Consider the following 72,089-nt stretch of genomic DNA (forward strand, 5'->3'; position numbering starts at 1 on the left):
AACTCATTAAGACCAATTTTGGACTTCTAACCTCTGGAACTGTAAGATAATAATTTCTGTTGTTTTAACCTACTAAATTTCCAGTAAATTCTTTAGCAGCAATAAGAAACTAATATGCTGAGTCAAATAAATAATTTAGACAGCTTTTCAACCCGTCTATGGTGAAGGTTCAGCTTGTTTTATTTATTTATTTATTTTTAATTTATTTGGCTCTGTCAAGTCTTAGCTGCAGTGCCAGAGCTTATGTGGCATCTTCTTGGACCAGGGATTGAACCCAGATCCCCTGCATTGCAAGGCAGATTCTTTACCAATGAGCTGCCAGGGAAGTCCCAGCTTGTTGTTTTAATAAACACCATTAAAAAAATAATAGATTAATCTGACATAACATTAATTTGTCAAATTGCTCTAAACATTTTTTAACACTTGCTTTCCTTTTCTGAGCTGTTGTCCACAAGTAACAATTTGCAGATGAGCATAGCACTGAGGCCCACATTGTGAGTAGCTTTGTTTCAGGAGACTGTAATACTGAGTGGTGTCAGTTTGTGGTGACAATGCCTAGAGATCTCAGCAGAACATCTAAACCTCAATTTGTGATCATCACATAGGAGGTACAAAATCCTGCACTGGGGATTTCTGATAACTTGATGCTGACCATTATTGAGAACACTCTTTTCTTTTTTAAATAAAAAATGTATTTGCTATCGTCCAAAAGAGGGTCAACAATAGAAATGTATATTTCAAAGAAAATGTACAAATGACTTAAAAAAATCAACCTTAATAATTAAAGTAGTCCAGGAAATCCCTTGGCAGTCCAGTGGTTAGGACTCTGAACATCCACCATGCTGGAGGCAAGGGTTCAATCCCCAGTCAGGGAACTAAGATCCCATATGCCATGTGGTGTGGCCAATAAAAGAAGTCTAAATGAAGATAGATGAAGTATTTATCAGTTACATCTCATCTTAAAAAGCTAAAGAAGGAAAGAAAACATCCAAGACCAGCCAGAGTTATTAAAACTAAACTCTCATTCACTACTGCTGGGAGTACAAATTGATATTTTATTTAAAACAGTTCATCCCAAAGGATTAGGACCCTTAAGTTTTTATGTACATTGAATTGATAATTAGATATAATTTAGTAAGAACATCATATGAAATGCAGATAGAACTTGATTTGGCTTTTCATGAAATGCAGCTAAAGACATGGTTATTTAGTGTCAAAAGATAAATTTCTAAATGATTAAAAATGATATATTAATATAAAGTAATATTATTACATAGTCATTAGGTTGATTCTAAGGGATTTTTATTCATTATTGTTTTATTTTTGCTTTAATAATAAGATAAAATGCTCAAGCTGTTAAATGGCAAGAATGAGGTTTTAACAGCATGTGAGTTCAGTTCAGTCGCTCAGTTGTGTCCGACTCTTTGCAACCCCATGGACTGCATAACATATCTTATAAATATTAACCCTGTGAACCTTCTGTTTTTTTTTTCCCCCCCAACATCCCTTAACTACTTCTACTCAGACTATTGTTGTTAATGTTCAGTCACTAAGTTGTGTCCAACTCTTTGCAGCCCCGTGGACTGCAGCACACCAGACTTCCCTGTCCATCACCAACTCCCTGAGCTTGCTCAAACTCATGTCCATTGAGTTGGTGATGCCATCCAACCATCTCATCCTCTGACCGTATTTCTCACTAAGCACTCACCCACCAAATGTAATTATAAATAATATATTTAATGGCAAAATACATCTAAGGAAATGAAAACCTCATTTTTTTTCGTATCTTTTCATGTGTGTGTGTGGCATGTGAGATCTTAGTTCCCTGACCTGGGATGGAACCTGTGCCCCCTGCAGTGGAAACATGGAGTCCTAACCACAGGATCACCTGGGAATTCCCACAAATTTGTTTCTTGATGTCTACCTCAATTTTAAAAATTGTCTTTCTGAACATTTGTTTTTAATGTGTGTGCTTTGCAGATGCCCTCAGCAAATTCTTCATCTACTTATTTGGATAATTCCTCATTGCTTGGGTCATTCCTATCTTTTCTAAGAGCTAGTAAGAGCAGTGTGCATGATCACCAGAGTGTGGGCTATAATTAGTATAGAAAATCTCAATGAATTTTCCTTAATTCCTGAATATTCTCAACTTTCCTAAGTCCACACTAATGCTACGGTTTGCTATCATGTTTAGAGATGATGGAGGATGTGTCTAGAAATTTATTGAGTTAGAAAAGGTTTAAAAAAACAAAACAAAAAAATTCCCAGGTAAAAAAAAAAAAAATTCCCAGGTCTTTTATTACAGGGAAAGGGACTCATATATGTACAAATAGCGGTAGGAGGGTATGAGTGAGGTCAGATTGTCAGGTTGGAGAAGCATCATTATATATTTGAAGTTTTCCTTAATTCTTTTTCTTGTTTGTTTTGAATTTTTATTGGAGTATAGTTGCTTTATAATATTGTGTTAGTTTCTACTGTACAGCAAAGTGAATCAGATGTACGTATACATATAACCCCTCCTTTTTGGATTTCCTTTCCATTTAGGTCACCACAGAACATTGAGTAGAGTTCCCTGTGCTATACAATTAAGTTCTCATTGGTTATCTATTTTATACATGTGTATATATGTTAATCCCAATTTCCCAATTTCTCCCACCCTTTCTTCCACCTTTGGTGTCCATAGATTTGTTCTCTATGTCTATGTCTCTATTTCTGTTTTGCAAATAAAATCGTCTATACTCTCCTTAGTTCTTAAAATAAGTTTCCCCAATTCTTTACCTATGGGACTTTGTTTTGCCACTTCTGTGTCCCTAGTACTTAATAATGGTTTTTAGACACCCAATTATTTGTTCTGTGATTGGCTGAGCTGAGCTGAGCTGAAGTCGCTCAGTCGTGTCCGACTCTTTGCAACCCCATGGACTGTAGCCCCCCAGGCTCCTTGGTCCATGGGATTTTCCGGGCATGAATACTGGAGTGGGTTGCCATTTCCTTCTCCAGGGGATCTTCCCGACCCAGGGATCGAACCCGGGTCTCCCACATTGTAGGCAGACGCTTTACCGTCTGAGCTACCAGGGAAGCCCAGAATCCAAATCACTTTGTACTTCAGAGGTCAAGACTACATTGTTTCGTTTAAGTAACTTTTTTCTAATGGTAAAATTAAAAACAATTTATTATAAAAATGAAAAAAATAGAAATTTACAAAAAATTACTAAGAGATAGCAATTGTTAATGTGTTAATATCAATCTTTCTGGATTTTTTCTGTACTTATTTTTCCAAAATTGGATTATTTTTCTATATATTTCAAAAACTTTTTTTTTTGCTTAAATTACTAAGGATAAGCTTTTCTTGGGTAAGTTTGCACACCACATGTATTCTTTTATAATATTATTTATGGCTGAGTAATAATAAAACTTATGGATGTTCCACAATGCACTTAATATTGTACAGTTAAGTTTTTTTAAGTTTTCTCTATAAAAATATACTAAAATGAATATATTCATTGTTCTTTGTTTACTTCCATTACTTAATTCACTCAATGAATATTTATCAAGTACTCATGATTTGTTCCTGACCTTTTGTAGCTTATATTCTAGTGGTTCCAAATAATATTCTAAAAGAGGAACTGCTGATTAAACCATTTTTTAAAATTTTTTGGTAAAATGTACACAATGCCAGATTTATTGGTTAATTATTCTTAAGTGTATGGTTCAGTGGCATTAAGAACATTCACATTGTGCTGCCATAACTACCATTGATTTTCATGTCATTTTTCACCTTGCAAAACAAAAACTCTTTATTTTTTATTTTTATTTATTTTTATTTTTTAATTTTTTTCATCTATTTTTATTAGTTGGAGGCTAATTACTTTACAATATTGTAGTGGGTTTTGTCATACATTGACATGAATCAGCCATGGAGTTACATCTATTCCCCATCCCGATCCCCCCCTCCCACCTCCCTCTCTATGTATTTTTAAAATAATAACTCCCCATCCCCCATTCTCTCCTCTCCTAGCCCCTGGCAACCACCATTCTACTTTAGTCACCATTAATTTGACAACTCTAGTTATTTCATATAAGAAGGACACAATAGGGATATGCCTGGTGGTCCAGTGTTAAGACTCTCTGCTTCCAATGCAGGACACGTAGGCTCAATCCATAGTCTGGAAACTAAGATCCCGCATGCCACAGTGTGGGGTCAAAAAAGAAAAAGGACACAATAATTTTAAAACATTTAATATATATTGCAAACTTTTATTCTAGGTATGCTATATTAATGTATAACTGGAGATGAGTGTAATAATGTTTGTTTCCTTGCTTCCTCATCTTTTTTTCACCTTGCTAATTGGATAGACAGACATTGTATTGCTTTAATTTGCTTCTGTTGTTTAGAAATCCTTTTTTTTTTTTTAATTGAAGTATCGTTTAGTCGTTCTGGTGTACCACAAAGTGATTCAGTGTGTGTGTGTGTGTGTGTGTGTGTGTGTGTATTCTTTTTAATATTCATTTCCATTTTAAGTTATTACTAGATATTGAATATAGCTTCCTGTGCTATCCAGCAGAACCTTTCTGTTTTCTATTTTATATATAGTAGTTCGTATCTGCTTGGAGAAGGCAATGGCAACCCACTCCAGTACTCTTGCCTGGACAATCCCATGGACGGAGGAGCCTGGTAGGCTGCAGTCCATGGGGTCGTGAAGAGTCGGACACGACTGAGCGACTTCACTTTCACTTTTCACTTTCATGCATTGGAGAAGGAAATGGCAACCCATTCCAGTGTTCTTGCCTGGAGAATCCCAGGGATGGGGGAGCCTGGTGGGCTGCCGTCTATGGGGTCGCACAGAGTCGGACACAACTGAAGTGAATTAGCAGCAGCAGCAGTTCATATCTGCTAATGATAAACTCCTAATTTATCCCTTCCCCCACTTTGGTAACCATAGTTTATTTTCTATGTCTGAGTCTGTTTCTGTGTTATTTTTATCTGTTTTTTCAGTCTCACTGAAGGGATCTTAGTTCCCTGATCAGGGATTGAACCCTGCCCATGCATTGGAAGCATGGAGTCATAACCACTGGACTGGAATAGGTCTGGGAATTCCCTATTTCTGTTTGGTAAATAAGTCTATTTATCACATTTAGATTCCACATATAAGTAATATCGTGATGATTATATCTTTCTGGCTTACTTTACTTAGTATGATAATCTCTAGGTCCATCCATGTTGCTTAATTTGCTTTTTACTATTGAAGTCGAATATTTTTCATGCTTATGATCACAATAATTCTGTGAAACTGATATATTTCCCATTTCATTGATTAGAAAACCAAAGGCCAGGGAAATAATTTTTTCAGAACTTCACAGTCAGTAAGAGATAGAACTGGAATTTTAAGTCCATGACTTCAAAATTGGTTCTAGGGCTTCCCTGGTGACTCAGTGGTAAAGAATCCACCTGCCAATGCAGGGACATGGGTTCGATCCCTGATCCAGGAAGATCCTACATGCCATGGAACAGCTAAGTTGGTGGGCCACAACTTTCGAGCCCATGCTCTAGGGCCCATGTTCTGCAACAAGAGAAGCCACTGCAATGAGAAGCTCCACACACCACAACTAGAGAGTAGCCCCCACTTGCTGCAACTAGAGAAAAGCCCACACAGCAATGAAGACCCAGCACAGCCAAAAATAAATAAATAAATTACACATATATATCAGTTCAGTTCAGTTCAGTTCAGCCGCTCAGTCGTGTCCGACTCTTTGCGACCCCATGTTTTTATATATATATATAAAATAACTAGTTCTACAATATTTAGCCATATCCTTACTTTTGATTTTCTCATTTGGGCTGAAAGTCTAGAATATATTTTGTGTGTGTGTGTCTTTTATTTTTTAACTTTTAAAATTTTTATTTTTTATACAATTTTGAAAGGTTACTTTCCATTTATAGTTATTACAGAATATTGGTTATATTCCTCATGTTGTACAATACATCCTTGAACTCATAGGTAGTTCACACCTCCCACTCCCACACCCCTATAGTGCCCCTCCCTACTCCCCTAGAGTTACAGTGTTTTTGTTTGTAGAGACCTTAAAGAAGATCACATTTATTGCTATGATTTTTTTTTCCATTTATTTTTATTAGTTGGAGGCTAATTACTTTACATCATTGCAGTGGTTTTTGTCATACATTGAAATGAATTAGCCATGGATTTACATGTATTCCCCATCCCGGTCCCCCCTCCCACCTCCCTCTCCACCCGATCCCTCTGGGTCTTCCCAGTGCACCAGGCCCGAGCGCTTCTCTCATGCACCCAACCTGGGCTGGTGATCTATTTCACCCTATTGCTATGATTTTATGGGGAAAGAAAGTGAGGCCCAATTGGTTAATGCTTTATGACATCTCAGATCATTCATATCTTATTTTTAAAATGTCCATGTTTTTCAGGGAGAAGTCAATTCTGATTCCATGTTGAAAACTGTTTCTTTGACTCTAACCCTTGTTTTTGCCGTTTTTGTTATTATAAGTATACATAATGGCCTGCCTCAGAGAATCCTGCCCCTCTGCCTGACTGTTAAGCTAAAGTGCCTTTGTTCATAACCTTGCCTACCTGTAAATGGCAGGAAGAAAAAAATTAACACTTCCCCCTGCCTGAGGCTTGCCACTGTAGGAGACATTTGCAAGATATTAAATGGTCCTTTTACTTTGCTTCCTCACCTCTCCACATCTCTGATCCATAAAATAACTGGGCATCCAGACCCCAAGAGGATGTTTATTTTGAGATGTTTGTCTGCCATCTTCTTGGTCAGCTGGCTTTCTGAATAGTCATATTCCTTGTTTCAACACCTTGTCTCTTGATTCACTGGCCTCTTGTGCAGTGAGCAGAGCAAGCTTGGACTTGGTAACACATGCTTTGGTATGTATCATAAAGTGAAAGTAAAGTCGCTCAGTCGTGTCCAACTCTTTGTGACCCCATGGACTGTAGCCTACCAGGCTCCTCCATCCATGGGATTTTCCAGGCAAGAATACTGGAATGGGTTGCCATTTCCTTCTCCAGGAGATCTTCCCGACCCAGGGATCGAACCTGGGTCTCCCACATTGTAGGCAGACGCTTTTACCATTTGAGCCACCAGGGAAGTTATGTATCATAAAAGACTGAGTGAATTGTCTAAAATTACAAGGTCATTGGAGGAGCCTTAACTAACTCAGCTCCCCCATTCTTGATCCTGTTGCTTTTTCTGCTATATGAGGTGCCTACACACTCAATTATTGCTTTCTTTCCCTTGATCAAATGCCACTTTAATAAATAATAATGACAGCAATATTTAATGTCTATGGTGCTGGAGAAGACTCTTGAGAGTCCCTTGGACTGCAAGGAGATCAAACCAGTCAATCCTAAAGGAAATCCATCCTGAGTATTCTTTGCAAGGACTGATGTTGAGGCTGAAGTTTGGCCACCTGATGCGAAGAGCCGACTTACTGGAAAAGACCATGGTGCTGGGAAAGATTGATGCAGGAGGAGAAGGGGGCAACAGAGGATGAGATGGTTGGATGGCATCACCGACTCAATGGACATGAGTTTGAGCAAACCCCAGGAGATGGTGAAGGACAGAGAAGCCTGGTGTGCTGCAGTCCACGGGGTTGCAACGAGTCAGACACAACTGAGCAACTAAACAACAACAACAAATTAATGCCATCTTGCTGTTTCTTTTTTGAAAAGCACTTGTTATCATTTAATGAATTTCCCAGCATGTGGCTTCAAGCCACCAGGACACAAGCCCCACCTACACCCTTAATCTTCTCCTCAGCTCTTCTGCTGAAGAATTTTGCCTTCACGATGACAGGCTGCTTTGGGAGCTTTCCTTTCCCCAGAACTTTGTAGTAACTCGACAATGCCACATTAATGATAGGAGGAGCTCCAGTCTTGTTCTTGGCAGCATTCACCCATGTCTGCTCACTGACCTAGGTCCACAGTTTATCAGGATTGACAGTTGGGCAGAAACTCTGGTTCCACTTGAGTGGTAATCTCTCATATCAACTTTCCCAAAGTAACCTGGGTGATATTGAAGTTGATGCTGTGGTGATGCATGGCACCAGCATTACCTTGGCCTCCCGGGTGTTTCCAGTGTTTGCCAGTGTGGCCGTGGCTGTGGCTCATGGGGCCCCTAAGTCTTCCTTAGTCAGGATGGCATGTTGGCAGCCTTTTATGGAGTGCTTACCATTTGTCAGACATCCTGAGCTTCGCATGTGCATTATCTCTTCAGACCCCCATCAGCAACTCAGCAAAGAATGTTTTATTCTCACTTCACAGTTGAATGATTTATCCATGATCACACAACTGGTAAGTGGTGGAACCGGATTTTAAATGAGTTGATCTGATTCTTTCTTTCCTTTTTTTTTATATGCTGGGTCTTCATTATGGCAAGCAGGCTTCCCTAGTTGTGGCACATGGGCTTAGTTGGCAGTGGCATGTGGGATCTTAGTTCCCCAACCAGGGATTGAACCCATGTCCCCTGCATTGCAAGGCGGATTCTTAACCACTGGACCACCAGGGAAGTCCCCAGTTAGTCTGATTTCTGACTCTAAATCAGGAAAGTTAAATGGAGAGAATCAAAGTGCAGCCTCCATTTATTGTTGAAAACAGGTGGGGTTTGTAGACTAAATGCACTAGCTAGGGTGCAAGTAGGAGTAGGAGAAATGGGAATGGAGAAGATGTGGCTATCCAAAAGAGCAAGACCTTTGGAAATAGTGTCAATTCATTCATTCATTTTTTTGTTTTTAAATTGCACAGATACCTATTGAATGTCAGCTACGTGGCAGACACTTTCCTTGGCAGTGGAGAAACTTTGAGGAAAAGACACATCCCTTGTCCTTGCCCTCTTGTAACTTATATTCTATTAGCTTAGAATAATATTCTAGAAATGAAATTGCTGATCAGTAAGGACATATAGTCCTTCTTGGATATATTGTTGACCAAAAAGGACATATGACAAATAAGGATGTATAGTATGGCACAGGGAACTAAACTCAATATTTTATAATAACCTATAAGGGAAAGTCACTTGAAAAAGCAATTAGTTTGATATTATATAATTCAAACTGAATCACTTTGATGTACACCTGATATACAACATTGTACATCAGCCATGCAAGTACGCTCAGTCGTGTCCAACTCTTTGTGACCCCATGGACTTTAGCCCTACAGGCTCATCTGTCCATGGAATTTTCTATGGGGTCAGCAGCACTGAATACAACAGTCCTGGCTTAAGTCCTTTTGAAGGAGGTTCTTAAAATAGGTGGTATTTAAAAATAGGTGGGAGAAAAAAAAAAAAAATAAGGTGGGAGAAAAAAAAAATAGGCGGGAGAGAAACTGACCAGATTCAGAGAGCCTGATGTTAAAGGATTTGAATTTATGAATGGTTAAAATTCAGGGCAATGATTTGTGACCCCAAATCATTCACGACTCTAGAAAACTACCCCCTTTCCTACCACTCTCAAACAATTTAAATGGTTCAAATGATAAATTTACATAAAACAGTCGCTTACTGCTTATAGAAATGAAAGGCAATAAATATATATATATATATATATATATATATATACTTTCCATCTACAATAATTCTTTCCATCTACTGCAATAATAACATCAAGATAAAAAAGTAGGTGGTATAAAATAATGTAAAATGATAATGTCTCTGTTCTCAAAAAGCTTGAAAGTTATTTTCTCTACAGACAAGCTGATTCTTCTGTAGCATCTGAAAAGACTTACAGTTGCTAGGCCAAACAAAAAACCCAGACAGAAATTGATCTATGCTGCCTTGTTTAAGCTACTCAATAACCTCCATGCCTTTCCACATGTAATTCTTTCAGCCCTGAACGTCTACTAAGCTTTGCAGTTTTTTTCGCTGTGAACACTGTGTGTGCTTCTCTTTGTGTGAGAAGCACGGGGAAGAATCCGCCTGCCAATGCAGGAGACGTGGGTTCGATCCCTGGGTCAGGAAGATCCTGTGGAGAAGGAAATGGCAACCCACTTCGGTATTCTTGCCTGGAGAATCCCATGGACAGAGGAGCCTGGCGGGCTGCAGTCCGTGGGGTCACAGTTGGACAAGACTGAGCGCCTGAGTGCATGCATATTTGTCTAATTAGACTATGAATGACAAGACTTTGAGCTACTAATACGTTTCCAGCACTCATCTCAGCGCCTTGCACATAATAGATGCTTAGTAAATGTTTGTTAAATTAGTAAATCTCCTTTCTACTCTGTCTACTGCTGACAAATCTCAGATGGTTGTAGAGTTAGCTCCATGCATGGGTAATCTCTTGTGATTTTTTTCTGGAACAGTAGAACTAGGGAAGAGGGGGGGAAAAAAATCTGTTCTTTTGTATCCAATTGCTTTTAAGAGCTGGGAAGAGAGCCGTTCACACCTGATTATCATACGTCAGATAAATCAGCAGCACCTGAAGTGCTGGGCAGCTCGGCTCTAGAGCTCTCTGCGGCTTCACCTCGGCCATGCTTCCTTCCCTAGCAGCCTTGGCTCTCAGCCTCCTGTTCACTCTGGCCTTGGGCCAGACACTCCAATTCCATGAACATGTCTTTCTCCGATTTCTGGGCTTAGACAAAGTGCCTTCACCCAAGAAATTCCAACCTGTGCCTTCCATCTTGAAGAGAATTTTCCAGGCTCAAGAGGCAGCAGCCAGCACCGGCATTTCCAAAGACTTGTGCTTCGTGAAGGAGCTCGGCGTCCGCGGGAACATCCTCCGGCTTCTCCCAGATCAAGGTGAGGATTTTGGAGTGTTTCCTAGAAGAGAATCTGGGGTGAAGAAAGGAATAAATGGGGAGTAACAATGACTCAGATGGTGAAGAATCCGCCTGCAATGCAGGAGACCTGGGTTCCATCCCAGGGTTGGGAAGATCCCCTGGAGGAGGGCATGGCAACGCACTCCAGTATTCTTGCCTGGAGAATTCCCCATGGACAGAGGAGCCTGGCGGGCTACAGTCCATGGGGTCGCAAAGAGCTGGGCATGACTGAGCGACTAAGCACAGTACAGCAATGACCCAGGGGTTTGTGGGAGGCCATGTGCTGGCATTTTACCTGTTTTACCTAATTTAATCCCAGCCACTGTCCTGAGAGGAAGGCAGGTATTCTTACCAAGTTTTTAACAATGAGGAAATTGAGGATCAGACAGGAGATAACTTGTAACCTATTCAAGATCATACAGCTAGTGCATGAACAAAGCCAGGAGTCGAAATGTTGTATTTTGTTTTGTTTTCTGAATCAACAGCTTTGTGCTATAGTTTAGGTAGCGGGGAGGAGATGGGAGGGAGGGTGGAATTAAGGCTCAGTCTCCCACTCTTGAGCCCACACTTTACGCATCCCGGTGCCTTTGAGCTCAATGTGTCTGTAAATTTTGCTTCCCCCTCCTCACCTCCCCGATCCTTTTGATGGATAGAAAAGGCTATTCTGGATTTGTAACTACAGAGGGATAATATATGCTTCTGTCATACCTTTTAGGATAAGGATCTGAGTAAGTGCCATTCAGTAATTTGCCAAACTGACCACCCACCAAAAATTACCCAGATCAAGTGTTAAAAGTTGATTCTCCAGTCTAGTTCCTGCTCCCACCTGATTCTTATTCAAAGTCGGCAATGGATGTTGTAATCTGCATTTCTATATAGCCTCCCAGGTGGTTCAGATGCAGAATTGAGGGCTCTGGTTGGTTAGTTTTACAGCAACTGGAGACAAAATTTGAGTCCAAGAGGTATTTATTGGATGCTTAACTAAATGCCAGGAAATCTGTAAGACATGAAAATACAGAGACGGAAGTTTGCCCTTTAAGAGTTTACAGGAAGAAAAAAAAAGTTTATAGAAAAGACATCAACAAACAGATGACTTCCATATGTCCTGCTAAGTGTCTCGTTAGAGGCTTGGGGGTGGAGTTTCAAGGATGATTCCTGGAGAGTTTAAGAGGTGAGGGGAACTAGTTTAAAGGATTTTCCAAGGACAGAGTAGGAAAGAACTGAGGCTGCTGCCTTCCCTTCCCCATAGGAAAAAAATAATTTTTGTGGTGATCAAAGTTTTATCTAATGATACAGGAAAAGGACATAATCTCATAATCACTCCTCCCTAACCCTTCCCCTGGAGAAAACCATCAATAGTTGTATATTCTTCCAGACTTTTCTTCTTTACATATATAATATAAACATAATATTTTTATAAATGAAATCATGCTATACATTCCTCCAATATTATGAACATTTTGTACAAGTAAGAGCAAATAGTGAACTTATCCCTGTTTTAATGGTTACATGGTATTCCATTGTATAGACATGCTATATACATGATATTTCATTGGATAGACATAATGCTACAATTTATGTAACTGATGCCCTGTTGATGTATATAAACATATGTAGTGTAGCTTTGTATCTATTATGGACATGTGTGCACTTTTACTTTTATTTCCATAGGATCAGTTCTTAGAGGATTGTTGTATCAAAGAGTAGACACGTGTATACTTTTTTTTTACATTTATACTTTTAATATATAGCAAATAATCTCTAAAATTTATACTCCCACAATGAGTGTATGAGAATTCTCACTTACTCTGACAGTAATCTCTTTAAAAATAGAAACTTATTGAGGTATAATGTATATTCAGAAATGTGAATGAATTGTAGGAAACAGCTCAGTGAATTTTTGCAGAATAACTAGCGCCCAGATCAAGAAATAGTACATGACCAGCACCCCAGAGGCTCCTTCATGCCCCCTTCTGGTTAACCACTGCTTCCCTACAAGGGTAATTTCTCTCCTGACATCTAACATCACATACTAGTTTTGTCCATTTTTTAACTTCATGTCAGTGAAATTGTAAAATGTGTCCTTTCTCATGTCTGGCTTCTTTCACTCTACATTTATGAGATTTATCCACATGGTATGTATTTGTAGTTCTTTCTCAGGGCATTGCTGTATAGGATTTTATTCTGTTGGTATATGACAGTGTACTTCATGCTACACTGGAGGGTCATTAGGTAACAACACTCTTTCAGCTTTTAGCTTTTGTTAATCTGGTAGCAAAACAAGATCTTGTTTTAGTTTGTTTTTTAATAAGGTGAAATGGTGCATTTTCAAATGAATAATGAATCATTTTTGCTTATTTATTTAAAACTTAGAATGTAGTCTTTTTCTCTTCCAGCTTTTTTGAGATATAATTGACATGCAATGCTGTATAAGTCTAAGGTATACAGCACAATGATTTATATATATGTGTGTGTGTACACACACACATATACATACACATCATGAAATGATGATAGCAGTAAGTCCTGTAAAGGAATTCACTGACACAGTGTCTAGCGTTTAATGAACTTGGCATTTTCACAGTTGTAGCCTGGGTTTGATACCTGGCCAGGGAACAAAGATCCTGCAAGCTGCAGAGTGCTGCCAGAAAATAAATAAGTTTAATGAACATCTATCATCTCATTGGATACAAAGTTACTGACATAGAAAACAATTTTTTCCCTTGTGATAAAAACTCTTAGGATTTACTTACTCTCTTAACTTTCATATACAACATACAGCAATATTGATTATATTTATCATGTTTATCTCAGTGTGAATTGTTCATTTTTATTTTCCAAATAATTGCCTACTTGTATACTATGACCTTTTTCCTGTTTAGGATTCCTTTCCTTAATGATTTGTGAAGCCTCTTAATCATTCGTAAAAGCTGTTTATAAACATATTGCAAGTATTCTTGGCTGTCCTTTTTGCTTTTAATTTTGTTAGTGAAAAAATTTCTTTAATGGTGTCTCTTTGAATGCAGTGTTTTTTTTTTTTTTTTGAATGCAGTTTTTTATATTCATGTTTTCAAATCTGTTCCTCTTTTCCTCTCTGGCTTTTAGTTCTTTTTTTTTTTTAATCACACCTAAGGAATGTGATTTAGTGATATGAGTAAAAAGTGAGACTAGTATATTAGAATTAGAGCTGTGAACAGGAGAGATCAACTGTTTAGAGAGGATGAGAAGGATAAGCTCTGTGAAAACTTCCCTGAATTTGCTAGTTAGTCAGCATTCATGACAGATGTTTATTTCAGTGGAGTAGTAACAGTAAGAGAGTTGGAAAATAGGGACTTCCCTGGTGGTCCAGTGGTTAAGCCTCCAAGCTTTCACTGTAGGGGTCATGGGTTCAATCCCTGGTCAGGGAGATCCCACATGCCAAGTGGTGTGGTCAAAAAAGAAAGAAAGCAAGAGAAGACTATATGGTAAAAGAAAGAGATAGCAAAGGTAGGCTTTTTTTGTTTGTTTAAAGAAGATAGTTAACAAAAAGAAACACAGAGGGGACTTTTTTGTGATCCAGGGGCTAAGACTCCGCGCTCCCAGTGCAGGGGGCCCAGATTCAATCCATGGTCAGGGAAATAGATCCTGCATGCCATAAAAGTGGCATGTATTCATGTATTCAAAAGTACAAGACTAGAGGTTATTGGCACTGAAAGTGTCAGGACTTTGCACTTCCACAACCAGGATCCAGGTTTGATCCCTGGTCAAGGAACTAAGATCCTGCAAGATGAGCTGTATGGGACAAAAAAAAAAAAAAAAAGAATTACCTAAGGATAAAATGTAAGGGAGCACCAGACAGCTAGTATTGGTGGGATGACAGGTGTTTGTTTTGAAGTCCTTCTAAGTGGTTAAAACTCTTGACAGCATAGGATGTTCTTTGTACCACGGGTCCCTTTGGCAGTTCTGTTGAAGCCAGTGAATCCTTTCTCAGAATAACTGTTTCTATGCCTAAAGTTAAATATTTAGAATTTTTAAAGAAGTCAATTAAATATGGAAATATATTTATAGAAATATTGTAAATATAAATGTGTGTATATTAATATAAATGATGCTTTTGTGCAACAAGTAACAAGATCTAGAGAAGGGACTATACCATCAATTCAGAGTAGTTCAGGCATAAATGTTACTTTAAAATGTTTGCAACAACTTAATATATGATTTTTATTGGTAACACTGTCATAGGCTCTTAGAATATTATTGGGATTTGTTGCCTATGTTCATAATTGAAAAATGTTAAATTTCACTTAGAGTTTACTGAAGTTAAAGATGTGATTCTTTTTCCCATCTAAGATTATAGACCTTCTAAATCCTATTCAGGATCCCTTGGGGATCTGTAGATATGAAGACAAGAACCTCTGGTCATAGGTAAGGAGTGAGAGAAACAAATCCTCCCAATGGAGGGTTTGAGTATAACTGAGAATTTCTCATTCTGTATTTATTTGTTGTTTTATTTTATTTTTCTGGCCACACCCCATGACTTCTGGGATCTTAGTTCCCCAACCAGGGATTGAACCCACACCCCTGCAGTGGAAGTGTGGAGTCTTAACCACTGGACCACCAGGGAAGTCCTCCCTGCCCTTATTTTGTGTGTGTGGATATACATATACCGTTTGACGTTGATGTGATCACACAGGTTGGGGTGAAGTGAAAAATCTCGTGGTGACTCTCACATCTCTGTTCCCATCTAGGTTCCTTCCTTTACTCCGAGAGCCTTTCCCACGCCTCCTGCCTACAGAAGCTCCTGTCCTTTAACCTGTCTGCCATCGGGGAGGAGGAGCAGTTGACAATGGCCCAGCTGGGCCTGGACTTAGGGCCCAACACTTACTATAACCTGGGACCAGAGCTGGAATTGTCTCTGTCCCTGGTTCAAACGGAGCCCCATGTCACAGACCAGGCCACCCTGAAGATGGGTAAAATATTTACACTGCAGTCAGTACCGTGGCCTCAAGGTGTCCTTCACTTCAACCTACTGGATGTGGCTAAGAGGAATAATGACCCCCACAAGAATTTAGGTCTGTTTCTAGAGATAGTGGTCAAAGGAGGCAGAGCCTCAGGGAATAATTTTCAGCTCGAGGGCACCTGCGCCAGACTGAGACGTTCTCTTCACACTTCACTGCTGATGGTCACCCTCCACCCTGAGCAGTGCCATTCTCCCTCCCGCAAGAGGAGGGCGGCCATCTCTACCTCGAAGGCTTCTTGCAAGAGCCTCTGCCATCGCCACCAGCTGTTCATCAACTTCCGGGATCTGGGTTGGCACAAGTGGATCATCGCCCCCAAGGGTTTCATGGCCAATTACTGCCATGGAGAGTGTCCTTTCTCACTGACCATCTCCCTCAACAGCTCCAATTATGCTTTCATGCAAGCGCTGATGCACGCTGTCGACCCGGAGGTTCCCCAGGCTGTCTGCATCCCCACCAAGCTGTCCCCCATCTCCATGCTCTACCAGGACAATGATGACAACGTCATTCTACGGCATTATGAAGACATGACAGTTGATGAGTGTGGGTGTGGGTAGACTGGCAGCAGTAGAAGGGGTGCTTTTGGGGTGAATGCTCTAATAATAAAACTACCTGGTTTATGACCTTTGGATCTGAATTGTCAGTATGTTTATGCTTACACTTTATCATCATCATCCATGATTAATGATGTCCCCTAGTTACACACACACACACACACACATGGTCTTAATGATCCTAGTTAATTTCTGCATCATGCACCTGAGGGTATATTAGAGTCTAGATAGAAGGAAACTGGAATTTATTGACAGCCTATTATGGGCAGGGACTATTCTATGCATTAACTTAAAAATATATTTCACCGGTCTTTGAGGTAAGCATTATTATTTATGTTTCATGGAAAAAGCAGCTGAGATTTAGAGCAGCTAAATATCCAATTTTTCTCGAGGCATCAACTTTGGGAGTTCCCTAGCAGTCCAGTGGTTAGGACTCAGGTTTTCACTGCCACTGTCTGGGTTCAAGTCCCTGTTCAGGGAACTAAAATCCTGTGAGCCTTCAGACTTGAACGAGGGAGGCTGATTAGCATAAGCAAAAGTCATAAAAGTTCAGCTGTGAACCAGTTATCATTACGTGAGTTTATAGTAAGACGCCAAGGAAAGAGGACCAGCCAAGATACTGGGTTTCATTAAAAATAAACGTGCACCAGTAATTACATGAATCTGTATTAGGAAATCAGAGGAAGGGATTAGTTAAAATCTAAATGCCAAGATTCATGTAGCTTCAGATCCAGGTACTAGAGGAATTCTAGTTATTTCAGACTGTGCCACTCCTGTCAATATTCTTCAGTCAGGAATCTGACAATACGTTTGGTTGGATCTGGCTTATTTGTAGTAATCCATGCCAGGTCTATTTTCTTGAGTATGTAAGTTGCTCATATTAATTGGGATGATTCCAAACCGTGTTGGCCAAACATGAGAAATCAGCCGGTTGGGCAAATTATTTCTGAAGCAAACTATCACTAGTTTTATTTATTGAGCATCTATTATATGACAATTTTTGTACAAAGTCTTGGAAAATAAAAATTTCTTGGGAAATTTCATTGTAGTGCTTAAAATCTAGCATATTGTGCTGTCCTTAGATTCAGCCATGTCTGATTCTTTGCAACTGCATGGACTGTAGCCTGCCAGGCTCCTCTGTCCATGGGATTCTCCAGGCAAGACTACTGGAGTGGGTTGCCATTTCCTCATCCAGGGGATCTTCCCAACCAGGGATCGAACCTTGGTCTCCTGCATTGCAGGTGGATTTTTTAAAAGCTGAGCTACCAGGGAAGCCCTAAAATCTAGCATATTTGGCTTGAATTTTTTAATATCTGCAAGTGAAAAAGTTAGCATATACCCCAATATGTCAGTTCAGTTCAGTTTAGTCACTCAGTCATGTCCGACTCTTCGCGACCCCATGAACCGCAGCACACCAGGCCTCCCTATCCATCACCAACTCCAGGAGTCCACCCAGACCCATGTCCATTGAGTCAGTGATGCTGTCCAACCATCTCATCCTCTGTCGTCCCCTTCTCCTGCCCTCAATCTTTCCCAGCATCAGGATCTTTTCCAATGAGTCAGCTCTTCCCATCAGGTGGCCAAAGTATTAGAGTTTCAGCTTCAACATCAGTCCTTCCAGTGAACACCCAGGACTGATCTCCTTTAGAATGAACTGATTGGATCTCCCTGCAGTCCAAGGGATTCTCAAGAATCTTCTCCAACACCACAGCTGAAAAGCATCAATTCTTCAGTGCTCAGCTTTATAGTCCAACTCTCACATCCATACATGACCACTGGAAAAACCATAGCCTTGACTAGATGGACCTTTGTTGGCAAAGTAATGTCTCTGCTTTTTAATATGCTGTCTAGGTTGGTCATAACTTTTCTTCCAAGGAGTAAGCGTCTTTTAATTTCATGGCTGCAATCACCATCTGCAGTGATTTTGGAGCCCAGAAAAATAAAGTCAGCCACTGTTTCCACTGTTTCCCCATCTATTTGCCATGAAACTGATGGGACCAGATGCCATGATCTTAGTTTTCCTAATGTTGAGCTTTAAGCCAAATTTCTCATTCTCTTATTTCACTTTCATCAAGAGGCTCTTTAGTTCTTCTTCACTTTCTGCCATAAGGGTGGTGTCATCTGCATGTCTGAGGTGATTGATATTTCTGCCAGCAATCTTGATTCCAGCTTGTGCTTCCTCCATCCCAGCGTTTCTCATGATGTACTCTGCATGTAAGTTAAATATGTAGGGTGACAATATGCAGCCTTGATGTACTCCTTTTCCTATTTGGAACCAGTCTGTTGTTCCATGTCCAGTTCTAACTGTTGCTTCCTGACCTACATACAGGTTTCTCAGGAGGCAGGTCAGGTGGTCTGGTATGCCCATCTCTTTCAGAATTTTCCACAGTTTGTTGTGATCCACATAGTCAAAGGCTTTGGCATAGTCAATAAAGCAGAAATAGATGTTTTTCTGGAACTCTCTTGCTTTTTCAATGATCCAGCGGATGCTTGGCAATTTGATCTCTGGTTCCTCTGCCTTTCCTAAAACCAGCTTGAACATCTGGAAGTTCACGGTTCATGTATTGCTGAAGCCTGGCTTGGAGAATTTTGAGCACTACTTTACTGGCATGTGAGATGAGTGCAGTTGTGCGGTAGCTTGAGCATTCTTTGGCATTGCCTTTCTTTGGGGTTGGAATGAAAACTGACCTTTTCCAGTCCTGTGGCCACTGCTGAGTTTTCCGAATTTGCTGGCATATTGAGTGCAGCACTTTCACAGCATCATCTTTCAGGATTTGAAATAGCTCAACTCGAATTCCATCACCTCTACTAGCTTTGTTCATAGTGATGCTTCCTAAGGCCCACTTGACTTCACATTCCAGGATGTCTGGCTCTAGGTGAGTGATCACACCATTGTGATTATCTGGATCGTGAAGATCTTTTTTGTACAGTTCCTCTGTGTATTCTTGCCACCTCTTCTTAATATCTTCTGCTTCTGTTAGGTCCCTACCATTTCCGTCCTTTATTGAGTCCTTCTTTGCATAAAATGTTCCCTTGGTATCTCTGATTTTCTTGAAGAGATCTCTAGTCTTTCCCATTCTGTTGTTTTCCTCTATTTCTTTGCATTGATCGCTGAGGAAGGCTTTCTTGTCTCTCCTTGCTATTCTTTGGAACTCTGCATTCAAATGGGTATATCTTTGCTTTTCTCCTTTGCTTTCACTTCCCTTTTTTCAAAGCTATTTGTAAGGCTTCCTCAGACAGCCATTTTGCTTTTTTGCATTTCTTTTTCTTGGGGATGGTCTTGATTCCTGTCTCCTGTACAATGTCATGAACCTCCGTCCATAGTTCATCAGGCACTCTATCAGATCTAGTCCCTTAAATCTATTTCTCACTTCCACTGTATAGTCATAAGGTATTTGATTTAGGTCATACCTGAATGGTCTAGTTGTTTTCTCCACTTTCTTTAATTTCAGTCTGACCCAATACAGTCAAATAAATAAATACATTTAAAAAGAAAGTGTGTTACCAATTCGACTGACCACAATTCTTGAGACTGTGTTGCTAAATTTAATTTTGAATTGAGCTAAATTGTTACTAACAGATTTCCTGAGTCAAAGAAATAGATTGTGTGTGGGGGTTGTCTGCTTTTAATACCTTCATGTTATTTTAAAAATTATTTATTTTTAATTGAAGGATAATTGCTTTACAATATTGTGTTGGTTTCTGCCATCCTTCAGCGTGAATTAGCCATGTGTGTGTGTGTGCTAAGTCCCTTCAATAATGCCTGACTCTGTGTGACCCTATGGACTGTAGTCCTCCAGGCTTCTCTGTCCATGGGATTCTCTCAGCAAGAATACTGGAGTGGGTTGCCATTTCCTCCTCCAGGGGATCTTCCCAACCCAGGGATCGAACCTGTGTCTCTTATGTCTCCTGCATTGGCAGGCAGGTTCTTTACCACTAACACCACCTGGGAAGCCCATACATAAGTCCCTTCCCTCTTGAACCTCCCTCCCCTTCCACCCTTTCCCATCCCTCTGGGTTGTTACAGAGTCTCAGTTTGAGTTGCCTTCATGTTATTTTTTTAAGTTACTGAAAAGATAGTGGCTATTTCCTTCTGCTAGTAGTTCTGCTGTTGGCAGGTTTAGTCACTGCTGACTTAAGTTATCTCCTGAGGCCATTACCACTCCTGAAGCTATAAAAAAAAAAAAAAAAAAAAAAAAGCATTACTGCTTCCTGACTTGATTCTCTTATTGTCCTGCTTCTCTGTTGGAATCTTAAATGTCCACTTAGATCAGTCCATAAATAGCATGTGCCAGGAAAGTCAAGTTGTACACTGTGACTGGGGCAGAAAACAAATTCCAAAATGTGTTATATACAATGTGTATAGCACAGTTTATTTCAGAACATTTCAAGACTTAAGATCTTCTTTAAAGGCAGATCCATCCACGTACCAGAGGCAAAATTTCACCATCAATTTAATTCATTTTAATTCAATTTGACATTTATTGAATACCTTGAAAGGTAGAAAAAAGGGCACAAATTCTGCCTTAGGGTAGTTTATCACCAAGTGATGTTCCAGCTAGATTTATAAAAACTAGCTCAAATAGCTTCCATCAGGCACTGATCTGTTTTAATTCACTTTGACTTGTTTTTCAGATGTCTTGTCTTGTTTCTGCTAAGTTGTATCATTGCACCTGATATTTTTCTCTTTTGAACTCTTCAAACTGTGGTGCTGGAGAAGACTCTTGGGGATCCCATGGACAGCAAGGAGATCAAACCAGTCGATCCTAAAGGAAATCAAACCTGAATATTCATTGGAAGGACTGATGCTGAAGCTCCAATACTTTGGCCACCTGATCCAAAGAGTTGACTCCCTGGAAAAGACTCTGATGCTGGGAAAGACTGAGGACAGGAGGAGAAGGGCCTCTGTGACAGAGGATGAAATAGATGGTTGGATGGCATCACTGACACAATGGACACTGAGTTTAAGCAAACTCTGGGAGACAGTGAAGGACAGGGGAGCCTGGCATGCTGCAGTCCATAGGGTTGCAGAGAGTTGGACATGACTTAGTAACTGAGCAACAACTTCATATTCCATTCTTTGTAAGCATTCTTCATCCCAGAGAGAAAGGCCACAGTTCCATAACTTTGAGAACCACAGAAGCCATCAGGAGACTGCTTGATCTGCTTGATGCCAGCCTTGAGTGTCTTCAGATGTCTATAGACAAAAAACAAATGCAGGCTTTGCACATACCCTGATCTGTATCAACCACCCTGCTCCTTGAATGATAACTATAAGACTCCTCACTACCCTCTCCAAGGTGGACACACAGTCTTGAGAGTATTAGCCCACCATGGCTCGCCTTGCCTGGCAAAGCAATAAAGCTATTCTTTTCTGCTTCACCCAAAACTCTGTCTCCAAGATTCAGTTTGGTTCCAGTGGATAGAGGCTGGATTTTGACAACAAACATCAAATTAGGTTAAGCCTAAATGTTCTTTTCACATAAGAAAATATGGCATAAATAGAATATCAAGAGTTGTTCATGGGTTGTTTCCTTACCATTTCTTTTTTTACTTAAGACAATAATAAACACTTCAGCTAGTATCACAAAGGTTTCTCTCTCTTTTTTTGGTCACCCTTTGCAGCATGAGGAATGTGGGGTCTTAGTTCCCTGGCCAGGGATCAAACCTGTGCCCCCTGCATTGGAAGTGCAGAGTCTTAATCACTGGACTGCCAGGGAATTCCCCTCACCAATACTTCTTCTTATAAAAATATGTATATATATATTTTTAATTCTAACCATCCTGGTAATTAAGAAGTTGTATTTCATTGTGGTTTTGTAGTTTCCTGGTGATTAATGATGTTGAGCATCCTTCATGCCCTTTTTGGCTATCTATATGTCAAAGTATTACAATATCCACCCTCTTAGAACTTGGGTTCCTTACAGCAAAACACTCAGACAAATAAAAATCTATGGGCACATTACCAAAGTTCCATTTGGTCATTAATAATTAGTGTGGTCTGTTATCATATCCTGTGCAATGTCTCTCAGGGGAGGTTACTCAGGCTAGCAGGCTTTCAGTGGAGATCTTGTGAGGATGCCCAAAGCAGTAGTGATCTCAGTAGATGGACAGCTTCATCCTTTCAGATATCTGGCATAATTGAGATGAGACACTATTATCTCTTGCACTGAGCCTTTTTCCCTAGGTTTTTTTTTGTTGTTGTTGTTGTTTGTTTTTTAAAGTCTTTATTAAATTTGTTACATTATTGCTTCTGCTTACCTTTTGGGTTTTTGGCCATGAGGCATGTAAGATCTTAGCTCCCTGACCAGGGATAGAACCTGCACTGGAAGAACCCTGCATTGGAAGAAGTCTTGACCACCAGGGAAGTCCCCCGAGGTGTTTATTAACATTGGATTTTCTTTATATTCATTCCTTTACCCTCAGTGACCATTCCTCCTCTTCAGATACTAAATTTTATGTATTTGTTTGCCTCAATTAAAAACTAAAAAGAAAATACATATGACCAGTTGACCATAGATGTGTAGGTTTATTTCCATGTAGAGGTCTTGCATATGCTTCAAAGGATAAAAAAGATAAGGGAATTCCCTGGTGGTCCAGTGGTTAGGACCCAGCACTTTCACTGCCATGGCCCTGGGTTCAATCCCTGGTTGAGAAATTAAGATCCTGAAAGTTATGTATTGCAGCAATATATATATATATATATATATATATATATATATATATATATATATATATAAAGAAAAAATCAAAATTGCAAGAAAGACAATAAAACCATAGATATGAATAAAATTTGAAGAATTATAAAACAATGCTATGTAGCAATTGAACATTAACAGAATAAAATGAGAAATTATTTAATCATCCCAATACATGCAAAAACAATAATATGACAAAAGTCACAACTGTTAAACTCTCAACAAAATAGAGAAAATATTCTTTAGCTTGATGAAGGGCACCTGTGGGAAACCTATAACTAACATCATACTTAAAAATGAATAACAGAGACTTCCATCCCTGGTGATCCAGTGATTAGGACTGGGCGTTTTCACTGCCGTGCTCTCAGTTCAATCCCTGGTCAGGGAACTAAGATCCCACAAGCCACATGGCATGGCCAAAAAAAAGAAAAGAAAAGAACAGCTGAATGCTTCCCCCTGTTAAGAAATTATAAGCTCCAAATGTAGTCACTTATGTTAAGCCCACATTATTAAACCAAGACTTGATAGCTACCTAAACTAAATGCAGTTTCAACCTTGCCTAGGAATGTAATCTTACCAGGTCAGTCTGGAATTTCCTGGTCAGCACCAGAGAAGTAATGTGCCTAATAGACACTTTTATTCCCCCAAAGGAAGTAACCTTGCCAGAAAGAACCAGTTCATTTGTTTATGATTTCCTTGTCCCATGTCCTCCCTGCTAGTAAAAATCTTTCCTTTTCTGGAGTGCTTTGGAGCTCCTTTCTCTTGACTGGCTAGACAGGATGTTGCCCAACTCATGAATCTTTTAATAAGGCCAATTAGGGCCTTCCCTGGTGGTCCAGTGGTTAAGAATCCACCTTCCAATGCAGTGGTCACGGTTTCAGAACTAAGAGCCCACATGCCTTGAGGAAACTAAGTTCATGTGCTGTAATTAGAGAGGCCCTTTAAGAAAGAGAGAGAGAGAGAGAGAGAGAGAGAGAGGCTCTTATGGTGCAACAAAGATATAGCTTGGCAAAAAAAAAAAAAAAAGAAGTTAAAAAAAAGTCAATTAGATTTTCACATTTTCTCAATTAAATTTTGTTTCTGAATACCCCTATGACTACGAATAAGTAAGGGCATTCCCTCTTACCTTCTCCACTGAACATTTTATTGGCATCCTTAACCATTCCAATAAGGCAAAAAGAAGAAATAAAAAGGCATACTTGTTGGAAAAGAAGTTAGACTGTCTATATTTGCAGACAGCATAATCTTTGGAAAAGCCTAAGGAATCTACCAAGAAAAAAGAAAAAATTAGAAATAAGTGAAGTTAGCAAGTTCACAGGTTGGTTATGTAGGGGAGCAAAATATACCCCCCTTAAATGTCTCTTTGGCATGTGGATTATTTCAAGTTGAAAACAATCAAAGAGTCAAACAAACAAAAACTCAAGCAGAAACTTTGACTTTCCCCTTTAGCTGTCTAAAGAATTGAGATAAAGGGCCTTTTCCAGAATAGAGCTGTCACCAGAACTATCTGCCAAGAATATGGGTTGAGTGTGGTGGAGAGAGACTGAGCAGGACCTAAAGGTGAGAAGCCACTCTAGGTCCCATTGTCTCTGTACAGCTCGGCAGACATCTCGTTACCATGTGGGTTTTTATTTCTCTGTGAATTATCTGCCTCCCCTTTGAGGTCCCTGGGGAAGGAAATGGCAACCCACTCCAGTATTCTTGCCTGGAGAATCCCATGGACAGAGGAGCCTGGAGGGTTACAGTCCATAGGGTCGCAAAGAGTTGGACACGACTGAAGTGACTTAGAATGGATGTACACCTTTGAGGTCCCAAACCACTCTCCCAGAATCTTCTTTTGTCTTTAGCTGATGTGAGGGCTTCGGCCATTGTGACAGGTGATTCTATTTTCCTCGGTCTCCCCCGTGTATTGGAGAAGGAAATGGCAACCCACTCCTGTAGTCTTGCCTGGAAAATCCCATGGACAGAGAAGCCTGGTAGGCTACAGTCCATGGGGTCGCAAAGAGTCAGGACACGACTGAGCGACTTCACTTCACTCCCGTGTATGCATGCCTGCTCAGTCATAAAGGACTCGTTGCGACCCCTATGGGCTCTCGCCCACCAGGCTCCTCTGTCCATGGGATTTTCCAGGCCAGAATGCTGGAGTGGGTTGCCATTTTCTATTCCTGCGTCCCTCATGTATAGATGTTATCAAACTTTTGTTTGATTTTTTCCTGTTATATGTCTCATGTCAGTTTAATTCTTAGACCAGTCAGTTCAGTTCAGTCGCTCAGTCGAGTCCGACTCTTTGTGACCCCATGAATTGCAGCATGCCTGGCCTCCCTGTCCATCACCAACTCCTGGAGTTTACTCAAACTCATGCCCATCGAGTCGGTGATGCCATCCAGCCATCTCATCCTCTGTCGTCCCCTTCTCCTCCTGCCCCCAATTCTTCCCAGCATCAGGGTCTTTTTCAATGAGTCAACTCTTCGCATGAAATGGCCAAAGTATTGGAGCCAGAAGAACCTAAAAAGAGGTAACATTTATTCCCAAAAGTTACAAGGTGAATATACAAAAATCAATTCCATACCATCAATGAAGAGTTAGAAAATGAAATTTAGAAAAAGAAAAGCCAATATTACTTATAGTCAAATTAAAACCATGAAATACTATGGGATAATTTTAATAAACTATACAATACACATACTGAATATCACAAAACGTTGCTAAGTGAAACTGATACCTAAGTAACTGAAAGAATATAGCATGTTTGAAGGTTAGATCCCTGGCTTGGGAAGATCCCCTGGAGGAGGGCATGGCATCCCACTCCAATATTCTTGCCTGGAGAATTGTGGGCTAGAGTGCACGAGGTCGCAAAGAGTTGGACATGACTGAGCAACTAAGCATAGACAGAGATTTAGTATCACCATTACAAAACCCAGTTATCCATATGTGGGAACATGATGTAGATATCTGTTATGGGTAAAATGTTTGTGTACCCCCTAAATTCTCTCTATTTTTCCTTTTATGGCAGCACTGCAGGGCATGTGGGATCCCAGTTTCCCAACCAGGGATGGAACCTAGGCCCTCTGCACTGAAGGTGTGGATTCTTAACCACTGGATTGCTGGGGAAATCCTGCCAAATTCTTCCATTGAAGTTCTAACCCCTAATGTGGCTATATTTGAAAATGGGAGCATCTGAGAAACTAATTAAGGTTAAATGAGCTTATAAGGGTGGAACCCTAATCTAAGAGGATTAGTGTGCGTGTAAGAAGAGAGCTCTCCACCCCTTCAGGCTGGATACACAACATAAGATCAGGTAAAAGTGAAAGTGTTAGTTACTCTCGTGTCCGACTCTTTGCTACCCCATGGACCCCATGGTCTGTAGCCTGTCAGGCTCCTCTGTCCATGGGATTCTCCAGGCAAAAATAGTGGAGTGGGTTGCCATTTCCTTCTCCAGGGTATCTTCTTGACCCAAGAATTGAACCCATTTCCTACATGGCAGGCAGATTCTTTACCATCTGAGCTATCAGGGAAACTGGCAAGTTCATGTGAGAACACAGCAAAAAGGCTGTGTCTACAAGCCAGTAAGTTCTCACCAGAACCAGATTGGCTGGAACTTTGATCTTGCACTTCTAACCTTCCAAAGTCTGAGAAAATAAATTTTTATAATTTAACCCACCTATTTTGTGATAATATATAATATCTGTCAGGTGAGTGTATGCTCCTTGGTTCTTGTCCCAACAATGATTTGGAGTGATGGACATTAAAGCCCTCGGCGCATCACAGCTCTCGGGTCTTGGACAAACCATGTCATAGCTCTTAGACAAATCAGTGTTACAGCTCTATTTTATTTAGAAGATAGCAGGAGAATCCATCCTCGAAGAAGAGAAGAGAGTGGAGGAATGAACCAGCACATGGTGGGGTGAGGGTGGTGAGGTGGGGGAGAGAGAGAGAGAGATGGAGAGAGAGAGCGCATATGCACGCTGGAGAGAGAGCACGCTTGGCTCCTCTTACGTTTTCTTCCCCCTGGGCCTGCCCTATGCAAATTGGGCTCAGCCAGGAGTGCTGTTCTACCTGAAGTCCTCACTCCAGTCCTCGGACCTTTCTTTGACCTTCCTTTGTTCTATTTTCGAGGGCTTTTCCCTTCCTTGTCTTTTAGCCACTGCCATTTTGGACTCCTTTTCCCTATTCTAACTACCTAACATATCCATATGAGCAAAAGTCAACTTTGACTCTTAACATTCACACCACAAACTCAAAAAACGGATTGTAGACCTAGTATAAAAACTAAAACCAAAACTACGAGTACTAGAAAATATAGGAGAATGTCTTTGTGTCCTTTGAGTAGGTAATGACTTTGTAGATAAGATCCAAAAAGTGCTAACTTGTCGGGAGCCGCCAGGACGAGCCCGGGCCGTGAAAGGTCACGGGACGAGAAAGGAACCTGCAAGGCAGCTCTTCCCCTCGAGGTTGTCCCGGGGGCCCAGTATGTCCCTCTCCTCCTTCTGTCTTACTGTTGTTGGGCTTTCTATTAATTTTTGGAAATATAATATATAGTAATAAGGCCTCCCTGGAAAAGTCCAAGCCTTTTTGGAAATGCTCATGATTGCTCTGGCTCAGGACATGACCATAAACATCAAGTCAGAAAAGAAAAGGCCACAGGTATAGTTTGGCTGCTTGCTTAAAAGATTATAATGTTCTAGAATAGAAAAGAGTAGAGGCATTTAGATTTAGAAGTAGATATACTGCTTCAGTTTACTTGCTCCTTGGTTGAGAGGGTTTTCATTATTGCTATTTCTTTGCTGCTATTTGTTCATTGTTTCCCTTTCTTTAAACAACATGGGATATTATGGGTATTTTTGTAGAATTAGAAAATGGGGTACATAGGATTTCAATAGAAGATTTATATTAACCAGCTTCACTGCCATTATCTCACTATTAATAGAGGTGTTTTTGCTGTTTAATAGTTAATCATTGTAAATTGAGATTTTGTGGTTTCAGGTAAAGAAAAATATCAGGTTTTTCTCATGGTACTATTCTCAGAAATGTCAAACATGTTACTGTGACCCTTCCCATGTATTGTTTTATTGTCCAAAGAATTTACACTATACCTGAGATTTGTAGAACATTGTTTTGTTAGAATGAAAATGTTAGGCCATTGAGGCAAGAAGACTATGTACGGGACATTTAAGAAAAAACCCTGTAATCGGAAACGTTCTAGATGAATGCATAGGGGAAAAACATGGGAAAGAAAAATATTGACAGAAGCACAAACCAATATCTGATGTAATATGTGGTGACTTAAGGTGGGGAGGTAACGTTCATTCTATAAAAACTGAGCTATCCTAAAAAAAAAAAAGCTACCTCTTCTACGCAACCTTCTGTGTGTGTCTGTCTTCTTCCTCGCTGATGCCACTCATCCCTTGGGTATTCCTGGTCCTGGTGGGGCTGGACCTCGGCAGCTAACCATTAAAAAAAAAATTGATAAATTGAACTTACCCAAAATTAAGAACACTTATTCTTCAAAAGACACCATTAAGGAAATGAAAAGTCAGAGACTAAAGAAAATATATAGATATATATATATATACAGATACATATAAATATATACAGGTATATACTAAGGAAAATATATATACAGAAAACATATATACAGATATGACAAAGGAATTGTATCTAAAATATGTATAGAGTTCTTACAAATTAGTAAGGAGATAAAAATTAAAAAAGGACAAAACACTCAAACAGGCTTCAAAAAAGAAGATATATAAATAATTAACAGGCACATGAAAAGATGCTCACCATCATTAAGAACCAGGGAGATGCAAATTAAAATCTACTTACCCACAGAAATCACTGCAACTAGAAAGGCTGACCAAATGTTGGGGAGGACATCAAATGACTCAGATATTCATTTCCTCCTGGTCAGAGTGTAAAGTATTATAACAGTCCAATAATTTTCTTAAAAGTTAAATGCTTACCTATTTGATTCAGTGATTTCACTCCCAGTTTCTTTACCCAAGAGAAGAAAATAAAAAAGGTTACACAAAGAATTGTACACAGTGTTCACATCATCTTTCTTCACCATAGCCTAAAACTATAAAATTAGCCTAAGTCCACCAAAGGATAAATTAATAAACAAATTGTAACATAACCGTATAATGGAATTCCAGAAATAGAAAGAAATGAACCACTGATACATCTAATCATGTAGATCAGTTTCACAAAGTAGTTGAGCAAAAAATGTGTTGATGAAAAATTAATCAGTTTATACAAGAAAGAATTGAAAAATTTTATTGCAGAAAAATTTGAGGATTATAACCCAGGAAGCTCTGAGAACCGTTCTGCTCATTAGAAGTCGAGACACAGTTCATGTAAGTTTTTTGAGACAGAGGGCTGTACATTAAATGACAGTGTACATATTCCAGATTTAAGCCCCATTGTGATGGGTCCTGAAACCCTTTATAAAGATCAAGAAGGAATGTTATCTTTTAAGGAGTTGTCTTGTTGATACTAGGATTTGCAGTTTATGGTTGAACAGGTATTCCTGCCAACGGGGGAGGTTTGGTTCATGCATAATGTAAGTACACAATTCACAATGTGAAGGGGGAGAGGTCAAAGGGCAGAGGTTTTTTAAAATTTGTTTTTATATTCGGTTGCCCTGGGTCTTTGTGGCTGAACATGGGCTACTCTCTACTTGCAGCGAGCAGAATCTACTCTTCGCTGTGTTGCTCAGGTTTCTTACTGTGGTGGCTTCTCTGTTGCAGAGCTGGGGCTGTAGGCACTTGGGCTTAGCCGCCCCAGGGCCTGTGGAATCTTCCTGGACCAGGGATTGAACCTGTGTCTCCTGCATTGGCAGGTGGATTCTTATACACTGTACCACCAGAAAAGTCCCAGAGAAGAATTTTTATATTTAAATTTTTCTTGTCTTGCCATAAAGATGAATTTTATTTCACAAAAGAAATCATCAAAGTCTGACACATTATATTATTCCTTTTGTATGAAATTATAGACGAATCCAAGCTAATCTTTAGTGATAGAAACATTAGTGGTTGCCTAGGACTGGGAGTAGAATGACTGACTGCAAACAAACATGAAAATTTGGGGTGGTGATGACAAGCTTAAATATCTTCATTATGGAGTGATTACAAGGGTATATGTTTATGTGGTTTTTTTGTTTTTGTTTTTGTTTTTTTGTTTATGTGTTTTTAAAAAATGTATACCAGGAATAGGACACTAACCTAAATTGAACATTTATATTTTATAGTCTTTTTTTAACTGGAGTATAATTGCTTTACAATGCTGTGTTAGTTTCTGCTGTACAATGAAGTGAATCAGCTATATGTATACATATATCCTTCCCTCTTGGACCTCCTGCAGTCCTCACCCCATCCCACCCTTCCAGGTCATCACAGAGCACCAATCGGAGCTGCCTGTGCTGTAACAGCAGGTTCCCACTGGCAATCTATGTTACACATGCTGGTGTGTTTCTTTCAAGCCTACTCCCAATTCATCCCATTGTCCCCTTCCTCCCCTGTGTCCACATGTCCGTTCTCTAAATCAGCATCTCTATTCCTGCCCTGCAAATATGTCCATCTGTACCATTTTTCTAGATTCCACATGTATGTGTTAATATACAATACCCATTGTTCTCTGGTAGCTCTGGTGGTGAAGAATGCTCCTAAAACAAGGGAGACCTGGGTTCAATCCCTGGGTTGGGAAGATCCCCTCGAGAAAGAATGGCCACCCACCCACTCCAGTATTCTCGCTTAGGAAATCTCACAGACAGAGAGCCTAGCAGGCTAGAGTTTGTAGGTTCCCAAGGAGTCGGACACGACTGAGCGACTAACACACCTGTTTTTCTGACTTACTTCACTCTGTATGACAGACTCTAGGTCCATCCACATCTCTACAAATGACCTAGTTTCATTCCTTACATTTTTTTTTTTTGTTTTTAGAATTTATTTATCCATTTAGATTTTTGGCTGTGCTGGGTCTTCATTGCTGTGTGGGCTTTCTCTAGTTGTGGTGGGCAGGGGCTTCTCATTTCGATGGCTTTTGTTGTATAGCAGAGGCTCTATGGCTTGTTAGCTCAGTAGTTGTGGCTCCCGGGTTCTAGATAGCTTCACAGGCTTCAATAGTTGTAGCTTAGGGGCATGTGGGATCTTCCAGGATCAGGGCTGGAACCCATGTCTCCTGCATTGGCAAATGGATTCATTACCACTGAACCACCAGGGAAGACCTCTGCCTGCCTTTTATAAAAGTCTCTGGACTTCCCTAGGGGTCCACTGGTTAAGATTCCTCTGTATTTCCACTGCAGCAGCTGTGGGTTCAACCTCTGGTCAGGGAAGTTCAGCATGCCAAGAAGTGCAGCCAGAAAAATAAATAAATAAAAGTCTTTAAGACTAGATAGAGACCAGTTGTATAATTCAGGATGATCTTACCGCAAGATTCTTACCTTAGTCAGTCTGCAAAGTTTACTGTGCTGCTGTAAGGTAACATATATACATGTTCCAGGGATCAGTTCAGTTCAGTCGCTCAGTTGTGTCCAACTCTTTGTGACCCCATGGACTTGGCTCCTGAAAGACCTTTATTTATGATGTGGCACTTCTGCCCCTTCTTCAAAACTTTCGCCTGCCACTCCAAACATCTGCTTCATCTTGCCCAGCTCCAGCTTGATTTTGTGATTAAGAAAATCATATGTTTAGAGTTTAGATGTAGGGTTCATAGAATTTGAGACTTAAAGTAGAGGGGCTGTAGTTGTGAGACCCTGTGTTGTGCTTAATTGCTCAGTCATGTCTGACCCTGCCACCCCATGAACCTGCCAGACTCCTCTGTCCATGGGGATTCTCCAGGCAAGAATACTGGAGAGGGTTGCCATGCCCTCCTCCAGGGGATCTTCCCAACCCAGGGATCGAACCCAGGTCTCCCACATTGCAGACAGATTCTTTACTGTCTATACCACCAGGGAAGCTCTAGAGGGAGCCTTAGGTCTTGAGGGTGACCTCAATTCTGGGAGTGTGTTTGCTCAAACCCAGAGGAGCTGAACTGAGAGTTCAGGCAACAGGAGGCAATGGTAATAGGGAGTATAGGAGTCATTTCTTCAAGGCAGATAAGGAAGCGGAAGTGGACAGGGCCATACACTTAATCTTAGCTTCATGAAGCAAGAGAAATCACCTGAAACTTGTACACTATAATAATTCCCTGACTCAGAGACCAAAGTTCTTTTGATTTTGCATCTATAATGCCCCACCCCTTTCCAAGAGAATCTGAGGTGAAGAGCAAAATAAGAGGAAGTTAGAAATTAATGAATTTAATTATTGAACAGAAGTGCAAGGCCTCACTGTTTCACCAGGTAACAGTGAAAACCTCAGGTCACAGAACCAGGCCAATTCGCTCTTTCCTTTCTTCTTCCTCTCTTCTCTCCAATAAACAGCAATGTGCCAGTCTTGTTTTAACTTTAAAGGGAGATATCCCTACATCCATTCGCAGTGAATTAGGCTACAAGATTAATTATCTGCATCATAAGCTTTCTTATCAACCCCCACCAACTGCCCTCTTCATCTGCTACCTGTCTGTACAGTCTGTTGTTGTTGTTTAGTCACTAAGTTGTGTCCAACTCTTTGTGACCCCATGGACTGCAGCACACCAGGCTTTCCTGTCCTTCACCATCTCCCAGAGTTTGTCCATTGAGTTGGTGATGCTATCTAACCATCTCATCCTCTGCCACCCCTTCTCCTTTTGCCTTCAATCTTTCCCAGCATCAGAGTCTTTTCCAATGAGTTGGCTCTTCGCATCAGGTGGCCAAAGTATTGGAGCTTCAGCTTTAGCATCAGTCAGAGTTGGTTTCTTTTAGGATTGACTACTTTGATTTCTGTACGGTCTAGATACCTAGTATCTGCCTGAGACTCAGGAATGAGTCATCCTCTGATCAAACAGGTGGCAGTGGTCACACCTGCAGAAACTATGTTGGGGCAGGTTGCTGGGCAGCAGCAATTAGCACTATATAACTCCAGAGGAAAAAGTCCAGAGACAGAGCACCATGGCTTCTGACAGAGGTAAATGGTCGGGGGGGCCTGAAATCTCCATATTCTTGAAAAGCTCCAAAACTCTGTGTGTGCTTGCTTATATGTGTGTGCATATGTGTCTGCTTCATGCTTGTATTCATAAGCATTTTCATACTTTCCTATTTATTAATATTTTCATATTATTCTTAAACAGGAGTTCTTCTTATTGGTGGTGTTGTGATTATTAATAACACCTGTTCATACTGTAAATTATTTTAATCAGATGATACTAAAGCAATGCTTGTTTCACCATAATAAAAAAGTTAAAAAATACAACTACTAGATGAAAATTTAAGATAGCAGCTGAAGTTCTAGCACCAGGGCATGTTAATAGATTATTTAAGGTTCTGTTACTTAGTGTTAGAAAAATTCGTGGGGAAGGAAGAATATCAGGTTGTGGAAGGAAATGATTTTCAGATGAGGTGGGTTTTGAACTTGGTCTTGAAAGGGCAGAATTTTGGTTGGCAAAGAGGAGGAGATTCCTGTTTGACTGACACCAGGAGTTTAAAGGAATTTTCTGAAGATTGTGTGTGGAATGTAATGAATGAATTGATCAGGCTACAGAAGAGTTTTTGGAAGCAATCAGCAATGTGATTAGAAAGTAAATTTGCTTCTTTTTTTTAATTGGACTATAGTTGCTTTACAATGTTGTATTAGTTTCAGGTATACAGCAAAGTGAATCAGTTATATATATATACATGTACGCACTCCTTTTAGATTTTTTTCCCATATAGGTCATTATAGAGCATTGAGTAGAGCTCCCTGTGCTATATATTGTAGGTCCTTATTATATATTTTATATATAGTAATGTGTATATGTCAGTTCCAATCTCCCAATTTATCCCTCTCCCCACCCCCAAAAACAAATTTGAAGACATATTGTTGAGAGTCTTGAATGCCCAGCTAAGAAAATTGAGGTTGATATTTTATTTTAGATTTCTTTTCTTTTCCATTAATGGTTTTTGATAGTTTACTGTGTATTTTTCTTTTAATAAGACAAAGTATTTGGAGAATTTGTGAATAGCATGTGTGCGTGTTCAGTTGTGTCTGACTTTGCAAGCCCCATGGACTGTAGCCCACCAGGCTCTTCTGTCCATGGGATTTCTCAGGCAAGAATACTGGAGTGGGTTGCATTTCCTCCTCCAGGGGATCTTCCTGACCTGGGGATCAAACCCAAGTCTCCTGTCTCCTACATCAGCAGGCGGATTCTTTACCACTGAGCCACCTGGGAGGCCCTGTGAATAATATGTCTAAAACAGTGCTTTAGACGCATTTACTTGGCACTTGATGCCTTTTTGTGTGTGTTGGCTTTTGCTTTTGACCACATTGGGCAGTATGCCAGATCTTAGGTTTGAAAGCAGAGATTGCACCCCTGCCCCTGCAGTGCAAGTAGGGAGTGTTAACCACTGGTCCACCAGGGAAATCCTGAGAGAGAATCTTCCAACTGCATTTTCTGATATGATTTGTGGGTTTAGAAAAATAGAGCCTTTATTCTTAGTGGTTCGATTTGCACATATGGGTGTTGCTTGATGTGATCATCTCTTGGTCAACAGGTCCTCCAGCGGGAGATCCCACATTGAGGTAAGAATTCTACTATCGTAGTGCACATTTAACTCAACCCAGAATAAATGAGCATGTAGGAGTGGGAGGACTACAATTTCCTTATTGTTCCCTTCCTCTTTTCTGATGCTTCTATTCTTTGTTTTTGCAACTCCACTCCTTATGCTTATTATTTCTTCCTTTGTCTTCCCTCCTATGCCTTTGGGTTTCAGTTGAAAAAACCTATCTTCCAGTTTTCTTTTGTTATTCTCTTACTATTGTTTTTCTCTCTTTAAATCACAAGTTTTCATAGAAATTAGTGAAAAGTTCAGCAAACTGGTTTGTCACTTGCATCTTCCTATTTTAAACCCTATGCCCATTTTCTAGACCTTTTTTTTTTTTTAATTTTACCATGCCACATGGTTTGGGAGATCTTAGTTTCCCAATCAAGGATTGAACCCAGGTCCCCCAGCAATGGAAGAGCGGAGTCCTAACCACTGGACTGCCAGGCAATTCCCTAGACCTATTTAAAAATTGCATTTATTTTTAATTGATTGATGATTGCTTTACAATATTGGTTTGATTTCTGCCATATGTCAACATGAATTAGCCATAGGTGTACATGTGTCTTTTCCCTCCTGACCCTCTCTCCCGCCTCCCACCCCATCCCACTCCTCTAGGTTGTTAAAGTGCTCTGGTTTGAGTTCCCTGAGTCACAGCAAATTCCCACTGGTTATCTATTTTACTTATGATAGTATATACGCTTCCATGCTACTCTCTCCATTCATCTCACCCTCTCCTTCCTCCCCGCTGCCCTCATCTGTAAGTCTAGAACAGAGAGATTTGTCAGGGAACATATTATCTCTTGATGGGTGGGAGGGTTGCTCTATAAAATAAATTAAGTGATCCTTTAGGAATGAGTGGAGAATGTGAGAATGTAATAAACTTATGACTCAACCATATTGCAGAGTCCTTGGCATAATTCTGAGTTTTCCCTGGGTCATAACTTTGACCCACAGAGAGTGTTAGGTCTAAAGATGCCCTCACCCAGGTTGGATGCATGAGACAAGTGCTCGGGGCTGGTGCACTGGGATGACCCAGAGGGATGGGATGGGGAGGGAGGTGGGAGGGGGGTTCAGGATGGGGAACACATGTAAATCCATGGCTGATTCATGTCAATGTATGGCAAAAACCACTACAATATTGTAAAGTAATTAGCCTCCAACTAATAAAAATAACTGGGGGAAAAAAAAAATAAAGATGCCCTCGAGAGAAATTTGAATTTCTTTCTTATGAGGAATTAGTATACATATAATTGAATGTGGAAGAATCCTGAGGCTAAATTACTTTCTTTGCAGAGTTGGTAATAGACTTCTGTTGGCAATTTGAGGACTCCACACCTGAAAAAGAAAAAAAATCTATTCCATTGAGGAATAATGACTATTGAGTGAGACAGGTCACCTCTACGTCTGAGACAGAAAGTTCAGAGGGACTTCCCTGGCAGTCCAGTGGTTAGGACTCAGAGCTTTCACTGCCGAGGGCCCAGGTTTAATCCCTAGCTGTGGGAACTAAGATTCTTCAAGGTGTGAGGCCAAAATAAATAAGATTAGAATATAGTAAGAAAACTTTAAAAGAGAAAGAAAGACATATTTACCCCTGAATTCGAGACTACCAAGCAGTGGTATAGAGAGTGGTAACCCAATAACATGAGTTGGAAGAAAATCTCTTCCCTGTTTGTGAGAGAAACTGATAATCCAAACAGACCTCCCCAGATAACTTTGAGATATAGAATAGAAAAAAAATTCCTGAGATGTCATGTTTTAGGTTTGCTTGATAGAAAAGGAGAAGAAATTATTTCTGTTGTTCAGTTGCTAAGTCAGGTCGGACTCTTTGCGACCCCATGGACTGACAGCACGCCAGGCTTCCCTGTCCTTCACTATCTCCCAGAGTTTGCTCAGATTCATGTCCATTGAGTCGGTGATGCTATCTAACCATCTCATCCTCTGCCACCCTCTTCTCCTTTTGCCTTCCCTCAAATGATGACATGACGACATGGGGTGGGTGGGTGGGGGTGCTTTTTATATTTCAGGAGAAGAATTGAACCCTGGGAATTTGAATTCTCCTTTGACCCCAGAAAATTCTGTAAAGAGGCCTGTCTGCTCTACGAAATCCAGTGGGGCAACAGCCGGGACGTCTGGCGACACTCGGGCAAAAACACCACCAAGCATGTTGAACGCAATTTTATAGAAAAAATTGCTTCAGAAAGATATTTTTGCCCATCCATCAGCTGCTCCATCTTCTGGTACTTGTCCTGGAGTCCCTGCTGGGAATGCTCCAAGGCCATTAGAGAATTTTTGAATCAGCATCCTAATGTGACCCTAGTTATTTACGTAGCACGGCTTTACCAGCACATGGATCCGCAAAACCGGCAAGGACTCAAAGACCTGTTTCACAGCGGTGTGACTATCCAGGTCATGAGAGCCCCAGGTGAAAACAACAAACCAAGAATCTTAGGTGTTTATGAGAGGTTGTGGTGGTGGTGGTATGTTTCTAGGCCAGGAGACTGGATTATCCCAGACTGGAAGTCTCCGAAGTGAAAGCCCAAAATAGAGTAAAAGCCCACTTTTGAATTTCATAGCAAAGAAAGCATCAAAGAGATGGCTTTTTCCTCGCTCCTGTCTTATTTACTTTATTAATTAATTAAATTATTTTTGGCTGTGCTGGGTCTTCATCACAGTGTGGGCTTTTCTCTACTTGCGGTGTTCTGCCTTCTCATTGTGGAGGCTTCTCTTGTTGCTGAGTGAGGTCTCTAGGGTGCTCAGGCTTCAGTAGTTGTGGCTCCTGGGCTCTAGAGCGCAGACTCAACAGTTGTGGCTTTCGGATCAGGGATTGAACCATATCTCCTGCATTGGCAAGTGGATTCTTTACCACTGAGCCACCAGCAAAGCCCCCCTCTACCATCTTAAAATGAATTGCTGAGCTCCTTTTGGGAAATTTCCCTGGTGGCTCAAATGGTAAAGAATCTGTCTGCAAAGCAGGAGACCCAGGTTCTATCCCTGAGTCAGGAAGATCCCCTGGAGAAGGGACTGGGCACCCACTCCAGTTCCTTTTAGGGATGCTGGAAGAGTCTAGTCCTTCTCCAGCAGGAAATAGGCCAGAGGGATTTAGACATGGTATATTTTTAAGTTGGATTCAACTTTCTGTTGTATGTGTTGCATGAACCAAGATTTGTGTTTCCTTAGAGTATGATCACTGCTGGAGGAATTTTGTCAACTACCCCTGTGGGAAAGAAGCTCACTGGCCAAGATACCCACCTCTGTGTATAAACTTGTATGCACTGGAACTCTACTGCATCATTTCAGTAAGTTACTGCAATGGACAGATTCTGATGCAAAAAGGAGCATCTTTCTTCAAAGTTCTCTCCTGATTTTAATATGTGCTCTTCTCACCATCACTTTGCCATTTATATTGTGATTTAGTTATTGACTTATCTTTTAAAATGTGAGAGCAAGATAATCTCTTTGTGGCAAATAAGAGGGAAAAAGGAATGGATAAACTGATCTAAGATATAGGTGATGGTCAACTCTTTTGTGATCCCATGGACTGTAGCCCGCCATGCTCCTCTGTCCATGGGATTTCCCAAGCAAGAATACTGGAGTTGGTTGCCATTTCCTTCTCCAGAAGATCTTCCCAACCCAGGAATCAAACCTGCATTCCCTGCTTGGCAAGCGGATTTTTTACCACTGAGCCACCGGGAAACCTCAAGATATAGGTGGGCTCCATAATTAGATTTAATCATCATCATCATTGTTGTTATAAAACATACTGGTTACACTGAATTGCAGATATCTTTATTTTCCTTTTTGATGTGTGTCATCTTACTGAAGGAATGTAGGTGACCCATTTGTATTCTCTCGAAAGTAGTTCAGTGTTTTTCCAAATGATATTTTAAAATGTTCCTGGCATTAAGATAACTATTATTCTAACCTATTTTTTTATTTCAGGGTCTCCCTCCGTGCTTACAGATTTCAAGAAGATATCAGAATCAGCTCATAGAGTTCAGACTGATTCTTCAAAATTGTCATTACCAAATGATTCCACCCTATATCCTTTTAGCGACGGGGATGATACAACTTCCTGTGACTTGGAGATGAATAGAATGAATTCTTGTGTACATACTGTTTCATGAATAGGCACTGATGACCCACTAAAGAGTAAGCACCATTAGAATTGAGATGTTTTTAGATATTTTTGTATATTTCTGTACACTAACAGCAAATCATCTGGAAAAGAATTAAAGGGAACAATTCCATTTACAATAAACATCAAAAACAATAAAATACTTAGGAATTAATTTAACCAAGGATGTGAAATAATTTAACCAAGGATGTGAAAGATCTGTACGTGGAAATCTGTAAGACATTGATGAAACAGATTGAAGAAGACACAAATAAATGGAAAGATATCCCATGGTCATGGATTGGAAGAGTTAACATTGTTAAGAAACATCTCTACTACACAAAGCCATCTATAAATTCAATGCAATCCCTATCAAGATTCCAAAGACATTTTTACAGAAATTTTTAAAAAATCCTAAATTTTGTATGGAACAACAAAAGGGCCTGAGGGCCAAAGCAATCCTTATATACGTGAAGGAAATGAAATCACTTCCATGTTCCTTGTGGCGTTGTTTACAATAGCTAAGACACAAAAGTAGTCTAAGTATACACCAGCAGATGAGTGGATAAAGAAGATGTGGTATATTGTGGTATGTATATACACAGTGGAATGTTACATAGCCATGAAAAAGATGAAATCCTGCCCTTTGCAGCAACATAGATGAAACTTGAAGGCATTTTGCTATTTACAATAAGTCAAACAAAAACAGCTACTGTATGATCTCACTAACGTGTGGACTCTAGAAAAACTGAACTCATAGAAAGAGAGCAGGTTAGTGGTTACCAGGGGCAGAAGTGAAAGTTGTTAGAAAGTTGTTACAAATTTTCAGTGTTTTTTTTTTCTTCTGAGCCTAGTGGCTTGTGGGATCTAAGTTCCCTGACATGGGATGGAACCCAAGCCTTCGGCCGTGAAAGCACAGAGTTCTAACCACCAGGGAATTCCTGGGCAAACCTTCAGTTTTGAGACTAATAAATTCTGGGAAGGTAAGGTATAGCATGATTATAGTTTATACTGTATTATGTACCTGAAATTTTCTTTCTTTTTTTTTTTTCTGAAATTTTCTAAGAGTAGATCTTAAAAGTTCTTATTGCACACAAAGAAGTGTAACTATGTGAAGTGATGGATGAATAAACTTAGTTAATTTGGTAATCATTTTGCAACATATATCAAGTCATTACATCGTACACCTTAAATTTATGCAATGTTATGTATCAATTATGTTCAATAATACAGAGGGTAAGATTTTTAAAAACAGAATATAGAAGTTCTCTTTAGAAAAAAATATTTTATTTTTGCTTATTTATTTATTTGGATGTGCCGAGTCTTCTTTGCAGCATGTGAGATGTTTGGTTGTGGCATGTGAACTTTGAGTCGTGACATATGAAATCTAGTTCCCTGACCAGGGACAGAACCTGGGCCCCCTCCTTTGGAAGCGTGGAGTCTGCACCACTAGACCATCAGGGAAGTCCCTATAGAGATGTTCACAAGCAGCAGTATCACAGATAGTATTATCTACTGCTGTATCACAAATTACCCCACTACTTTGCAGGCTTAAAATAACAGTGAGTATTTATGATGTCACCATTTCTCTGGGTCAGTTATTCAGGAGTCACTTGTGTGTTGGTGGCTCAGGATATCTCATGAGGTTGCAGCCAAGCTGTTAGCTTGCAGTCGTCTGTAGACATGACTGAGGCCACAGAATGTGCTTCCCAGGGGGCACACACGTGGCTGCAAGTGGGCACCTGTGGGTGGTGGGAGGTCTCAGCTTCTCACCGTGTAGGTCTCTCCATGGGCTTCCCTGGTGGCTCTGTGGTAAAGAACCCACCTGCCAGTGCAGGAGATGCAGATTTGATCCCTGGGTCAGGAAGATCCCTTGGAAAAGGAAATGGCAACCCACTCCAATATTCTTGCCTGGAGAACCCCATGGACAGGGGAGCCTGCCAGGCTACAGTCCATGGGGTTTCAAAGGAGTCGGACAGGACTTAGCAACTAAACAACAGCAGGTATCTCCACGGCACTACTTAAATGTCCTCGTGACATGGTGGCTGGCTTCCTACAGAGCAAGTGGCCTAAGATGGTCAAAAGTGGAAATTGCCGAGGCTTGGAGTCATATAGTATTTCTTCTGCAGTGTTCTTGGATCACACTGGCTAGCCATGATTCAGTGGTGGAGGGGGTGGGGCATACCAGGACCTGAATCCCAGGAAATGAGACTCAAGAGAGGCCATCTTGAATTTGACATGTAGGGACTTCGGCTGTGACCTTAAGCTAGATAATGACATGGAGCCAATTTCTCAGAAGATGCTAAAGGGAAACAAAGGACGATCTAGCATCTGCACATTCTTGCTGTTGTTTAGTCGCTAAGTCATAGAAAGGGGTTATTTCTCACTCACTTTGCAGTCTAATGTCTCTTGGGTAAATGTTTCTCCCTGCAGTAACTCAGGGGCCTCGATTCCTTCCATCTGGTGACTGCACCGTCTCCTATGGCCTTGGAGTCCTCTGTTGAGTCCTCTACATCAACTGGCTCACAGGAGGTGGGGGGCCAGGGGGAGCACACAGCGAAGGAAAGCATTATGCTGTGTGAAAGGTCTTTTTCAGAATCAAGGACTGGAGATGGCAAATGTCACTTCTGACCTTTGCAAAGGTCACTCAGCAAAGATCAGACCTGTGGCCCAACCTAACTCTAAGGATGGCTAAGAGACAAGTCCAGCCATGTGCCAAGGAAGAAGAGGAAGAGGTGAACACATGATGTGCTTGCATAACAAGCATGCTAGGAAACAGAAACCTTTTGCAGTTGGCCAGGGTTAGACAGGCAACACCATGGCAGAAATGAAACTAAAGAGAAATGTGCTCTTCTTTTTTTTTTTTTTCTCCCAAAGAATGCAGGGTGTACCAATAAGCAGTAAGCAACATAGGATCACTTTCCATAATAGAGTCAGACTCATTCAGTCATTTGCTTGGCTTGCCTTCCTGAGTTGGCATGGGGATAAGGCTGTCTCTTTTGGGGGCATAGATCGGGTGGCATCCGATCAGATGTCTGTTTGAAGACTGTTGATGCATTTTTAAAAACTGCCATGAAAAACAGCATTTATTCATTCTTATAAAAATGGGATATTAGGGGGAAAAAAAACTCTCAAAGATACAATAGAGGCAGTTTCTCACATGAACTGATCTATTTCCTTTTATTATACAGTAAGAATAGTACAGATCATTAATTTTTAGAAAGACTCATTTGTTTTGGTTCTCTGGAGGCTGAGAGCCAAGATTTTTCACTTTTCTGGCTTTTACTTTTTTTTTGGCCTTGCTGCTCAGTTTGTGGGATCTTAGTTCTCCAACCAGGGATTGAATCCGTGTACCCTGCAGTGGAAGAGTGGAAGTTCAGAGGCCTAACTGCTGGACTGCCAGCCAATTCCCAAGTCAAATTTTATTTATTACATCTGTTGCTTTGTCTCATATATTGAACATATTCCTCCAAGCTCCTCATGCCAGTCCCTTAGCTCCTGTCACTTTATTCTCCATTTAAATATTTTTACTAATTTGACTATTAAATTTATGATCTGGAAAAAAATTAATAAATAAATTTATGATCTGGGAAGTCATAAAAATGTGAATGATAAGCATCCTAAGAACTATGTCATAAAGTTATGGAATAATATGGGAAGGACCTAAAATTTGAAATAAAGAAATAACATTAAATAATTACTGTATTTATGATTACTTATTTTTAGAAGGCATGCCTATGATTACCATTCTAGAAGAAGGATAAATCTCTCTTGACCCTTGACTAATCTCTGAGGTAGATATAAATTTTGTCAATCTCCAAACTTCCCTTTTTATTTAACTTTTTATTTGTATTTAGTTCAGTTCAGTCGCTTAGTCATGTCCGACTCTTTATAACCCCATGGACTGCAGCACGCCAGGCTTCCCTATCCATCACCAGCTCCCAGAGCCTGCTCAAACTCATGTCCATCAAGTTGATGATGCCATCCAACCGTCTCATGCTCTGTATTATTCGTATTAGGGTATAGCAGATTAACAATGTTGTGATAATTTCAGGTGAATAGCAAAGGGACTCAGCCATACATATTCATGTATCCATTCTCCCCTAAACTCCCCACCCATCCAGGCTTCACATAACATTGAACAGGGTTCCCAGTTGCTATCCAGTAGGTCCTTGTTGGTTATCCATTTTATATCTAGCAGCGTGTACAGGGAACCATAAGTTTGTTCTCTAAGTCTGCGAGTCTCTTTCTGTTTTGTAAGTTCATTTCTATCATTTCTTTTTAGATTCCACATATAAGGGATATGATATTTCTCCTTCTCTGACTTGAAACTTCTCTCTTGCCAGAATATTTCTGATGCTTTTTCTTTCTGTTTTTCTGAGCATTCTCACATCCATGACTCTCATCAAAAAATTATCTCTGTATAATACCATTCCACAGTTCATTTTTGTGTTTTAATATTAATGTTAAGCAATTTTTTTTTTTTTTGACTGGGCTGGGTCTTCGTTGTGGCGCAGGATTTAGTTGTGCTGCGGCCTGTGGGATCTTAGTACCCTAACCAGGGACTGAACCCATGTCCCTGCATTGAAAGACAGATTCTTAACTACTGGATCACCAGGGAGGTCCTCATCTCACAGTTCTGCTTCATACTGAATCTACTTAATTTGCCTCATCTACCTTTATATCACCAGTGCCTAGATGAGTGACTGAGAGGACCTATCTACAGCAGTAACTTAATTATAAAAAAATAAATTATTTGTAATTATTAGAGGCTATTGAGAGAGTACAAAGAACATTGTTTTTGTCAGAAAACCAAAAATGTTCGTAGCTCTATCACTTAAACACTGTAACTTCGAATGCATATATTAACTTATCTGAGCCTTAAATTTACTCACCTATAACATCTGAATTGGGATGGGGTGGGAGGTGGGAAGGAGGCATGAGAGGGAGGGGAAATATGTATACCTGTGGCTGATCCATGTTGCTGTACGGCAGAAACCAACATAAGACTATAATTATCTTTTAATTAAAAATAAATAAATTTTTTAAAAAATTTACAGTAGTAGTGTTAGTCACTCAGTAGTATCTGATTCTTTGCGACCCCATGGACTGCAGCCTGCTGGGCTCCTCTGTCCATGGGATTCTCTGGGCAAGAATACTGGAGTGGGTTGCTATTCCCTTCTCCAGAGGATCTTCCCAACCCAGGGATCGAGCCCTCCTCTCCTGCACTGCAGATTCTTTACCATTTGAGCTATAGGGAAGTCCCTCCAAAATAATCTATAATAAAAACCTAAAAAAGGAAGAATAAAAAATCTGGATGATGATGGCTTAAGGAAACTGAAAACTGAAGCCAGAAATGTCTGTTTCTCTTGATTGTATTAGTTACTTTTTGGTGTATAAAAAATCACCTAGCCCCAAACCCTAGTGGCTTATTCAAAACACATTTATTATCTCACAGTTTCTGTGTCAGGAATTTGACAGTGGCTTAGCACAGTGGTTCTTGCCCTGAGTGTTTCATGTGATTTCAGTCACATGAGGGGCTTCAGAGAGGCTCTGCTCACCTAAAGGCTGGACTGGGGCTGAAGGACCTGCTTCCAAGATGGCACCCTCACGTGGCTGTTGGCTGGAGGCCTCAGTTCCTTGCCATGTTGGACTTTTCATGGGTTATCTTTGTGTCATCATAACGTGGTAGCAGATTGCAGTATGGATATCAGATGTTTGCTTAAACATTCATGAAACTTCTCTAAAAGAATATACTCAGGCTTTAAAAAAAATTCAGTTTCCTGTTGGAGAGCAAGTGGGTGGCTAGAGAAAGTGCAGACATAACACTGACTAATCTTTGGTTTCTTTGAGCTTCCTTTTCCTCTGCTTGTCCCTTAAATGATGGTATTCTCTAGGTCATATCTGTGGGCTTTTTCCTGAATTCATTTTATATATATATAATCTTTATAAAGATATAAAATTATATGTATAATTTTTAAAAAGAATTCTAATCTGTACCTCTATATTCCACTATCATCTTTTTGTTGACATCTTCTAAATCTACTTCTTTAGTTAGGCCTCTCTCCTAAGATAATTCCCAGCAAAACATCTGCACTCATATAGGCATAAAAAAATCAAACTCTATTTTTGAAAAGTAAATATTCTTTATTCTGTAAAATAACTCCACTATCTACTTGGTCACTCAAAGCAAAAACCTGAACCTAGAAGTGGTTGTACTGAGTGAAGTAAGCCAGCCAGAGAAGGACAAATATTGTATATCCCTTATATGTGGAATCTAAAAAAAAAATGGTGCAAATGAACTTATTTACAAAACAGAAATAGAGTGTTAGAGATGTAGAAAACAATCTTATGGTTACCAGAGAGGAAATGAGGGGAGGGATAAATTGGGAGATTGGGATTGACATATACACACTGCTATATATAAAATAGATAACTAATAAGGACCTACTATATAGCACAGGGAACTCTAGTCAATACTCTGTAATGACCTATATAGGAAAAGAATCTAAAAAAGAGTGGATATATGTGTATGTATAACTGATTCACTGTGCTGTATGGCTGAAAGTAACACAACACTGTAAATAAATTATATGCCAATAATAATTTCAAAACATATAATGTTAAGAAAAAAAAAAGAGATGTCTAGAAATTTCTTCTCACCCTGACTTCCCTCCACTGCAGAATGGTCAAGATAGGCAGTAGGCTAAGGTGGTAGAAAGAAATTTGTGTAAGCAAGAGTAACTAAGATGTAAAACTAGGGATGACTGGACATGGAGGTTGCAAAAGAAGGAGGTGTCCTATTGTGCAACTGAAATTTTAGTGCAATCATAGTGTTGTTCACTGACATAAAGCACATGATGAGTATTGTTTGATATATCATTAAATAAATACTTTTTGGCCCTCAGCATGCTGGATCTTAGCTCCCTAATCAGGGATGAAACCTTCGCCTCCTGCCATGGAAGTGAGAAGTCCAAACTACGGGACCACCAGGAAACTCCCCAAAAGTACTTTCTAAGCCTACAATTGCTAAGTTGCATTCTTTGGTGACTAGACTCTCTTAAAGATTCATTATGGACATTCATTTTTAAAACACACATTGGGAACCTTTCAGAGATTCTGTGCAGAATTTCCCAGCTTCTTAAGAAGCAAACTTTAAAAAGACACATATTTGAAACTCATGTAAAAATAGAGTTCCATGAAACACACTTTGAGAAATGGAGAACATCTGTAAGGAAACTGAAAAACCTAGGAAGGAAACCCACTTCTGCGGAAATGTTACAGATTTGGAATATTAACAAAACTGCAAATGTTTGACAGGTGGCAGGTCTCTCATAGGTGCAAAAATTCTGCCCAAGCAAACTTTCAAAAATCAGGTGAAGCTAGACGAGGCTGAATCAGTAAATCCTTACTCATTGTCCACGTTTTATGGCAATCAGGAAACTAGCCAACCATTTGAGTGGCTGGGATAAAGTCTGTTTAATAGATAAAGTGGGTTAGGCGCCAAGTCAGGTCTGACTCTTTGCTATCCCATGGACTATAGACCACCAGGCTCCTCTGTCCATGGGATTTCCCAGGCAAGAATACTGGAGTGGGTTGCCATTTCCTTCTCAGGGGATCTTCCCAACCCAGGGATTGAACCTGCATCTCCTGCATTGGCAGGTGGATTCTTTACCACTGAGCCACCAGGGAAGTCAATAGATACAGATTCTCATTCTAACTATTCTCCCTCTAGTTATGACAGTTATCCTGGTTATCAACAGATTAGGGAAACTTTAAGGTAATTTCAGCACTCAGAAAAGTAAAGTCCTACTAAATGCAATGAAGTGCATGGTGACTTGAGATAAAGGGAAAATTGGGATTACAATTGTCCTACAGTATAGAAAAATATATATAATTACTGATGCCGAAAGCTCAGTCTCTGTACACAGATGATGAATCAAATATCAGATGCAGAGTTTTGGGTGAAGCAGGAAAGGATTGCTTGGGACTTCCCTGGTGGTCCAGTGGTTAGGACTCTGACCTTCTAATGCAGGGGGTGCAGGTTCGACCTCTGGTCAGGGAAATAAGGTCTCCTGTGACTGCCTCGTGGTGCAGTTAAAAAAAAAAAAGTGACCTTTTTTACTTTGTCAGACAAAGGTGGGGACACAGCAGGCTCCTACCTTTAAAAACTGTGTGTCCCAACTTGGAGAGGTTATTGAGAAATTTTGTAACAATACTTCCCAAGGGTGGGGTTGCTGACAAGATTAGAGTTTGTGTTGGATCTCAGGTGGTCTCCTAATCTTAATGAGCTTCTCCTTCCCTTTAGTCTTGCCCAGGGTGGTTTCTTGGCTGCTCCTCCCTTGATTAGCAACTTGTTAGAATCTGCCCTTTGGAACTCAGGCAAGGTCATGGAGGTTGGAGTCTTGCCTACCAGAGATGAGGGAACCAACAAAAGAAGCCCCGTACCTGACAGTCTTACAGAGTCCCACTTAGTTTCATTACCCAGCGCAATAAATAAAGTCTTGAGTTTATAGATTTCCATGAGTTCCCTGGTGGCTCAGTAAAGAATCTGCCTGCAATAAGGGAGACCTGGGTTTGATCTCTGGGTCAGGAAGATCCCCTGGAGGAGTAAATGGCAATCCACTCCAATATTCTTGCCAGGAAAATCCCTTGGACAGAGGAGCCTGGTGGGCTACATTCCAGGGGTCACAAAGAGTCAGACACGACTGAGCAGGCATGCATGCACTTGTGGTGGAGCACAGCCTCCTGGTTATGGCGGGCTTCAGTAGCTGTGGCCCCCAGGCTCTAGAGATCAGGTCAGTGGTTGTGGTGCAGACAAGCTTAGCTGCTCCAGGTCATGTGGGATCTCCCCAGATCAGGGATAGAACCCATGTCTCCTGCAGTGACAGGAGAATTCTTTACCACTGAGCTACCAAGGAAGCCACAACCCATGCTTTTAAAATTCTTGAAGATAAAATGTTTCTCAGCTGACGTCTACAGTCAGCCAAGCTATCTAATATCAGTGGGAATAAAGACATTTTTGACATGCAAAGTATCCAAAAAAGTGATTTTCTATGCTCTCTCAGGAAGCCACCAGAGCATTTGCTACATCAAAATGAGGGACTAAACCATAAAAGGAGAATGCTTGGAATTCAGAATACAAGTAATTCAACACAGAAGAGAAAGGGAAAAAAATTCACAGGATGATAGTGAAGGGAGAGCCCAGGGCAACAGAAAGTAATGATCTAATTTGGAGGAGATGGGTTAAAAGATCCAGAAGAAGGTATCCAGGAGAATGTATCCAAGAAAAAAAATTCCAATTTTCTTACGTCCTTGCCAACACTGGATAATGAAAAAACATACTCATGTGTATCTTCCCTTTATTCTCAACCTGCTTTCCTATTTTGACACTAGAGGTGTAGGTTTTTGACACATCAAGTAACTCTCTAATTCTCGGTACTCACTACCAGGTATTCCACAAATCTAATTCAGTTCTGATTCTATCTCATGTCAGAGCCCATTGGTTAAGGGCTCAGTCTCTTGAGACTGCCCCCACTTTAGAAGTCAATTGAAAGTCCAGGTTGGGCTTCCCTGCTGGTCCAGTGGTTAAGAATCCGCTTGTCAATGTAGTTCGATCCCTGGTCGGAGAAGATCCCACATGCCTCGGGGCAACTAAGCCTGTGCACCACAACTACTGAAGCTGGAGCCCCTAGAACCTGTGCTCCCCAACAAGAGAAACCATCGCAATGAGAAGCCTGAGCACTGCAAGAAAGAGCAGCCCCTGCTCAATGCAACTAGAAAAAGCCCAAGCACCGCAATGAAGATCCAGTCAAAAATAAATAAATCTTAAAGAAAAAGAAGAAGTCCAGATTGTTACCTCTGCTTCTTATAAACTGAGTATAACTGAGATTCCCTTGATCGACTCTTGGGGTTCCATTAATTTGCTGGAGTAGCAATTCACAGTATCCAGGAAGCCAATTGACTTACTAGATAACCGGCTTATTAACTAAGGGCATTAAAGGAGACAAATGAACAGCCTGATGAAGAGATACACAGGGTGAGAACTGGAAAGGTCCTCAACTCAGAGGCTTCTGTTCCAGTGGAGTTTGGGGTGTGCCCACCCTCCTGGGATATGGTTACTTTCTGGCTCACCAGTATGAAAGCTCTTGGAAACCCCTCTTCTTGAATTTTTATGAAGGCATCATTACATAGGCAGGATTGACTAAATCATGGTCCATAATGATTGAATTAAATTCTCTCCAGCTTCTTTCCCTCAAGGTCAGGGGCTGAACTGAAAGTTCCAGGCTTGTAGCCACATGGTTGATATTCCCGGAAGCAAGACTTCAGCTTTAAATGACCTAGGGGGATTCCAAAAGTCACATGACTGAGCGACTTCACTTCACTTTATTTTATTTTGGCCGCTCTGAGTTTTTGTCGCTGTTCAGGCTTTTCTCTAGTTTTGGTGAGCGGGGAGTAATCTTCATTGCAGTGTCCCGGCTTCTCACTGCGTTGGCTTCTCTTGTTGTGGAGCACAGTAATTGTGTAATTGTGTAGGACAGGCTTAGTTGCTCGGCAGCATGTAGAATATTCTCAGACCAGGGATCGAACTCATGAACTCCTGAGTTGGCAGGCAAACTCTTAACCACTGTACCACCAGGGAAGTCCTTATTTCTAATTCTTTACTTTGCAATTTTCAGCATTTTTTATGTGGTTGTTCATTGACTGTCTTCTGGGAATTGTGTTTTGTTGCTGGGGAGGAAGAAATTTCCCTGTATTCTTCTAGCTTCTTCAGGCTGGTCAAAGAATTACACTGACATGGGACAGATAACGGGAGGAAATAAAAAGTTCAGTAACGTGAACATGGGAGTGTTAGTCACTAGGTCATGTCCGACTCTTTGTGACCCCATGGACTGTGGCCCACCAGGCTCCTCTGTCCTTGGAATTCTCCAAGCAAGAATACTGGAGTGGGTAGCCATTCCCTTCTCCAGGGAATCTTTCTGACCCAGGATCAAATCAGGGTCTCAAGCATTGCAGGCAGATTCGTTACCGTCTCAGTCACCAGGGACCCCCATAGTCACAGGACAGACCCAGGGAGATGGAGTAACTCACCCAAGTGGCTGAAGCCCTAACTTTAAATACCATCTTTGGTTAAACACAAAAGAGGCTGGAAGTAGTGATTTGGGACCTCAAAGGGGAGGAAGGCAATTCACATGGAAATGGAAACTGAATGGTAAACAGATGTTTTTCCGGGCTGTGCATAGACAAGGGAACACCAAGTGTGTTCTCATCTCTAGGACCTGCCCAGTCTCCCCCACATCCTCAGCCCTTCCTTGCAGATATTTCTGGTGATAGCTCTATTCTGGGAATAGAAGCTATGTACAAAAAAAAAAAAAAAAAAGAAGCTATGTACATTTCTTAAGGCAGTTAGAGGAAAGGTCAAAGTTTTTCTTGAGTCTTTTGGGCTTTGATTGCAGCTTGAACTAATCCACATGCCAAAGAGACATTTAGGACATGCTCTTCCACAATCCTTTGCCCCACACCTCCCATCCTTTTTTTCCTATTGGTTTGTCTTCACTCCTCTATTAATTTATGAGGAAGTTTTGCAGATTTCTGTTTCCTGGGAGGCTCAGACAGTAAAGAATCTGCCTGCAGTGAGGGAGACTCAGGTTCCATCTCTGGGTCACTAAGATCCCCTGGAGAAAGGAATGGCAACCCACCCCTGTATTCTTGCCTGGAGAAATTCATGCACAGAGGAGCCTGGTGGGCTACAGTCCTTGGAATCACAGAGTCGGACATGACTGAGACTAGCACTCTGTATTTTAGAGAAAACATCTGTATCACGCATTTGTGATTTTTCCCAGTCTCTTGACTTTTTTGAAACTGAGCTGGACCATGTGGGGCCTTCCTAGGTACAAAAACCCCTCTATGTCCCCCTGTTTCTTGTTTGTTAGAAAAAGGATTTAGTCTCCGAGCTCTCCCCTGACTTTCAAAGACTAGATTTCAACAGTTACTAATTAGGAAGCTGAGAGAGTGCAGAAACTAAGGAAAAGCAGTCAAGAAGCAATAGTGCCTTCCCAGGTGACTTAGTGGTAAAGAATCCGCTTGCAACGCAGAAGACACTGGAGACTAAGGTTCGATCCCTGAGTCGGGAAGATGCCTTAGAGCAGGAAATGGCAACCCACTCCAGTATTCTTGCCTGAAAAACCCCATGCAGAGAGGAGCCTGGTGGGCTACAGTCCATGCAGTCGCAAAGAGTCAGACTCGACTGAGGGACTAAACAACAAAGGGCCTTCATTCTTCTTCAAGGGATTTGCCTGCTCAATTGCTTAGCTGCATCCGACTGTGACCCCATAGCCTGCCAGTTCCTCTGTCCATGGGAATTTTCAGGCAAGAATACTGGAGTGGGTTGCCATTTCCTCCGCCAGGTGATCATCCCAATTCAGGGATCTAACCTGCATCTCCTATGTGTGTGTGTGTGTGTGTGTGTGTGTGTGTGTGTAGAATTAATGCCTGTGTGTGTGTGTGTGTGTGTGTGTGTGTGTGTGTGGTGTGTGTGTATATAACAATCCAATGCATATCTTTGAATTGCTCTGTAGAAAATAGGACTCCAGCCCAGGTGAAGGATGCTGAACACAAACATGTGGTCCCTAGACGGGTTGGAACCAGAAGGTTGATGCTTAGATTTCTGAAGCACCACCCTGTTACTTCATCACCAACCAATCAGAAAAAAAGTCATGCCCTCTGCAGCCCTCACCCCAAATGGTGCCTTTAAAAACTCTTCCCTGAAAGCCATTGGGGAATTCTGGTCTTTGGGATTGAGCCGCCCCATCTCCTCCCTCCATAATCTGCAATAAACGCTGTCCTTTCCCCTCACACAACCTGGAGACAGTAAATCGACTTTGCTGCCGGACCAGCGAGCGGATCCAAGTTCGATTTGGTAACGTTATGAGCTTTCTTAAGAGGAATTTAAAATCTTACGTAGTCAAATATATAATTTCTAGTTTCTACGGCATGCTGATGAAGATACTTTGTTTATGGGGACTGATAGTATGAATTATAATTCGAATTATAATAAGGAATACATATTGGGACTTTGTTCCCTTTTTAAGGCTGCCCTTCTAAAACCATTGGCATTTCCTTAGTGATGAGAGAGATAAAGGTGTTTTGCTATGTTAATGAAGCAACTTTTGTAATGCCCTTAGGTCGCCTGAGGGTAATGGCTGGTTGCCTAGGGAGATACACTGTGTTTGTAGGGTTGGTACTTTCCGTTCCACCCTTGGACCTTGTAGGAGGGGTTGTTGCTGTTCAGTTGCTAAACGGTGTCAGACTCTTTTGCTACCCACCCACCCCCCACCCCCCCCACCCCCCCCCCCCCACCCCCCCCACCCCCCCCACCCCCCCCACCCCCCCCACCCCCCCCCCCCACCCCCCCCCCCCCCCCCCCCCCCCCCCCCGGCACCGCAGCACGCGGGGCTTCCCTGTCCTTCACCACCTCCAGGAGTTTGCTCAAACTCATGTCCATCACCAGTTGGTGATGCCATCCAACCCTCTCTGTCATCCCCTTCTTTTCCTGCATTCAATCTTTCTAAGTATCAGGGTCTTTCCCAGTGAGTTGGCTCAACGGTAAAGAATCTGCCTGCCTATTCAGGAGACAGGTTCATCCCTGGATCGGGAAGATCCCCTGGAGGAGGAAACCGCAACTAATGGCAACCTACTCCAGTACTCTTGCCTGGAAAATCCCATGGACGGAGGATACTGGCAGGCTACAGTCCATGCGGTTCCAAAGAGTGAGCAAGTTCAACTGAGCAACTTCACTCACTTTCCGGTATTCTTGCCTGGGAAATCCCATGCACAGAGGAGCCTGGCAGGCTACGGGGTAACAAAGAGTCAGACACAACTGAGGGACTGAGCACTCACGCACGTGTGTGTTGGGAGGGGAAGGGGTAGAACTCCCCGCCAACAGTGTAATTGGGTCCAGAATCTAATTTTGGGACCCCCCATAATGGAGGCTAGCCCACGTTGAAATTTCAGTCATCCCTCATATAAACAGGAAATGCCCCAGGGTCCAAGAAACCTAACCTAGACCAGTCACAACCCTCCCACTCTGCTTTATCTTACCTAACCCTAGAAAATAAGCCTGCCAGCCTTACAAGAAAACCCCTGACCTCCCAGACAATCATGAATGCCCTATTTACAAGTTGCTGCTTCTAATGCTTTATAAACTCCCTCTAGCCTAGACATCCCTGGGGAAGAGGGTTCCATAGCTTCTGAGGCACTGTATCTCCCAATTTATGGTTTGTTTTCCCTTGTATAAAGAGCATCAAGCTGGTTAATAAGTTTTTTTTTTTTAATGATTTTAAAAAAGTATTTCTTTTTGGCTGCTCTGGGTCTTCATTGCTGTGCACGGTTTTCTCTAGATGAGGAAGCTTCTCTAGTTGTAGTGCTCCCTCTTCTTGGTGCAGTGACTACTCTTTATGTATAGTCAAGGGTATGGTTTTTCCAGTAGTCATGTAAGAATGTGAGAGTTGGACCATAAAGAAGGCTGAGCACCGAAGAATTGATGCTTTTGAATTGTGGTGCTGGAGAAGACTCTTGAGAGTCCCTTGGACTGCAAGGAGATCAAACCAGTCAATCCTGAAGGAAATCAACCCTGAATATTCATTGGAAGGACTGATGCTGAAGCTGAAGCTCCAATACTTTGGCCACCAACATGGGGAGAACGAGTTGACAAGAGAGATAGAGTAGACTCACTGTTGTTAGTTAAAAGCCCCTTTGGGATGATGGTCATACTTTTATAGTCTTTAATCTGCCCTATTGTGTGGCATTTCCCCACTGAACGGAGTTGGTAAGGTGCTGGCTTGGAGTATGCTGACAGCCAGTTTTAGAATTCTGGCAGATGAGAGCAATAAAAAGACTTGAGGGACAGAAAAGTTTTAGATGAGTCTATCTCAGAGTTGGATAAGAAAGAAAATGAAGAAAGGAAGAGGGCTGGTGGGTTGGGAAAAGTCAGAAAGGTCACTGAATTGAATCTTGATAAGATCATTATACAGGTTTTGTTGTTCAGTCGCTCAATTGTGTCCAACTTTTTGGGACCCCAGGGACTGAAGCACACCAGGCTTCCTTGTCCTTCACCAACTCTCAGAGCTTGCTCAAAGTGATGTCCACTGAGTCAGTGATTCCATTTATCCCAATTTATCCCCACCCCCATCATTCTTCATTCTCAGAATTTTCTCGGATTTCTCATGTGCTTTTTCTACTAGATAAACTTTAGAATAATTTTGTAGGTGTTCTTAAAGAGACAGCAGGATTTTCAAAATGTCACTAGTGAAAGTCTAAATGCCAGATTAAAAAGGTAGCCCTCCCTCTATGCTCCAATTATGTGTTAATCTCATGGATCCACTTTTTTCCCAGTCAGGTTTCTGGAAATACTACTGTAGGCTAATTTTTCTATTTCTTTTAAAAAAATGCTTTTATAGCTGTCCAACTTGGCATATGGGCTCTAACTTCCCCGACAGGGATGAAACCTGCGCCCCCTACATTGGGAGCGCAGTCTTACTACTGGACCACCAGGGAAGTCCCTCGTTATTCTTTTCTTTATCTTTTGTTGCTCAACTCCTATGTAGGCCTTTGCTAAGGCCACCAATGGGCTCTCTTCAATATTTAACTTCCTTTACCTATTTGCATTGTTCATATGTTTGACCACATTATACTTGGAACTCTTCGATATGCAAGACCTATTCTCTCCTGGTTCCCTTCTTCCCAGCCTTCTCAGGCATTCCTTACTTTGTCCACTACTGAATTATTAATGTTTTATAAGATTATCAGCTCTCATTCATTCATTCATTTATTCAATAGACTGAGTAAAACCAATTTGGTGATCAGTTCAGCTCAGTTCAGTCGCTTAGTGGTGTCCGACTCTTTGCGACACCATGGACTGCAGTATGCCAGGCTTCCCTATTTATCACCAACTCCCGGAGCTAGCTCAAACTCATGTCCATTGAGTAGGTGTTGCCGTCCAACCATCTCAGCCTCTGCCATCCCCTGAATGAGTCAGTTCTTCACATCAGGTGGCCAAAGTATTGGAGTTTCAGCTTCAGCATCAGTCCTTCCAATGAATATTCAGGACTGATTTCCTTTAGGATTGACTGGTTTGATCTCCTTGAAGTCCAAGGGACTCTCAAGAGTCTTCTCCAGCACCAAAATTCAAAAGCATCAATTTTTCAGCGCCCAGCTTTCTTAGTAGTCCAACGCTCACATCCATACATGACTACTGGAAAAACCATAGCCTTGACTAGATGGACCTTTGTTGGTAAAGTAATGTCTCTGCTTTTTAATATGCTGTAGAGCAATAAATGGGCTTCCCTTGTGGCTGAGCTGGTAAAGAATCTGCCTACAATGTGGGAGACCTGGGTTCAATCCCTGGGTTGGGAAGAGCCCCTGGAGAAGGGAAAGGCTACCCACTCCAGTATTCTGGCCTGGAGAATTCCATGAACTGTATAGTCCATGGGGTCGCAAAGAGTTGGACAGGACTGAGAGACTTTCACTTTCACTTTTTCACTTACATAGCAGTGAATAAAACAGACCCTGTCTTTGCTTTCACAGTGATCAAACACTAGTTTTCCCGTACTATATCAACACACTTCCTGGGACACCTCATCCATTTCTATGGCTTCAACTACACCTGTAATCAGAAGTGATCATCATAATATATTAACAATGGAATCATCCACACACCTACTAAATCAGAACAGAGTATCAGCCAATCAGACTGTCTGGTTGTACGCTGTTGGAATGGCTGAATATCAGCTCAACCTTTAATATGTAAATATGATAATATGGTGTCTGGTAATAACAGGACAGACTGGAACCTCCAGACCACTCAAATTCCATCTGCATGACCTGGGGCAATTTACTTCACCTGTTAGTGCTTCAGTTCCCTCTCCTATAAAATGGGATAATGTACCTACATCACAGAGTTGTTATTTGAGTCATACAATATAATACATGTAAAGCATTTCGAACAGCCTGGAATATAAAAAGCACTCAATAAATGATAGTTAATATTATTCATTATTTCACAACTATGTTTGCTTTTTTTTTCAATAATTATTTATTTTTGGCTTTGCTGGGTCTTCATTTCTTCAAGGGCTTTCTCTCGTTGGGGTGAGTGGGGGGCTACTTTAGTTGTGGTGCACGGGCTTTTCATTGCAGTGACTCCTGTTGTGGAGCACAGGCTGTAGATTGCAGACTTCAGTAGTTGTGATTCCCACAAAGGCTCAGTAGTTGTGGCGCACGAGCTTCATTGATCCATGGCAGGTGGGATCTTTCTGGATCAGGGATCGAACCCATGTGTCCTGCATCGGCAGGCAAATTCTTTACCACTGAGCCCCCCCAGGAAGTCCATATTCATTTTATTTTGTAGTAAAATACTTATGAAATCTCATCTTTGTGTGAACCAATGTGAAAACATTTCATTAGGAATTGAAAATTTACTAGTTAGGGAAAAAAGTGTGGGAGTTTGTAATCCAAGATTTCATTCTATCCTTTGATTCTGTGTTTTTTAGACCCTAGTTCAACTTCACCAGTTTTCATGAAGGCCTTTGCAAACTTCTGCAGCTCGCTGATTTTAATATGTATGCTTTATCCCTCTTGGCTTGATTTCAGATTCAGATCTCATCTATGATAAAGGTTACATGATGCTCGCTTGGGATTTAAAATTAGAAGGAAAAAGAAACCAAACTGCATGGACCATGACAGCTTTAAAACCCTAGGGGCAGAATTTATTTGATTAACCCCCAGAGGTGGTTATTTGTACTGGGTAGGTTTCATGGTCCAAAGATTAGGACAGCTTGTTATGCATCAAGCTAGCCAGACTTTCTGCATGTTTCCTCATGGCCTGTGACTTCACAAACATGTTCTGTCCAGAGCTGGCTCTCCCTACAGCAAACTCTTCCAGTCCTGAAGATCACACTTTTTCTGGTGTCTCAGCCAAGAGTTGGGATAACGCCTGAACCCCAGGACACTTCATTATCGCTTTTTGGCTCCCATAAACTCTATCTTCACCATATAGAGTGTACCCTCTGTTCCTGCCAGAGTTCTGACTTGTTATGAAGACAATGGGAAATATACATATTTTTTTTTTTAACTTCTTATTTTACATTAGAGTATAGTTGATTAACAAACAATGTTGTGATAGTTTCAGGTGGACAGTAAAGGGACTCGGCCATACACATCTATGTATACCTCTCCTCCGCCACCATACTCCCCTCTCATCCAGGCTGCCACATAGCATTGAGTAGAGTTCCCTGCGCTGTACAGTATGTCCTTATTGCTTATCCATTTTATTATTATTATTTTAAAATATTTTATTTATTTATTTGGCTTTTCCAGATCTTAGTTTTGGTATTCAGGACCTTTAGCTGTGGCTTGCAGACTCTTAGTTGTGGCATGCTGGATCTTATTTGCCGTATGTGGGATCTAGTTCCCTGACCCCTGTCTCGTGCATTAGGAGCATGGAGTCTTTACCACAGGACCACCAGAGAAACCCCTATCCATTTTAAATATAGCAGTGTATACATGTCGATCCCAAACTCCCTAACTGTCCCTTCTCTCGATCCTCCCCTCATGGAAATACATTCTTGTTCTTCCCAGATTTTGTAGGCATTGGCAATATTTGTGATTGTATTTGTGGACCAGCATATGAATGCATGAATTAGTGAGTTGTGGCTTACACAGTGAGGAATCCACAGATACCCCCTCTCAGTTTGGACACCTATATGGAATGGAAACTGGGGACAATTTTTGTGTACCTAGCTCTGCAGGGCCAGCAGAAAAACCAGGATACCATACTGCAGGGTGACTACCCAGAGCCTGTCTTTAGGTCACATGACCTTCCCACACTGCCAAGTATTAGAGATGGCCAAGGTGTCAGAAAAAATACTTCCTCCAAGCATCTACTCTTTTTTTTTAATTGAGGCTAGTTGTGGGTTTCTGAGCTAGAAGATCCAGGAAGGATGTTTATGAATAGAGAAAAATTGTGGAAGATGAAAATCTAAAGGGTTTATTAACTTTATCACCATCAGTAACTTAAAAGAAGAGAAAGAAAGTGGGGAGGGGGGCAGGCTTCCACTTTGGACTGGAGAGAGCACGGCATCAAGAAACAACCCGTGCACCACCCCACCCCCGCAAAAAAGCAGAAACCAACACAATTCTGTAAAGCAATTATTCTTCAATTAAAAAATGAATAAATTTGAAAAAAAGAAGCAAACCAGTCAGTATCTCTTGATTGAATTTTTTCTTGGTAACTGATTATTTCTTTCACTTTATGCTACAACTTAATATCATAAAAAAACTGGTAAGTGGTCTGGAACTCTTCTTGGGCTTATAATAGGACACTGTGCTATGAGCAAGCTGGTAGGATAAAACCATAGCTGCTGTAGACAATGTACTCTTGATAGAGGAGGGAATTATTCTACCAGTTGCCTGAAGGCAAGGTTAGTGGGTCAGTTCTGTTCTCTGGCAGATAAATGGCAGAGATATTCTCCCAGGTTCTGACTAGTCATCACTGAGAGAACTCAAGAGGATTTCCCCGGTGGTCCAGTGGTTATGACTTCACACTCGCCAGTGCAGGGTGTGTTGCTTGGTTCCCAGTAGGGGAACTAAGATCCCACATCCCACCTGGTCAATAGATTAAAAAAAAGAGAAGTGAAGTTGCTAAGTTGTGTCTGACTCTTTGTGACCCCATGGACTGTAGCCTACCAGGCTCCTCCATCCATGGGATTTTCCAGGCAAGAATACTGGAGTGGGTTGTTATTTCCTTCTCCAGGGGATCTTCCTGACCCAGGGATCAAACCCAGGTCTCCTGCATTGTAGGCAGACACTTTACCATCTGAGCCACCAGGGAAGTCAAAAAAAGGAGAGAGAGGACTCAAACAGTGCTTTCTAAACTGGTGCTATCAAAAGGGAGCTATATGAGAGATTATATAGCCAGGTTAGCAATGGAGGTAAGATAATTCAGAGACTTTTTGGGAGGAGTCACGCCAGAAGGCATGTAGGATCTTAGTTCCCTAACCAGGGGTTGAACCCATGCCCTTGCAGCAGAAGCAAGGTGTTCTAATTACTGGTTAGCCAAAGATTTTCCAGAGTCTTAAAGTAATACAGAAAATTACCCTGTGTCTTCCTGAATCCCCAAATCCTTGAACATGGAAATGTTTGTATAATTTTCCAGCTGTATCTCAAATCAAATTTCCATGGAGGGTCACATGTTTCCTATGAATGTTCTCTTTCTACAAGGTAGTAAATTCTTCAGCCTTAAGTAAAGTTTTATGTGTTACCTCAAGGCATTCCTCCCCACTCCTCAAAAGAAACAAATTATCCTCTATACAATACATAGCAAATAATAAAGCTATGTTGAAATATAGATTCTGGGTTGTCAGTTTCCTTTACACCAGCCTTAAAAATAAGTCATGCACATACAAAATAAAAAGTAGTGTATATTATAACAATTTAGTCTCCTAGGGAAATACGAAAACCATACAGAAATAGAAACATTTTTCCTTTCCATTTGGATTCTTTGGCTGATGTAATTAATTAGCACAAGACAGAGTAACCGGAGGAAAACAGCTTTCATTTCACATATACAGGAGCCCCATAGAAATATGAGATTTAAAGAACTAATCAAAGCATAGAGCTTCTATATAATTTAGGCAAAGAAACAATGGGTTTGTGAAGAATTGACTGGATTAAAGGAGTTTGGGCTTGCTATAGTATGCAGATGAAGAAGTAACAAGATTTGCTTACACACCCTTCTTGGCTCTCAATTTCTTGTCTCTAGTGGCTCAGTGATGAAGAATCCACCTGCGAAGCAGGAGACATGGGGTTCTATCCCTGGGTTGGGAAGATCTCCTGAAGAAGGAAATGGCAACCAACTCTAAGTATTCTTGCCCGGAAAAATCCCATGGACAGCCCACCCCTGGTGGGACACAGTCTATGGAGTCCCAAATGACTTAGCAACTAAACAACAACAAAACAAGGAGGGTACCCTTTGCTTGAGCTGTTTAGCTCTAATTTAGGTAGACAAGGGAGGGTCACAGTGTCTTTGTACCAATTTTACCATCTTTCAAAAAACTAGAAATACTCTCATGGGTTAAAGGGAATCAGTTCGGTTCAGTTCAGTTCAGTCACTCAGTCTTGTCTGACTCTGTAACCCCATGGACTGCAGCACACCAGGTTTCCCTGTTCATCACCAACTCCCGGAGTTTACTCAAACTCATGTCTATTGAGTCAGTGATACCATCCAACCATCTCATCCTCTGTCGTCCCCTTCTCCTCCTGCCTTCAATCTTTCCCAGCATCAGGGTCTTTTCAAATGAATCAGTTCTTTGCATCAGGTGGCCAAAGTATTGGAGTTTCAGCTTCAACATCAGTCCTTCCAATGACTATTCAGGACTGATTTCCTTTAGGATGGACTGGTTGGATCTCCTTGCAGTCCAAGGGACGCAAGAGTTTTCTCCAACACCACAGTTCAGTGTATTGTATATAACTTGGGTGGGGGGGTAAAGGCACCAACTGGATGCATACAAGGCCTTGAAGGAATGAGTCAAGGAGATAACTAAATGTTATCTTAAGACCTATAAGCCTGAGGCAGTCCTTCCTTGGGGGATGGGAGTGTTTAATACCTTTTTTTTTTTCTGTTTTATATTCCTTTGTGAGATGGTAATTCAAGTGCAGCCTTGAGGAGACACAGTAAAGTTCATTATATTCACAGATCTTAACGACAGGGGCACAGTATGCCACACAGGGTCACAGGGAAGAACAGAGTAGTCAGGAGACACAAGACAGGAAGGACAGATTTAGGTCAGAACCATTACTGGTGTTTCCAAGAGGAAAAGCCAGAAGACGTGTGTTCGATCCCTGGGTTGGGGAGATCCCATGGAAAAGGAAATGGCAACCCACTCCAGTCTTTTTTTGTGTATGGAAAATGCCATGGACATGGAACCTGGCTGGCTACAATCCATGGGATTGAAAAAGAGTCGGACACGACTTAGCAGCTAAACAACAAGGAGGAAGGACAAGGCAGTGCAGGGTAAGCAGGTAAGATTGGCTAGTTTGAATTAATTTCATTGGGTTTTAACCTGTGGTGTGTTAGTTGCTCAGCTGTGTCTGACTCTTTGTGACCCCATGGCTCACCAGGCTCCTCTGTCCATGGGATTTCCCACTCACTGAATACTGAAGCGGGTTGTTATTTCTTTCTCCAGGGAATCTTCCAGACTCAGGGATTGAACCCTGGTGTCTTGCATAGCAGGCAGATTCTTCACCGTCTGAGCCACCAGAGCTACTCTAACCTATAGAGTATATTTATTCATTTTATATTTATTATTTTTTCCATTTATTTTTGTTAGTTGATATAGAGTATATTTAAATGACCACAAGCAGGTTGTTCTAATTAGCATACACTTAAAACAGGTGTAAGCCAGGATGACTTAGGCATACCTCAGTACAGTAGTTCTTTATTGTCAACTATAACTTCTACAGCTGATTAGCAAAAGATAGGTGCTTCTCCTTAGAAGTCACATCCCTTTTATGAGGGACATAATTATTTCTTGTTTAAAAAAATCCTTTCAGATATTCTATATAGCCTGCGGGTTTAAAAATTAAATCCCTCAGCTTAATAAAGGGTTTCTCATGATCAGTCCTGTGCTGCCCCACCCTCTAGACTCCTCTTCTCCTATAGCTGCAACTCCTTAAATTTACTCTAACCTCTCCATCTTCAAAGTGCTATTCTCTCTACCAAATGTATCATTAGCTCTTCTCACTACTACTTTTCATTTAAACGAGGGCTGGCATGCAGAGTGAGGGAACTTTTGCAATGTCAGCTGTGTTTTCTTTTCTTTTTTTTTAAATGGCATGTGCAACTTCCCCAACCAGGGATCCAGCCCACGTCCCCCTGCAGTGAAAGCATGGAGTCTTAACCACTGGACCACCAAGAAAATCCATGTTTTATTTCTTTAAAAATTTTTAAAAATTTATTTCCTTGATTCTGTTTTTGGCTGCATCGGGTCTTAGTTTCAGTACATGGGACTCAGTCGGGGTGCACAGGCTTAGTCACTCAATGGCATGTGGGATCTTAGTCCCCCAACCAGGGATTGAACCAGCGTCCCCTGCATTGGAAGGTGGATTCTTTACCACTGGAACCCCAGGTCTCTTATCCTTACTTCTTGATTGTATTTGTCAGACATTTATGAAAATTCTCAAACTGTTGCTTAGGATTCTCGCACTTTTCTCTACATAAAACTTTATTTTAAAAAGTATCTAAGGATTAAGAATAAAAAACAGAGGGACTTCCCTGGCAGTCCAGTGGTTAAGACTCCATGCTTCCACTGCAGGGGGCATGGGTTCCATCCCTGATAGGTGAATCCAGATTAAAAAAAAAGAGAAAGTAGAAAAGATTGGAGAATCTATGATGAGCTGAGGTAATATGCAGCAGGAACTTCCAGAAGACAGCAAGTAATGGAGGCGAACAGAGGGAGCCCTTGTTGTTCAGTCGCCCAGTCGTGTCTGACTCTTTGTGACCCCATAGACTGCAGCATGCCAGGCCTCCCTGTCCCTCACCATCTCCCGAAGTTTGCCCAAGTTCATGTCCATTGCATTGGTGATGTCATCCAGCCATCTCATCCTCTGACACCCTCTTCTCCTTCTGCCCTCTACCCTTAGGGGGAGAAAAGACACAGAGACAGAAGCCATGTAGTCCCTGAAAAAGCCAGGAAATGTAGCTAGTCACTAGAACTTCTTAGTCACTAGCAAAACCATCTCACTTTTCCAGTTGTTGTCTACACGTGACTGTAAAACAAATCTACTTTTTATGAGTAGATTGAGTTAGTCTCTGCTATCTACAACGAAATAAGCTACACTAAGACAAGCTTAGCTGGGTCAGTAATATGAAGCAATTAGTACCGTGACAAGCATAGAGTCTGCAATCAAATGTTAACTCTCTGTGATATGTGGTTTTCTTTTCTTTTCTTTTTTTTAAATTTTACTTTGGTTTTTTTGTTGTTGCTGTTTGGTTTCTTACATATACATTCTGTGTTTGATGGGTCAGTTTGGTGAGGCCCCAGATATTCAGTCAAATACTGATTTGGATGTTGTTGGGTATTTTGTAGATTAGAAGTCAGTAATCCCTTAGTTGGAATTCCAGTGATTAGGAGTCCGCTTCCACTGCTGGAGTCACAGGGTTCCATCCCTGATAAGGGAACAGAGATCCTTGAATGCCCTGCAGCACTGCCAAAAAAAAAAAAAAAAATGCTTGATTGTATTTTACACAATCTGAGTGGGCCTTATTCAATTAGTTTAAGGATTTAAGAGCAGAACTGAGAGGCTTCCAGGGAGATATTTCAGCAGAGGACTGAAGCTTCTGCCTTCGAGTTCTCACCAGCCCTTCCTGCCACCCTGTACTGCAGACTTCAGACTCTGTGCCAGCTCCTACACTTGTGTGAGTCAACTCCTTAATGTATATCTTTTTTTTTCATTTTATTATTGTTATTTTCTTTTAAACTTTTTATTTTGCATTGGGGTATAGCCGATTAACAAACAAATGTGATAGCTTCAGGTGAACAGCGAAAGGAGTCAACCATACATATACATGGATCCATTCTCCTCCAAACTCTGCTCCCATCCAGGGACATAACATGGAGTAGAATTCCATTTGCTATAATGTATATACCTTTTGCTGGTTCTCTTTCTCTGATGGAACCTTGACTCCCTTTCCTGCACAATGTCCGGCCTTTAAAATGTTTCATAAATCATTGGTAAAGAAAGTTTCTAGACATGAGCTCACCTATGCACTGGAATCTTCTCAACCCCTGAAATTAATGGAATAGTCTGTATGTTAGTAAGTAAACATTGGAGAATAGAAAATAAGAATTCCTGTTAAGTTTTCAATGGCATTTTTTCTAAAATTTTAATTATTAAAAAGTTAGGCTTTTTTTGGTAGAACTGTATGGAGTAAAAAGCATTAAGTTCCCTTTCCCCTACTTTCTTTCTCCCATCCTATGTTTCTCTCTGGAGATAACCCCAGATGAGTTTGGATTTTATCTTTTCAGTCTGTAGTGGCTAAGTGTTATGTGTATCTTTAGGTGTCTGCTGCTCAGCTGGCGGTCGTGTCCAACTCTGACCTCATAGACTGCTTCCTGGGTGGCTCAGTGATAAAGAATTCACCTGCCAATGCAGGAGACTCAGGAGACTTGGGTTCGATCCCTGGGTCAGGAAGATCTCCTGGAAGCGGAAATAGAAATCCTCTCCAGTATTTTCACCTGGGAAATCCATGGACAGAAGAGCCTGGTGGGCTGCAGTCCTACTGTGCGTGTGCTCAGTCATGTCTGACTCTTTGTGACCGCATAGACTGAAGTGGGCTGCCGTTTCCTTCTCCAGGGGATCTTCCTGACTCAGGGATCAAACCTGTGTCTCCTGAGTCTCCTGCACGACAGGCAGATTCTTTACCACTAGCGCCACCTGGGAAGCCTGAAGCGGGCTTCCTGAATGGAAGCTACCATTCAGGGCTACCTGAATGGTAACAATGGCCCTGAAATATGGGGTGGTTAGTTCTTATGGGCTGAGTAGTTTCCTGGGCTGATAAGTGGGAGGAACATTCTAACCAGCTTGGAAGAGGGGTGGGGATTTTTCAGAATAGGGCCACCACCCACTTTTTGGCCTTTTTGACTCTAAACTGTCTGGCCCCTGTGGGTGTGTCATTTAGAGGATAATGAATTATAATTATAGTTAGTGTTTAATGAGGCTCAAGATCTACTGCAAGTTGAACCTAGCTGGTTCTAAGCAGTTTATGTTCTTTAATGGTTGTGCCCTGCCCCCTTCCTTCTGGTCTCCAAATCTATTCGCTTTTAGTTCAAGATAATATGCATTCAAATATAAAGAATCCTACATTAAATATTGGCATTTCAAGCTGAAAGTTTTAAGAGAATTTGAGTCTACACAGTGTTGAGATGTTTAGAATACTTTAATTTTACCTTTTTATAGGTTTGATTTGTTAGATTTCTTTGCAACAGGCTTCAGTAGTTGAGGCTCATGGACTTAGGTGCTGTGTGGCATGTGGGGTCTTCCTGGACCAGGGATCAAATCCCTGTCTCCTGCATTGGCAGGTGGACTCTGAACCACTGGACCATCAGGGAAGTCCCTAGGTTTCTGTCTTCTAAACAGAAAATGGCAATGCTATTCACTAAAATAGTGCCAGCTTTGTGTAATCCTCTAATTTAATATGAAAAATATATGAAAAGTTAACATCATACCCATTTTACAGATAGAAAAGTAAAACTTTGCAAAGGTTAAATACTTTGCCCACCATTGCAGGGAGTCAGAACTCTGGATTCATCTGTTTTGGAAGTGGACTTATACAATACTTGGTATTTTATATCTGGCTTCTTTCACTTAGCACAATGTTTTGAAGGATATGTTTTAGGATATATCTGTGTGTGTGTGTGTCTGTTTGTTTGTCTGTTGCTGTCATTCTGACTCTTTTTGGCCCCATGGACTGTAGCTGCCACCCTCCTCTGTCCATGGGATTCTCCAGGCAAGAATACTGGAGTGGGTTGCCATGCCCTCTTCCAGGGGATCTTCCCAACCCAGGGATCAAACCCAGGTCTCCCACATTGCAGGCGGATTCTTTACCGTCTGAGCCACCAGGGAAGCCCAAGAATACTGGAGTGGGTAGCCTATCCCTTCTCCAGGGGATCTTTCTGACCCAGGAATCAAACCTGGGTCTCCTGCTTTGCAGGTGGATTCTTTATCAGCTGAGCTACCAGAGAAGCCCTTCTACTTTTAGGCTAACAATAATGCTGCTAGAATAGTCATGTGCAAGTTTTTGTTTGAACCTTTGTTGTTAGTTCTCTTGGGTGTGTGCCAAGGAGTGGAATTGCTGTGTCATACAGTAATTTCATACTGACTTTTGAGGAACCACCAAACTTTTTAATGTAATTTCATACTGACTTTTGAGGAACTACCAAACTTTTTAATAGTGGTTGCACAATTTTACACTTCCACTAATCAGTATATGTTCTAATTTCTCCACATTCTCACCAACAATGGTTATTATTATTAGTTTTTTGGTTTGTTTATACCCATCATAGTAACTATACATGGTATCTCATTGTGGTTTTCATTTGCATTTCCTCATGACTAAGGATGTCAAGAATCTTTTCATCTGCTTACTACCAGTCTGTTAATCTTCCTTGGAGAAAAGTATCGGCATTTTTTTTTTTTTTTTAATGGAGCCACAGAGCAGATGGGATCTTAATTCCCAACCAGGGATGGAACCCAAGCCCCCTGCATTGGGAACTCAGAGTCTTAACCACTGGACTGCCCAGAAGTCCCTAAATTAGGTTGTCTATATTCTGGATACTAGACTCTTATCAGATAATATCTGTAATTAATTTTTTCCCCAGTCTGTGAGTTTGAAACCAAATCCTCGTAAAACAGAGTTTCCTCTGCTGAGTTTATGATTAACATCTCTATCTAAAACTTTGTTCCCCTTCTTGTCCCGCTCCCATTCCCCTCAGGATTGAGTCCTATCAAAAGGAGGACTGAAAAGGACATGCCCAGGAAAGGCCCTGCTGTGTTCCCTGTTTCTTATTTGTAGAAAAAGTCTTTAGGATCTTAGGCCTTCCCTGAGTTCTGAAGAGCAGACTTATGCAGGTACAAATTAGGAACTTTCTTAGATTTAGGTATTTGATAAACTTTGAATTAATTTGTGTGTGTGTGATCCACATTCAGTCTTTTGTGGATGGATAGCCACTTGTCCCAGCATCATTTGCTGAAAAGACTATTCTTTCTCTACTGAATGGTCCTGGCACCCTTGTTGAACATAGATGTGTGCACTTATTCTTGGACTCTGAAGTCTATTCCATCATACGGACTTTGTGTGAAGTTGCTCAGTCGTGTCCTGACTCTTTGCGACCCCATGGACTGTAGCCTACTAGGATCCTCAGTCCGTGGGATTTTCCAGGCAAGAATACTGGACTGGGTTGCCACTGACTTCATGTAGTTTAACTTTTTAAAAATCACCTTTGGAATTACTTTAGTTTGACCTTTTATCTCCAAAGCTCCAAAATGACCATTTATTCAGCTGATTGAGCCAGAATCAAATTTGCTGTGGGAAAAATTTACTAAAAAAAATCAAGAAAATGGATTTCATAGCAATGTTAATACAATGTTAGACTATGTTACAATTCTATGGTTTACTATTAGCATTTCTAAAGGTATAAATGTACAAGATATTACAAATCCATTTTAACAACTCAAAAAGGGGAATTATGATAAAAATGAGACACTGCATAACATAAACATATAATATGAATACATGAATAACAATTTTAATATTGCTTTCACAAATTATGTACAATAAGAGTAAAATAATACAATTATGCATTCAAGTTTTTTTCTTTTTTTGCTTTCAACTTTTCCTGTAGATCTGTTTATCTGCATTGCAAGGGTTGCTAGGTAATAGTTGTGTTATGGTTATTCTGAATATTTTTCTCACAGTCTATGATAGTTATTAGGAACTATAATAACACAAAATAACCACTTTGTGCTGTGGTAGATCATTCCATTAATGGATAAAACACTATTTGCTTGCAATGCTCTGTCGTCCTTCTCTCTCAAATATTTTCTTCTGTCACAATCTCTTATATTGTCACATATCTTTGAGAGAAGGGACCCATACATGCAGAAAAAAGGGAAAAAATCTTGACCTAGTTGACTTTCTTGAGGTTCAGAGAGAATGGACTTTTTTCTTTTCTCAACATTCAAGCAAATCCCTTCCAAGCGTTCACTAGTTAAGTGGGAAATGTGTGGTTGCACAATTAAGATTCTAAAAGGATCTTTTTGCCGATTTGTTACGTGAGGTATCAATTCACTTGTAGCATATCTTTTTCACAGCCCTCAAGTTCATTTTAAGCTCCTTTATTATACAACATCCTAACAGTGATCATGCATATTCCATGCCAAGAAAAAAATCAGTATGTACAAACATTAAAATCAGGCTTCAGACAGTTAAACACAGAACACATGCTTGAATATTAATGCTTTGAATAGACAGCTTGGGGTTGCAGTCACCCAGGTTCTTATTAGGTTCTGTGGATCACAGGGGGGCAAATTTGTTCACTTGAAAGTGAACTCCAAAGGAAAAGAGTAAAAAAATCTATCGTTAAAACCGTTGAAAATGCAGAACAAGAATCAAATAATAAAAAATACTGGTCATAAAACCTCTGATCCTCTCACCATGCTCCTCAGCATGAACCTCCTTGCTTTCTCCCTGCTTAAAAGTCGAGTACGGACACTTACGGGCTCCCAATCCCTGCAGTTCTGCCATTTCCCAGTAGGGGGCGATGTTAACCTTGAAAAACTGAACAAGTTTTTCGGCATTAACCCTGATGGGTCTATGTGGCTTCTCTTTTCAAGACATTTTTTTTAAGTCCTCTATGAATACTTTCTTTTCTAAACTCAAAAAAAGTAAGAGTTGAAGAACAGCAGAATTCTTCAAAGATAGTTCTTTTACCCACTATCTTCACAGATACTTCTTTGTATGTGACATTCTTGAAGGTTGGTATCAAAGTCCCAAAGTACGAAATGCATCCCGCAAGTCATCAACCTCATAGAGTGGCTGTGGAGAAAGACAGTGAGTGACTTTGTAATTTTTGTGTTAATTTTTTCTTTTTAAAATTTATATCTTTTGGTCGCATGGCATGTGGGATCTTAGTTCCCCGACCAGGGGTTGAACCCACATCCCCTGCATTGGAAGTTCGGAGTCTTAACCACTGGACCACCAGGGACGTTCCCATTAATATTTTTCAAGAAAAGAAGGGGAGAGGAAAGAGAGAGAAAGGAATTTTACCAGGAGTAAAATGGATTCTGAGGAGAGTCTAAGTTAAAGATATGAGTGAGGAAAGAGCGGGGAGGGGTTTGGAGTGAGGAAGGGGGGAAGGGAAAGGAATCTTACTAGGCTAGTGCTTGTGCTAAGTTGCTTCGGTCCTGTCTGACTCTGCAAGCCCATGGACTGTAGCCCACCAGGCTCCTCTGTCCGTGGGATTTCCCAGCAAGAATACTGGAGTGGGTTGCCATGCCCTCCTCCAGGGGATCTTCCCAACCCAGGGATCGAACCTGCGTCTTTTTAGTCTTCTGGATTGGCAGGCGTGTTGCTTACAACTGGCGCCACCTGGGAAACCCCTGAGGGCTAGTAGAGGGCTTTGAATTGTGAAACAACATTAGAGCAAACTCAGTTGTAGGAGAAATGACAACAAAAACAGAAGAGAAGGTTTTCATCAGAGGAAAAATAAGGGGAGAATGGTAACACACACACACACACACACACAACACACGCGAAAACGTAGGAAATAGTGCCAGGGACAGATAACTTTGGAGAAAGAAAATGAGAAGCAAAGAAACCCCCCTCACTTACCAAAAGGATGCGTCTAAGCTGTCTGGTCAGACGAACCGAATTTTCATGCAGTCCCTCCCAGGCTTTGAAAGTTCTTTCATGATTTTCCACAAAAGTATTCCAGCAATAAAAATAATCTATTTGAAAATTTTAAAAGGAGAGGGAAGGGAATGGGTCAGAGCTCAAATCATGAGGAAAGAAAGAAAACTCTGCCCCCTCCACCCCTCCCCTAAAGTCTTGGGTCCACCAATTCTTTTCCTCCAATTCTCCTTGACAGCATTCGGCCCTAAAGGCGAGTTAGAACTTTGGGTGCGAGTTAGAATTCTGCCCTCTCTGTCTCCTATTTCTCACCCTGGCTTTTCCCAATCTGAATGGCCAGGCCTGCTCTGCAGAGCCGGGCTGAAAGGTACCCGCGCACCTTTAAAGGTCATGATGGCGATCTGGACCCCAGCACGGTGCAGCCGCCGCAGTCCCTCTGGCTCGGCCTTGCGCTCCTGGTCGCAGAAGTAGAGGCGCGCCGTGAAGATCCGCAGGCTCAGGTTGGGGTACCCCCTCAGGAAGTCGGCCACGTGCCGCGCACAGTCGTAGCAGGGGCTCCAAGACGTGAACCAGGTGACGCGGTAGCACCGCCCAGGGTCCAGATCCCAGTCGGATATGTAGCGGAGGAAGAGCAACTCCACGTGGCATCCGGCCTGGGGGGAGAGCAGAGACAGCGGAGGGTGACCGACCTTGCCTGTCCTGCTGGCAGCTTCACCGTTGTTATTAATTCATGTCCCTCCCACCGGTCAGCCTTTCTGGGGTGTCTGTCCTCGGATTTGTGCAAGGAGATCCAACCAGTCCATCCTAAAGGAGATCAGTCCTGGATGTTCATTGGAAGGACTGATGCTGAAGCTGAAACTCCAGTACTTTGGCCACCTCATGCGAAGAGCTGACTCATTGGAAAAGACCCTGATGCTGGGAGGGATTGGGGGCAGGAGGAGAAGGGGACGACAGAGGATGAGATGGCTGGATGGCATCACCGACTCGATGGGCATGAGTTTGAGTAAACTCCGGGAGTTGGTGATGGACAGGGAGGCCTAGCATGCTGCAATTCATGGGGTCGCAAAGAGTCAGACAGGACTGAGCGACTGAACTGACTGATGGACTGACAGAAAGGCTAAGCAACTGCCAGAAAGGGCACAATGATGAGTGGTGATCCTAATCTCTTTGCACTTTTGGCCTTGGGAAGGGAAATGGGTGCAGATTTCCTGTGGAACAATGGGAGGACGGAATGAGTTGAGTGGGTCAAGTAGTATCACACTATCTCAGATTTAATTTTTGTTTGTGAAGTTGCTTTTCCTTCCTTGGAGAGGAAGGAACATGGCTTAGAAGTGCTGTTGATGTAACGTTGTGATAATACACTGGACCACTAAGTGGAGAATAAAAAGTTAAGAGTTAGGAGATTCTGAGACTGACAGGTGGGTGTTGTAAAAGAGGTAGTAGACACCTCTGGTTTAAGAACAATTAAATAAAGGGGTCCCTTGTTTTATTGTGCTTGGCTATACTGGACTTTGTAGATACTTTGTGATCTGAAGGTTTGTGGCAACCCTGCCTTGAGCAAGTCTATCCGTGTCATTTTTTCCAACAGCATCCACTCACTTTGTGTCTGTCACATTTTGTGATTCTTGCAAATTTCAAACTTTTCATTATTTATCATTATCATTGAAGGCTTAGATGATAGCAATTTTTAATAGTAAGCTTTAAAATTAAGATATACACTTTTTGTTTTGGATATAATTGTATTGCATACTTAAAAGAACTGTAGTATAGTGTAAACATATAACTTTGTACGCACTAGGGCTTCCTTGGTGTCTCAGATGGTAAAGAATCTGCCTGCAGTGGGGGAGGTCCAGGTTTGATCCCTGGATCGGGAAGATCCCCTTGAGAAGGCATGGTAACCCACTCCAGTATTCTTGCCTGGAGAATTCCGTGGACTAGAGGAGCCTGCTACAGTCTGTGGGGTCACAAAGGGTCAGACACGACTGAAAAACTAGCACTTTCGGGAAACCCCCAAATTTGACTCACTTTTTTGCAATATTCTCTATTGCAGTATGCTTTATTGCCATGTTTTGAAATCAGCCCTACAAAATCTCTGAGGTGTGCCTGAAATGCGTTTGCTCTTTGTTTGACCCCCCATGATTGTAATAGTAATCACCATAGTGAGATATAGCAAGTCCACTTCATATTGCAGACAAGTCATTGATCCCAGAATCTGAAGACCTAGGTTCCATAAGTCACTCAAGTCTTAGATCTTCTGATTCCTCATGAGTTAATGGAGTTTTGTTGTGAAGACTCGGGGAGAGAGAAGGAAAGGAACACAAAAGTTTTCTGTGTTTAGAATGTGTCTTATCACCAAATAGGGAAAAGATCAGAAGCTAAAACAATTGCAGTGAGATAATTAACACAATACAAATAGAGGCCAAGAAAAGTGGAATGTGTCAGTGTCATTCTATCCAGGGATTGTTCCCTGTGTTTCCACCAAGACCAGATGTCACTGCATGTTATGAGGAAATTCATTGGCAGGAGCTTATGTAAACTCTTCTGGATTTTGGTGAAGAAGCCTCTTGAAAATGTAATTCTCTGATCTTCTAGTTTTTTGTTTTTTTTAATCCTAGATATTTTATTGCTCAGTGGGCAAAGAATCTGCCTGCAATGCAGGAGACCTGGGTTTGATCCCCGAGTCGGGAAGATTCCCTGGAAAAGGAAATGGCAAGTACTCTTGCCCACTCCAGTATTCTTGCCTGGAGAATCCCATGGACAGAGGAGTCTGGCAGGCTATAGTCCATGGGGTCCCAAGAGTCGGACACGACTTAGCGACCAAACCAC

At 41.2% G+C, this 72,089-nt stretch overlaps 3 protein-coding genes and 1 pseudogene across 3 annotated transcripts in view; 2 read left to right on the forward strand and 2 right to left on the reverse strand.

Annotated features, from left to right (window-relative positions):
- Positions 1-7,721: 7,721 nt before the first annotated feature.
- LOC139033952 (large ribosomal subunit protein uL15-like) lies at positions 7,722-10,501 on the reverse strand (annotated as a pseudogene).
- Positions 10,500-16,407, forward strand: GDF3 (growth differentiation factor 3). Its single transcript, XM_070464016.1, has 2 exons — positions 10,500-10,767; positions 15,515-16,407. Exons 1-2 carry the CDS (start codon positions 10,500-10,502, stop codon positions 16,339-16,341), a joined length of 1,095 nt encoding a protein of 364 aa, XP_070320117.1. The 3' UTR covers positions 16,342-16,407.
- A 16,623-nt stretch (positions 16,408-33,030) lies between these two features.
- Positions 33,031-38,978, forward strand: APOBEC1 (apolipoprotein B mRNA editing enzyme catalytic subunit 1). Its single transcript, XM_020901017.2, has 5 exons — positions 33,031-33,076; positions 34,639-34,666; positions 36,714-37,111; positions 37,867-37,985; positions 38,629-38,978. The coding sequence occupies exons 1-5, from the start codon at positions 33,061-33,063 to the stop codon at positions 38,776-38,778; spliced, it is 711 nt and encodes a 236-aa protein (XP_020756676.1). The 5' UTR covers positions 33,031-33,060; the 3' UTR covers positions 38,779-38,978.
- Positions 38,979-66,929: 27,951 nt separating this feature from the next.
- The window catches only part of AICDA (activation induced cytidine deaminase), an 11,866-nt gene continuing 6,706 nt past the window's right edge, over positions 66,930-72,089 (reverse strand). The window contains exons 3-5 of the mRNA XM_020901015.2: positions 69,643-69,916; positions 69,246-69,361; positions 66,930-68,450 (exon numbers count right to left, since the gene is read on the reverse strand). Coding sequence (XP_020756674.2) covers positions 68,397-68,450; positions 69,246-69,361; positions 69,643-69,916 — 444 coding nt within the window. The 3' untranslated portion in view covers positions 66,930-68,396. The remainder of the gene's footprint in view (positions 68,451-69,245; positions 69,362-69,642; positions 69,917-72,089) is intronic.

This window comes from Odocoileus virginianus, unplaced genomic scaffold, assembly GCF_023699985.2.
Source record: "Odocoileus virginianus isolate 20LAN1187 ecotype Illinois unplaced genomic scaffold, Ovbor_1.2 Unplaced_Contig_11, whole genome shotgun sequence".
Taxonomy (NCBI): Eukaryota; Metazoa; Chordata; class Mammalia; order Artiodactyla; family Cervidae; genus Odocoileus; species Odocoileus virginianus.

Coding starts and splice junctions, on each gene's coding strand:
- GDF3 (XM_070464016.1), top strand. CDS start 10,500: ATGCTTCCTTCCCTAGCAGCCTTGGCTCTCAGCCTCCTGTTCACTCTG. Junction 10,768..15,514: donor CCGGCTTCTCCCAGATCAAG/GTGAGGATTTTG, acceptor GTTCCCATCTAG/GTTCCTTCCTTTACTCCGAG.
- APOBEC1 (XM_020901017.2), top strand. Junction 34,667..36,713: donor GCGGGAGATCCCACATTGAG/GTAAGAATTCTA, acceptor TTTATATTTCAG/GAGAAGAATTGAACCCTGGG. Junction 37,986..38,628: donor AACTCTACTGCATCATTTCA/GTAAGTTACTGC, acceptor TTTTTATTTCAG/GGTCTCCCTCCGTGCTTACA.